Source organism: Pygocentrus nattereri, chromosome 26 (genome assembly GCF_015220715.1).
Source record: "Pygocentrus nattereri isolate fPygNat1 chromosome 26, fPygNat1.pri, whole genome shotgun sequence".
NCBI lineage: Eukaryota > Metazoa > Chordata > Actinopteri > Characiformes > Serrasalmidae > Pygocentrus > Pygocentrus nattereri.
In genome coordinates this window covers 13,657,916-13,728,567 of record NC_051236.1, presented here as the reverse complement: position 1 = coordinate 13,728,567, position 70,652 = coordinate 13,657,916, and the positions used below count along the sequence as shown (strand labels likewise).

General features: G+C 39.4%; 5 protein-coding genes across 6 annotated transcripts in view; 4 read left to right on the top strand and 1 right to left on the bottom strand.

Moving 5' to 3' along the window:
• The window catches only part of ppm1j (protein phosphatase, Mg2+/Mn2+ dependent, 1J), a 28,725-nt gene extending 22,964 nt beyond the window's left edge, over positions 1–5,761 (top strand). Inside the window, exons 4-10 of the mRNA XM_017697851.2 lie at positions 344–456; positions 975–1,059; positions 2,142–2,260; positions 2,395–2,458; positions 2,810–2,917; positions 3,127–3,278; positions 4,151–5,761. Coding sequence (XP_017553340.1) covers positions 344–456; positions 975–1,059; positions 2,142–2,260; positions 2,395–2,458; positions 2,810–2,917; positions 3,127–3,278; positions 4,151–4,298 — 789 coding nt within the window. The 3' untranslated portion in view covers positions 4,299–5,761. The remainder of the gene's footprint in view (positions 1–343; positions 457–974; positions 1,060–2,141; positions 2,261–2,394; positions 2,459–2,809; positions 2,918–3,126; positions 3,279–4,150) is intronic.
• Positions 5,762–6,753: 992 nt separating this feature from the next.
• Positions 6,754–21,072, top strand: rhoca (ras homolog family member Ca). 2 transcript variants are annotated; one of them, XM_017697850.2, is made up of 5 exons: positions 6,754–6,887; positions 15,734–15,891; positions 18,311–18,431; positions 19,016–19,146; positions 20,492–21,072. In XM_017697850.2, the coding sequence occupies exons 2-5, from the start codon at positions 15,736–15,738 to the stop codon at positions 20,663–20,665; spliced, it is 582 nt and encodes a 193-aa protein (XP_017553339.1). In that variant the 5' UTR covers positions 6,754–6,887; positions 15,734–15,735; the 3' UTR covers positions 20,666–21,072. The 2 variants fall into 2 exon arrangements, with proteins under 2 accessions (XP_017553339.1, XP_037390969.1); XM_037535072.1 differs by lacking the exon at positions 6,754–6,887 and having other exon boundaries at positions 15,715–15,891.
• A 1,294-nt stretch (positions 21,073–22,366) lies between these two features.
• Positions 22,367–45,630, bottom strand: mov10a (Mov10 RISC complex RNA helicase a). The gene is made up of 22 exons (XM_017697849.2): positions 45,341–45,630; positions 44,934–45,039; positions 44,389–44,564; positions 43,865–44,106; positions 42,047–42,302; positions 40,817–40,957; positions 39,827–39,989; positions 38,788–38,939; positions 38,503–38,673; positions 38,187–38,334; positions 36,714–36,875; positions 33,658–33,761; positions 31,245–31,342; positions 31,070–31,168; positions 28,870–28,981; positions 28,614–28,731; positions 28,238–28,429; positions 27,237–27,299; positions 27,002–27,127; positions 26,559–26,647; positions 24,137–24,255; positions 22,367–23,288 (listed from the first exon to the last, which is right to left on the bottom strand). The coding sequence occupies exons 1-22, from the start codon at positions 45,457–45,459 to the stop codon at positions 23,230–23,232; spliced, it is 3,015 nt and encodes a 1,004-aa protein (XP_017553338.1). The 5' UTR covers positions 45,460–45,630; the 3' UTR covers positions 22,367–23,229.
• Positions 45,631–46,526: 896 nt separating this feature from the next.
• capza1a (capping actin protein of muscle Z-line subunit alpha 1a) lies at positions 46,527–56,433 on the top strand. The gene is made up of 9 exons (XM_017697848.1): positions 46,527–46,597; positions 50,241–50,304; positions 50,597–50,648; positions 51,191–51,248; positions 51,675–51,881; positions 52,141–52,220; positions 53,514–53,664; positions 54,355–54,417; positions 54,591–56,433. The coding sequence occupies exons 1-9, from the start codon at positions 46,559–46,561 to the stop codon at positions 54,729–54,731; spliced, it is 855 nt and encodes a 284-aa protein (XP_017553337.1). The 5' UTR covers positions 46,527–46,558; the 3' UTR covers positions 54,732–56,433.
• Positions 56,434–57,430: 997 nt separating this feature from the next.
• Positions 57,431–70,215, top strand: st7l (suppression of tumorigenicity 7 like). Its single transcript, XM_017697847.1, has 15 exons — positions 57,431–57,650; positions 58,143–58,225; positions 58,403–58,562; positions 58,757–58,811; positions 58,925–59,040; positions 59,145–59,223; positions 61,044–61,132; positions 61,221–61,321; positions 61,454–61,568; positions 61,650–61,722; positions 61,940–62,042; positions 65,393–65,543; positions 66,203–66,295; positions 66,384–66,523; positions 69,991–70,215. Exons 1-15 carry the CDS (start codon positions 57,482–57,484, stop codon positions 70,084–70,086), a joined length of 1,623 nt encoding a protein of 540 aa, XP_017553336.1. The 5' UTR covers positions 57,431–57,481; the 3' UTR covers positions 70,087–70,215.
• The last annotated feature ends 437 nt before the right edge of the window (positions 70,216–70,652 follow it).

The following is a 70,652-nucleotide window of genomic DNA, read 5'->3' as shown; positions in this document are numbered from 1 at the left end:
ATTTCTAGGTATCACATTTATTTGTTCTTGATGTTTAGAGACAAAAGCAGATTTATGATGCCATTGCCACATCTGGAGTCAACTCAAGACCTTTTGTTATCTCTGTTGTATATAAAATATAAAATAAAGTATATGTAGAAATGGGCCAGTTATTTCTGCATAGTTTACCAGTTATAGCTGTAAACGACCTTGAATTAAAGCTGACATTATGCACTATAACTTTTAGTCTTTTTTTATTCCAAATACATCATGCTGGATTACAGAGCCATGTTCAAATACCAGCTCCTGCACTGTGCCTTATGAGTCTAGGTGATATTTTTGTGTCTCTTCCTCCCTCACGCAGGATGACCTCATTGAGAAAGAGAAAGCATCTTACAGCATTTCCGGTGGATGTTGTGCCTTGACTGCTGTGCATTTAATGGGGAAACTCTATGTAGCAAATGCAGGAGACAGCAGGTAAGAGGACTATAATTATAATTTAATTAAAATTTTACACGTCTATCATTTTTAAAATGTCCCTCTTTTGGGTTTCTTTCAGTCTCTTGATGATTTTCATTGAGGGTTTTAATTGATTTCAGTGTTGATTCAGTCAAAATAAGTTTCTTAAACTAGTCTGAAATGAGCGCTTCTTCACACAGAAACAAAAGGATGCAGTCCTGTTGCAGTTGGTTGATTAAAATGTACACTTCAAAGCTTGAGCTGTTTATATCCTCTCAGCACCATAATGGTCTTGGATGATGAAGTCATTCCTATGTCCTTTGTTTCCAATGAGTTAAACTCTAAGTTGTTCCATTTCAGTCTATTTATGACATTTGTTCAAGATAATTGAATTCTTTGTTGATTCAGTCTTAAAAATCTGACATGCGTCTGAAATGAGCACATCTTCATTCCAGACCAACAGGACTTTTTGAATGCTGCACATTGATAAAACTATTTTCTTCGAAGCATAAACTGAGTTGTTTATTTCCTTTCAGAGCCATAATTGTCCGCAATGATGAGGTTATTCCCATGTCCAATGAGTTTACGCCAGAGAGCGAGAGGCAGCGGTTGCAGTATCTGGTGAGACTCCTCATCTCTCACCTCATCTCACAACTACATAGCTGGGTTCACTTCCAACTTTACCACCGGGGGCTAATTTAAAATCTAGATGGAAATCATTCTAAGTGAAATGTGCAAACATCATTTTCAAAAATGAAGCCATCACACAGCTGAATTCTTATTTCCATCGCTATTGCCGACTGCATTTATTGCCACACCTGCTGATGCAGCCATGGTTTAGGCAGTGATAGACATATATTTTACTAGTCAATAATTACTGTAATTATATGCAATATATTCAAACATTTTGGGAATTGTTGTGTTATTATGGGAGAATTATCACACTGTGCAATTCATGAGAACACTTATCACTGTGTCTAAACAGGACAGCTAGCATCACCACAGTTTCGAAATGATAGGTAAATTAAGGTTCAGGAATGCAGCCTAAAAGCCTAGAGTTTCACAGATATGAGTTTGTCAACATCTGAATTTGTTTTGGGGGAAGATTTACTTGCTCAGTAAAAATTAAACAGGGATTTTATAATAATGCATGATTTCCAAATGCATGCATGGATGTTCAACTCAGGCTACTGGCCAAGAATGAATGAATGAATGTTTCCAAATAGAAAGTCAAAATAATTATTTATTTTCTTGAATTGCTGACTTAATAAGTCAAAATATTTACATACTTTCATTTACTTTATTTTAAGTCATTATTTTGACCTAATGTGTCACAGTTTGAACCAAAGAGAAGAGCAAAAAAACTTTTTTTCTCCTATTTGCCAGAAACAAGCTTTCGTTCAGAAAACTTATAAACCACACAGGGATTTATATTGTGCTGGTCATATGTTAATTACGAAGTTGCTCTGTGTTCATTTGTATGGAAGTTGTTAGTAGATAACAGTCCACCCTCTTAGCACAAAGTGCCAGTAGACTGTTAATTAGCAGCTCCAGGCTAGCTACTCTAGTAAATTTGCCATTAGACTTATAGAGCAGGCTGAAGATTCCTAACCTGGAGATCAGATGTTTAATCAGTATCATTTCCCTTATTCAGATGACTTCCAGTCACAACTGTCTCATGTTCCTGATGTCACTGTGTTTAGGGCTTCCTTAAACCAGAACTGCTTGGGAATGAGTTCACGCACATTGAGTTTCCCCGACGCATACAACACAAGGAGCTGGGCAAGAAGATGCTCTTTAGAGACCACACCATGACTGGGTGGTGAGTGATATTAAGAGGTCCAACATGCTTTGATACAAGAATACATTAATTAGTTAATAGGTCTGTAGCTACATGTTTTTTTTTCCTTTTTTGACTCTGCGTATGTGATGTCACATTTAAATTTGTCACTGCAGGGCATACAAGACAATTGTGGAAGATGACCTCAAGTTCCCACTCATTTATGGAGAAGGGAAAAAGGTATCCTAACAAAAGAAGTATTTTTTCAATTTATAGTATCCTGGACTAGTCAGAGGTGGTTTATGTCTTAACACATGAGACAGAGAAACTGAAGGATATCAGAGAGAGTACTAGCAGTCAAAGTGCAGCTGAGTTTATTCTGTGCCTTTATTCAGTCTCAGTTGCACCTTTTTTGGGGACCAAATGTTCCCATTATGTGGAGGAAAGATGTTTTTAAAAATTGAGATTTCTTTTTGGTCACTGATGTAAGCAGAGTATGATTTCTGTCTATAAGACCCTCAAATAATCTATGTTTCTGTATCCATAGTAACCGACCGGTGTGTGTATGTGTGTGTGTGTGTTCTTTCACAGGCCCGAGTCATGGCCACTATTGGAGTAACACGTGGTTTAGGCGATCATGACCTGAAAGTGTACAATTCCAACATTCACATCAAACCTTTCCTGTCCTGCTGTCCAGAGGTGTGTCATGGAATTACATCTGCCCATTCCCTCCATCATCCAGCCCCCCTTGCACTGACTTCAGGACAACTGCAATTAAAGATCCATTATTGTAGTTCTTCTCTATTCAGAACAGTAGCTTTATAGAGTCAGAGCAGAGAACATGAAATTCATATATTCATTGTATATTGATGCTAATATCCTGTTTCCTTTGTTTTCTATTTGTCTAGGTGAAAGTGTACAACATTTCAGAGCACAAGCACGGTTCTGATGATGTTATCATTATGGGAACTGATGGGCTGTGGGATGTGACCTCCGACAGAGAAGTAGCGGATGCAGTGACAACCTTTCTCTCCCGCTGTGAGCCTAATGACCCAATGCGGTAAGCTTTTAACCTTTGACATCTTCTTAATAACCTGCCTGCTTGACATGCACTACAAAGACCAAACTAATTGCAGCCACCAAACTTTACTCTTGTTTTATGGCCTAAAGCAGTGCAGAACTCAGGGACCCCTTCAGTCTTCTGTATGGGGAGCTAGGATAGAGTATATATATGGGGCATCAATGGCTGGAATGGAAAACACTTAAAATACTAGTTCCCAAACCTTTCATAACAGTTGGTGTAAGGGGGAATTCAGGATTCAACATTCAAACATTTTTTTTCATAATTAAATCATTAAGATGTTTAAAATGTAATGTGAAGGGGCTATTCTTGAGAAATTTACCAAGTCAGAATTGTTCGCAGTGGTGGTGATAGGAACCAAATGTCCTTAATGTTTAATCTCTATAAAAGTTACCCCACAGAAAAATATCACATGAAATGATTACAAATACACTACCCAATGATTAAGTCATTGTTTTCAGGCTTCAGCTTAAGCCATATTTTTAAAAGCTATTCATGACGTACATGGCACTCATCTTTTTTCCAGATGTATCACTATTTTACTACTGTCAACATTACATATAAGATGTGTTGATTCACTGTTCACTTTGGATAGTCAACACAATGGCTGTATTTGTGTTGTATATATTGTAACTGCTGGTTCATATCACCACCACTGAAAATAAGTTAAAGAATGGCTGCCTGGGTTGTGTTGCTTTAGACTCGCCACTAGATGCCACTGTGCAGACATGTCTCAGTTTCGCCTGTGATCATCAAGTGTGGGATTACAAATAGCCTATGTTATAACACCACAAAAACAGTATGTTTAAGTGCAGAAAAAATACTTATTTCCTGTTTTATCCATCTTAAAGGTACACCTTGGCAGCTCAGGACCTCCTGATGAGGTCGCGAGGTGTTCTGAAAGAACGGGGCTGGCGGCTGCCCAATGACAGACTGGGATCAGGTGATGACATCACGGTGTTTGTCATCCCGTTGGCGGGAGCGGAGTCAGAGACATGACGAGCTGGGTCCATTCTCCACTGGCAAGCAAATCAGGACATGCCCCTACTTCCCGCCTGCTAAGGAAGGGGTGCAAAACCAAATAAAATCCATTTCCATTTGAACCGAAGGAAGCGGGCAGGAAAGATGTACGCGTTCTTCCCCTTCCTCCTGCTTTTCAGAGTCGTATTCCTCATCTTGACTCTTACCTCGTGTCAAGCGTGGGATGACATCATCATTAAGTGCCACTCTTCTCACTCGACATTTCTTACAGACTCATTTTAAAAGACTGCTTACTTGTCAGATGGCTCCAGAACAGACAAAGCTGCAGTAATATACGCTCCGGAGGGAGGTCCGTACAGGAGCAGAGAGGAGGAAAGCAGAGAGGGTGAATGTTCAGTGACGTGTTTAAAACCTGATCTGAATGTGACAAAAGGAGTGAGCCACTGTTGATATAAGATGAAGACCATGGTGATGAAGGATGTACAAATGTAAGCACTTTATCTTTAGCAGAAACCCATCAATCTGTAATTAAACCTTTGCCAATTATAATCATCTCCTGAATGTCTCCAAAGAATGTACCTGTCTAAACACATGTGTTTGTACTGAGTTCACTTTTAGTTTGTTTTTTTCACCAAGAAAGAAGGGAAGCACAGTTATTACATTACTCTTGACGTTGAGGATTAATGGATCAAACTCACCTCCTCTGGAAAGGCAGTGACGGTATGGTTAACATTATGGTTCAGGCAATCAAGAAGAATTTTGGAGACGTACTGTACTATCCACTGTAACCCAAGCCTTCACAGAGCTGCTGGAAAGTAGAGACAGCCATGTAACTACTTTCGCACAGTTGACTGAAACTGCGTTCCCTACCTCTCCACAAAGCCATGCCGAATGTCCAACTTAAAAGCTTCTAAGTAGAACTTTTGATAATAGACCCCAAATGTATTTGTGCACCTAAACCGTAGCTAATGGGCCGCTTTCTATGAGCCACATTTAGAGGCCTAATCCCGAAGTTAGCATTAGTTTGAGCAAAAAATCTCCTGTTAGGAAACTTTTCTTCCAGGCTTGGTACTGAACCAAGAAACTCACCCTCAGTGGTAAGTTTAACACTCTTACTGTAACCTACATCTAAATGTATCTGAGCTACTTTAGTTGTGAAATTATGTTGGGGGAAAAAAGATTCTATGCGGCAGCTCTTTTACCTTCAGTGATGTTTTAGTGGTGATTTTTAAAAGTAAAACCATCCTTGCTTATATGATCTTGAACTGGACAGACCATTGTATGTCTAAATGAAAATAATTGAGATCAACTGACCGCTAGCACTTTTTGTCATCACATGTTTTAGTTTATTTGTTTGCTTGTTTGTTTTTTGTCCATGCTGAATAATATCATTTCTGCTGACTGTTTAATAATTTGTCAAGCTGTAAAACCTAGGCAACTGTGATTAATGCACAATAAATCTCCCACTTATCAAAAAATTATTGTATGTTTTGGCTCTGTTATTTTCATTGCGCCATTGAGAAGGGGGAAAATATTAAGGGATATATCAGTGTCAGTATTTATTGAATATTTAGGCAGTTCCATTGTGTGTAGTTGTTTAATGTGCCCGGGGGTCAAAGAAAATTTTTTCCAAAGGAAAGAAATCCTCACGACAAACTTACAAGTTTATCTGTTCACCTCAGCTGTTTATAGCTAATAGTTGTTTATAGCGTCTTGATTGAATAACTTACTAAATACTAACTTCTGCATTCATAGTAATAAAGAATATTGAAATTTTCTGCGGAAGTCATTTGGTGTTTGATGGAAAATGCTGCACTGCAGAGAAACTTAGAAACTCTGATTTTTTCTAATGGTGGTGATAGGAACAGTTGCAATGTCTACAAAGCAGATAGCCATTTTCAAACCATCTATATGACCAAGTATATGTAATGTTGATAATGGTAAGAGTGGTAAATCTGACAAAAAGGTTTTTCTTCCACGACTATTTTGCCTGAAAAGCACCTGTTTTCCATTACTTTAAAAATGCATTTAAGGTCAACTCCTTATCTTAAAACTATGGTAGAAAAACGTTACACTTCAGGCATTGTGTAACTATTTTGTGTGTTTTTATGTGAGGCATTAAACTGCTCAGACGTTTGGTTCCTATCACAACCATTTTAAAGATTTCAGACTCAGCAAGTTCACTGAACTCTTCTCATCAACTCTGAAAGATTTTGTTTACATTTTAATGATTTGATTCTGCAGATATTTTTGAAAAATCGGTGGATTTCCCCTTTAACATCGCTTTTTTTTTTCTTTTCTTGGAGATGTCGAGGGCTGCGCCACCTCTCGTCCCTCCCTGCTGTCCCTGTTGTAGGAATGATGTCATCATTATCGAGATATGGGGAGGGGCCTAAATAACTGTTAACGGCTAAACCGCCTCCTCAGCCAATAGCGATTTAGCACCAGGCGCATTTCCCCCTCCTATGGGCGGAGCTAAGGTCTGTCAGCTTCGTTTCTTAGCAATATAGCTGCCAGACTCAGTGGATCAGCCGCTCACGGCACCGAAACTTGGGCACCACGGAGGTTTAGCAGTGCGCTAAAACAACACGAAACGGCAGACATAAGGTATTGCTCTCTTGTGTTTATCATTTCTTCAGCAAACCGTGTCGAAGTAGCTTGGGGACGTTGGTAGGGAACAAGTTTTTCGTTCTTTGCTGCGGTGGTTTGTGAAAGTAGGTGGTGGCTCGGCTCACAGACCTGAAAGTCAGTCAAAAAGACTGAATGGTGTTCGTAGGGAAGGCTTGAATTCACCTTTTAGCCCAGTCTTTCTTTGGTACTGAGGAGAGTTAAGCGATGAATTAGCATTCGCTGCTATTCTGTGGTTCTGTAGACCACCTGTTAATTCTCACATTCCTAGCAGTTCCTTTTCATAACCTGAAGGGTGAGGCAACGGCGGTTAAAAAATAACTTTACGTGAAATTTCAAGTCGTCGAACAGCCCTGTAGTTTTGAGCAGTTCCTCGGGTCGGTTGACAACAGTGTTGTCGGCAAGGACTTTTTCTTCTTATTCTTAACGCAGCGAATTGGCTAATCACATATTTAGGGCGTTGCTGTCGGCAGTGGCTCGAGTCAAAAAAAACTTTCGCTTGGAGCGCTTGGAGTAGGAGGTGGATGGCCTTGCAGCATAAACTACAGTCACAGAAGTATGAAAGAATTTGTTTAGTGCCAACGAGGCCCGTCTTGTCGCAGTCGCAGGGCGTTGTTTGGGCTGCCTGGAACATCTTTATTCAGATAAACAAGGAGCAAGACAGTTTCGCATTTGGCATGACGCAAGTTTAAGCAGTTAGCTGGTAAAAATTTTGTAAACAGAGTGACATTAAGATGGTTTGAGTCATTCCCAAGCGTAGGCGACCCGCTGAGTGCACTGCTTTAATCCTTGAAAAGCAGTAGGCCGTCTGACACGGATACAGTAAACAGGCATATAGTTCACTGAATCAAACTAGGTCAACTTTCAAAGTACAGCAAGGAAGCAGCTGAGGAGAAGCCAGGGGGATAGCCCTAAGAATCGAGGACTTTTTCATACCACATGCCCATAAATATGGATTTATTTGTAGCCTATTCAGGGTCTTAAGTCCCACCTTGCTTTACCACCTGGTAGTACACTAACTATGAATTGCAGTTGTCCTGTAGCTGTGTAAGTTTTGGGACCAGTACTGGATAATGAACAGTTGCTGAATCTGTCTTCTTTCAGTAAAATTTAAGAACCTGATCAGCTTGATTGAAAATGGAAAGTAAGACAGGTTTCAGATGCTCTTTGGCCATTAAGGCTGTGTATTGGACATTGCCTAACCTGTTAAATGGGGCTGGTACTTTCTAAAAAAGAGAGGTACTTCAATTATCGCTGAAATAGTTTTATAAAATGAATCGTTGTAGGTTTATTGGGGTTGTAAGAGAAGGTTATAAAATTGGAAGTAACAAGAACTTTTAACCTGTAATGCAGTGTTGTAACCTAATGTTTCTCTGATCGTACCCTGTGGAGTCCACTGGTAACCGTTAAGCTGTTCCACACAATGCAGATGACCAGATAATTTCCTTAGCAGTTGAACTGCAGTTGAACTGAGTCTACACTGCATGTCCAAAGGTATGTAGATACTTGCATGTCCAGCATTTCTTCTGAAATGAAGGGTATTAATGTGGAGTTTGCACCCAACCTTCACAAGGTTCCTAGGTGTTGGAACATTGATGTGAGGATTTAATTGCATTCAGCTACAAAATTAGTGAGGTAAGATGCTGATGTTCTGGTTCCAACTCATTCAAAAGGTATTAGATTTATCACTCCAGAGAATACACTTCCACTGCTCCACAGTCCAAATGGCTTTATACCCCTCTATTCAATACTTGCCATCGAGCATGGTTATCTTAGGCCAGGGGTGGGAAACAGAGGGCTGGAGTCTAGCACAGTTTAGATTTATCTGGTCTAAAACACCAAAAAAGCATGGCAATTAACCGATGAGTTGAATCAGATATGCTTGAGCAGGAAAGTCACCAATTAGAAGAATCTGGCCCTACAGGACTGGAATTCCCCACCACTGCCTTAGGCTCATGTGTTCCAGAGGGTCCCATTCTTTTAGTTTTGCTTTTACATTTACAGCATTTAGCAGATGCTCTTATCCAGCGGCTTTTCTATGGAGATTACTACCTGCGGGCACAGTTCAACGCCTGTATCAACAACGGCTACACCTTTTAAAGTAGCTGAATTCACTAATTAGAAGGCATGTCTACACACCTTTGGACATCTTGTGTGGTTTTACTCAACACCCCTAACAGTTTCTAATGGAATATTTCACACAGAAACTGAGCTTATGGTTTCGAGCTGCCATGCGACTTGCTGTAATAAACATCCAGCTTCTTTTGTCAAGCTATTGATTCTGTTCCACTTGTCATTTATTCTCTTGCAAACAAGGCTTTCTGCTCACCCTTACATAAACTGTCGTTCCTTAAACGCAAACATGTAGAGAAAGGTGAGAATATTTGAATTGAATAGTAATTGAGCCTTATGTGAGTAACTAAATGCTTCTAGTCAGTATTTTTCCTCACAAGGTTTAGTATTCCACCTCACACATAATAACGGTCCTATCAGTCCCATGGCAGACTGTAGTCTCTGTAGGGGCAACATAATCAAATAATCACTTTACAGTACCTAATCAGGAAATACTGTGGTGGGTTTCTAGTCAAATGCACACCCATTTCCTTCACTCTTATGTAACGTGGGGACCTTTTGTTGCTAGTGGCTCAGTTTAAAGGAACAACAGAAAGTGATGAGCATGTGGTGTCCAAAGTCCAGCTATGGGTATATCCTTTTATAATCCTAGTGTTTCTTTCCTCTAGTTTACCCTAGCCTTCATACAGCATAGGCAAGCATCCACTCCTTTCCTGCAAAGAGAATATAAAAGAGCAATGGAAATATTGCATAATTATGAGTAATGTTCCAATGCTAGAGGATCCTGTCCTCTTCTCAAGAATATTAGTTAGCCTAAGTAATCATGACATAAGCAATCTGGTCAGTCTGTTGGAAACCTAGTTAAGATGAGAAGCCAAGAATGAGAAACTCATTCAGAGACCTTAATTGAACGACCCTTTAATTTTCTGTCTAACAATGTTTCACATGTCTTTCAAAAGTTTGCCAGGTAATTATGGAGATTACTAGCTGCGGGCACAGTTCAACGCCTGTACCTTAAAGTAGCTGAATTCACTAATTAGAAGGCATGTCTACAAACCTTTGGACATCTTGTGTGATTTTTACTCAATATCCCTAACAGTTTCTAATGGAATATTTCACACAGAAACTGAGGTTAGGGTTTTGAGCTGCTATTACTAAAGTAATTATGACAGTTGTATGATATATGGTCGAGTGTTTTACATGATTACCATATAATGATTGTTACTTCACTCCTCTGAATCCTGGGTTTGGCCATGGGAGACTTGGGGTCAATAACCACTGACGCACTTCAGTTTGAGTCACACTGTCACAACAGTTCAGTTGTTGCAGGAGTTTTAGGGCTGTGTGGAAATTTCCAAGCAAATCTTGCACTCTGATTTGATTTAATTTTGCTTTAGTGTAGAAGGCTGAAAATGGTTCTGTAGCCTTGGAGCAAATGTTATTTCAGACTGCTACTGTTACGCCCCAAGCTAACAGTTTGGGGACTCCCAGGGAATCTTGGATGCTTCAGTCTGCCTGATTTGTGGTACTTTTGAAAGCTTACACTGGGAAATGGATACAGCTGGCATTTCTAGTCAGATGTGGTTTAGACTTAGCTATATTGAGCTGGAAATTGGAGATATTTATCACACTACACAGTTCACAGTAAGCTACATGATGCACAGTAATAGAATCGTAGAAGATAAAAACAAATGGCATTCTGCCAGTGAAAGATCAAAAAGCTTGTGGATGCATGGAAAAAAAATGGAACAAGTATTGGTACAAATGTCATTATTAATATATATTGTTATGGATACAACATTTAATGATTGTACACTTATTCCTAGCGGTTCCCTACCCTGGTCCTGAAGTTTGTTTTCTGTCTTCTAACACGCCTGATCCAACTAATCAGCTTTCATCAGAAGTTTGTCCCTCATTGGTCAGAAACCTGCCCTGATTGATCCAAGAGCTGTCTATGGAATGATTTAAATCCCAAGCATGACCTTCTATGGAGCAGGTTAGGTATGCAGAATAAGTCATCATGATATTCCCTGGTAGAAAGTGAAACTGAGAGAGAGAGAGAAAATTCAGAGTTAGCTTAAACTAAGCTTATAGTTATCTGGCTGATCAAGAAGTCCTGCTTCATGAGACCAGGCCTTGGGCAGGATTGGAAACTACTGCATTATCTTTTGAGAACTTCTGCTGGGCAAATGGGAGCTGCAGCAAACTTAACACACCTTAGAATAAACATGCATAGCCTTCGCACATTGCTGCATTTTCAGGCTATACAAGGACGAACTTGTGAGGATTTTCAGGTTATTAAATTGCTTGAAAAGCAGTAACCCAGCATATATGTTGGCCGACAGATGTAAAAATATTATGAAATGATTAGTCTTTGAAAATATATTTTCCTTTCAGACCAGAATAACTGGCTCAGTGTGGTGTGGGTTTTTTTCCCAAACAGAAGTAAAATACTTGGAATGACTCAAACAAAAACATGACGTCTGTGAACAACATGGAATGAATTTACAGTATCTTTGGTTTGTTAGAAATGATGGGGCATTCCAACTTTCTAAAATGTTGCTTTGTTGGTTGACAAGTTTTATTGGGGCTGTGTACGCTCCAGCTAATCAGTACATGGCAGTGTTGAGTAGCCTGATTTTAAAGTTCTAATTGGAGAACATTTTCCAGTTTCCCTGCATGAAATGGATTTGAGAGAATGGAGCCCCCAACAAGAGTCATTCCATATAAAAATCATTAAGCCTGTGGCACCATCTGCCACTGCTGAAAAAGCTACAATTATAGTATACAGTTATATGCTGATGCTGATGCTGAATTGCTGAAAACTCTTTTAGAACTGCAAACAATTCTCATCTAAAACATGCTCTTAATTTTTACCCACTACCAGCAGGTGGGTAAAAATGTATAAAAGATCCCATATATTGTGGTTTTCTTGTATTTGTATTTTTCTACCCCTGAGGTATGATGTGTGGTTTATGTACCAAAAACAATCAGAATTAATTTATACAAGACCTTTTTCCAACATCTCTTTATCCCTTAGAATTGAATAGGCTCTTTTTGTTTGTTGTGCCTGTAAGGCTTATATGTAAATGACATCTGGTTGGCTACCCTGTAATGCAGTGTCTGCTGAACTACTTGTCATAATGTCAGTGTGAATGGGCAGAGCTAAACTGCTGTAGGCTAAAGAAGTGGATATATATGTGAATGTGCTGATTTTTGTGACCTCACAAAAACAACTTAGCAATGGGCTGTGAGCTCCTCCCTGAATTACCACTTCACATGGGGCGGGGGTATGTCACAGAAGGAACGTGCATTGGTTTCTGATTCACATTGACTCTAAAACCAGTACCTATTTACAGAACTGTCAAACCTGTACTACCTGTTTGAAGCCCAACCTAGTTGTGATACATGCTAGATAATGTATTAGTCTTTTTGAAAATGTGGAGTTTAATTTTCCATGTTGATTTACAGTTACTTGTCTTTAGAGTGATGGTTTTTTTTTTTTTTTTAAAGTAAATTTAAATAGGCTAAATACATGTTGAAGCCAAAGAATGGCTGAAGTCATTTAACCTTCTCATGACAAGTAAGAGAATGTACAAACAAAGCTAGACAGTCATGCAGCAGATGAGCTGCACTCCATCTTACTATTGTTCAAGTACCGACTTGTACTGACTTGTTTGTGTGTCTCGGTGATGTGCCCTGATACTTTCCCCATTTCAACTTCTACTCCAGAGTCAAAAGAATTGCTCCGTTGGCTGTAAACTCAAGAGCTTCTCCTGAGATTGATAATTTTACTGTGTCTCAGAACGCTGAGGCCTATACTTTACAGCTTTAAAGAGAAATTTAGGCAGATGCTGTGCTCCTGTGGCTTTAAATCAAATCCCATTCAACTCTGATAATTTAAATCTGTAGGGTTTTTTTTTCTTTTTTTTTCTGTTTTGAGACCCAGTGGTGAGAGTCCTGTCTCTTCACACTGTTTATTGGAAGAGGAAGATTTCCATTACTCTTCTGCTGGATGGAAACAAAAGCGTGTGCTTCTAGTGGGTGGAAGGAGCTTTGTGCGAGATGGCATTCTGGGCTTAGGAGAACGGAGGACTGCACTAAAAATAGTTATTTTCACTGCTCTCAGCACAATATGACAAGTGCCTGGTGATAAGTGGTGTGTGTGTGTGTGTGTGTGTGTGTCTTCAGTTGATCCCAAGAAGAGGTGGAGAGTGGGAGTGTACAAGTATATGCACAGCTGTGCTTCCCTACTGGTGCTTATCATGGATGCTGCCTTTCTCCCTCCCACACATACATACATCTATCTATCTATCTATCTATCTATCTATCTATCTATCTATCTATCTATCTATCTATCTATCTATCTATCTCTCTCTCTCTCTCTCTCTCTCTCTCTCTCTCTCTCTCTCTCTCTCTCTCTCTCTCTCTCTCTCTCTCTCTCTCTCTCTCTCTCTCTCTCTCACACACACATGTCAGGCCTTAAGAAGAGCTACTACTTCTCAGTCATTCCCAAAACTGCAGCTAGCCTGTAAAAATGGCTTAAAGCAAACTGAAACTGAAGTGGTGGCATGCTTTACCTCAGAAATGCCAGTCTACCTTTTTTTTTTCCCCACAGTGGCTGCTTACAGTGCACAACCTTGTCTAGCACACTGAGTTATAGTTTCATCAGCAAAGGCCAAGGGCACTAGAGGAAAAAAAGCATTTGTTTTAAGAAGCACCCTTTCATTGCAGATGATCTCTGAATATGGTGCTTTGTTACAGAAAATAAGAATTATTGAAGATGTTTACTGTTGCATGGCTTCTGAATTGTAACTCCTCACCACTACAAGGAGGTCTTTTGGTTTTATACCAGACACAAAGCACGAAGGTCATTGATCTGTAGAGTCAAGATACTCTCTGATTTAACTGATTACCATTTACAAACAAAACACGGACTGCTACAGACCCATATAAAATATTTATATAATTTATCACTACTGAGTAGTTTGTATGGTGTAGTGTACACTGGGTTTGCTTTCATGAGGTAGACCACTAATTGTGCAATGTAGTATTTGCCATTCCCAGTGACTGACTACATTCCTTCTGCTGTATGACTCAAATTTTAAACAGAATTAGTTACATACTACAAATGGCTGGTAAATGGGGGTGCATGAGAATCATATTGAGATCGGCAGATAAGTGCCTGAAAGAATGAATCAGCAGTAGAGAAGTGTGTAGATTTACTTTAAACCAGTGTATGATGAGCAATTTGTTTTCCAGAAGAGCAGAAAGTGTAGGCGATGCTGAGCTACTATGCATATAGCAATAAATATTACATTTCTGTCATGCTAATCCAGACAGATGTAGTCCCAGTTTCTACATACTTGTTTGTATTTCTGTATCAGCGTCAGTATCCACAAACATTTGCATGGAAAAACATCAGATGTTGGCATCAGCCCACAATTCCTGTATTTGTGTATAGTCAGTGGTAAAACTCCTTTTTCAACCTTTAGTAAGGAAGATAAATTAGCCAGAGTTCCAATACCTGATAAAGAACTTGAAGCTTTAGACCCAGTAAGTGGAATAATCATTGTGCTAGAAAAGTAATTACCAACCCTGCAAAGCACAGTCATGCACTTAGGTGCTGCCTCACAACACCAAACTTCTTTTCCAGAGGTTATTGCTATGACAAAAAGGTTTTTCTATAATGTGACCTTTTTCTCACACAGTTTGGCAGGATGTGCACAGTTGGTGTTGTCTGTCTCAGCCCTGGCCTAATCTCACCCTTGTGTTCTATAACAAATTTAGCCCATCTTTATCTACAGTTCTGTCTTGGAATGTATGAACTAGGCAGAAGGTAAAGTGTACTTCATCAGAGAATAAAAGCTGTTAAAGTTCAACCACTTGGTTTTTAGCAATAGAAAATGGCACAAAAATTGAAATTAAAATGTCACTTATTAAAATTAGTTGCTTTGTGTCCGCCTTCATTTTAAAAATGTGAAGAACAGAAGGGTACATGTGTGCATGTACTTTGGAGTTGCCCTCTTGTGAAATGTTTTGGATAGAAGTTCTAGAAACTTTAGCTAAATGGGCTGGTTGTATTATCCCACTGTCGCATAGACTTTGGTGATTCAGTCCTGTCTCCCAGTAGACAAAGTTCTCATGTAACAAATTCTCTCATTGTAGTAGGCATTATCACAGCTGCTAGAATAATCTTAAAACATATTGGAAGAATGTAAATGTGCCAAAGTCAAAACACTGGATGATTTGACTGACAAACAGCAACATGACATGGCAAGACATATGGATGGCATGGGAAACATTTCTGACACTTGGAACTTCTTTAATATGGATTGTGTACAATCCATTAAGCAAGTGTGGATGGGGTGGGTACAATGGATTTTATTTGTAATTCTCAATGATATGACTTCACATCATTTCTTGATTCTTGTCTGCCTTGACTTCAGAAGGATGACCTGTGCTCACTGTTCTGATTGTAAATCTATTATATGCATGAGCTGTACTTTTTTTTTTTTTTTTTTTTTTTTTTTTTTTTTTTTTTTTTTTTCCCTTCTTTTTTTTTCCCTTCTTTTTTTCTTTTTTTTTTTTACTTTTTGAAAGCTTGAAAGGCAAGTAAAGCAATAAATGTTTTGATTACAAAAAAAGTGTTCATCAGACTTTTGAATAGCAGAGGGCAGTATAATTCTTTGCAATATCAACATCTGTCATTATGCAGCCCAACAAACGTAATATGTCCTTGTTATCTCCAGGCATGGCAGCCATAAGGAAAAAGCTGGTGATAGTGGGAGATGGAGCATGTGGAAAGACCTGTCTGCTCATAGTGTTCAGTAAAGACCAGTTCCCTGAAGTCTACGTGCCCACGGTCTTTGAGAACTACATTGCAGACATTGAGGTGGATGGCAAACAGGTTGGTATGGATTCTTGGCATATACTTGAAAGTGAAATGTTTTTTTAGAGCCTGGGCTTTGCAGATTCAGCCTATTAATGTGAAGAATTGTGGAAAGGAAGTTTGGCTGTGAATTTGATCTTTGAAGTAGACGGCATTGCACTGACCATGTTCAATTTAAAAGGTGAAACAGCTAAAAATGCTTTTGTGTATGTTGGGGCTTACAAAGGAATAGTTTTTATAGTGAAAGTGCTATTTTAAAACTGCAACAGCTAGTTCAACTGCACCCTACAATATTCAATGTTTATCCCAAGTTTGGGGAAAATGTAATGTAAGAAATAGCAGTGTATGTGAACTGACATTCAGCATTGATTCCTTACATTCTAAAAATATTGTTGGTTCCCTTGGTGCCCAAATAAGAAAATGGAAAATAATCACAATACTGGTTAGAAAAATCAAAATGATCATTTTCCACAAATCATTCAGCCCAAGTGTTGTGTATTTGATATGCTAGTTAGGGAGGCTATGCTGTCATTTTTGGTGAACTACCAAAATTGCGCTAAAAGAATCTGATTTATGAGCCTAGTTCTAACAGCTCTGTTTGTGCTGGTAATCCTTAAGGATTGCCAGGTCACAGGTGTAGGTTCACCCATTTAAATTAGTCTCCTCATGCTTGGATATGGCAGGAATAGGAACCTTCATTTCTTTAGCGAAGAGTTAATAGAGAATGCTCCAAAGCCTGTCTGAAATGACCTATTGAGACAAATTTAGTTTGAAAGATTCTAAGGGCTGTGATTTTTGTTTTTAATAATTTCCTATAAGAGCTGTTTACAGTACATGTCACTTAACTCTTGACTGTATCCCGACAAACTCTGAAACTCCCAGTAGACTTGAGGTGATGGTCAATGTTGTGAAATGAGTGACATCCGGTGGTTAGTCAGACGTGTTCTTCTGTAAATGGGCACTCGCTGTTAACGCTAGTCTTGCACTGACTACTAGTAGGGCCAAACTGGGAACGACCATAACAGGAAATGGCTGTACTTGCTTGTTTCCTGCTTTGACTTGGGAACATGGGTGTCTGGACATTTCCCCTCCCCCTAGCTCCTATGGGTTGATAAATGGGCCAGTTCATTTCCTTTGTCCGTCTCTGAGAGTATAGTTGAGGGGGAACTATGTGTTTTACTTCTCCTGCACTGGAAATGTAGGAACAAAGTAAGGAGACTTACTGTGGAGTTTTCTACCCCTCTCGTGCTCTCTCTCTCCCTCTCACTCTCCTGCTCTCTCTGCAGGGTTATGCTCCAGAGTCTACCCAGCTTGTTGCCAAGCTTGCATAAGGTCTAGAAACTTCCCAAAGAGACCCTGTGCTTAGCCTAAATCCCTCTGGCCCAAGGGAATGTTCTATACTCTTCCTCCTCTGTCTGTGGGCAGAGCCAAGATCTAAATATAGCTCACTTTTTTTTTTTTCTTTTCCTGCCTTTTTTTTTTTAATGTTGTTGCTGAACCTCATGCTTATCCAAGAGAGTGGCCTCCTACATCTGTGTATGTTTCAGTAAGTGGTTCGCCATCCTTCCTCACGTACGCACTTTCATGCACATCATAATTAAGATTAGGATTTGGATGGTTGTAGCTGCTCTCAGGTCAGTCCTAGCTGTCTCCACCCAAAGCATGACTCAGCTTTACAGGGTAAAGTCCCTTAGTGCCCCTGCCAAGCTTTGAGGCACAAGGGAGCAGAAGGGCTTGGGGTTTTATTCCTTCCTAATCACCCGTTTACCTAATTCAGTTCATTAGGTTTGGGACAGGATGAGGCCAAACACTGCCGTTCTCACTTGCTCCAGAATCGCATTATAGATGAAATTCTTTATGGATCCATAATTCTAGGGTTTATAAATACTTATTAAATGATTGATGGGCAATATTCACACATTAGTTTGTGTATATTCTGCTGAAGTCTTATGCACACATGTAGCCATATTAGGATATTCTGTGGGAAGATTTCAGAAAGATGGGTGTGTGGGATAGAAACGTGAGTTTCTAGTTAGTCATCTTTCTACTATGTGTGTGTGTGTGTGTGTGTGTGTGTGTGTGATGTGCCACAATGCTCTACATGCATGCCAGTTTAAACAAATATCAAGCTTGCATTCCTTATATTTGGGAACTTCTTGAAAATATTATCTTCCACCAACTGAGCTGTAAGTGATCCTAGGAGTTCACAGTAACCCTGCCTCAGATGAGTGAAGTGGTCTTGATTGGCTGCTGTGAATGCTGCCTATGTAGAAAATTTTATATAGCAGTGTGTTTCATGAAAATGTCTTCAAGTATTGTGACACTATTTCCATATCACTCCATATGTCCATATCACTCACACTTGGACTGGCCATGAGGGTTTGTCAGTTTTGTCTGAATTTACTTTGACACTAGTTCCTCACTTTTTGGTTGACAGGTGGAGTTGGCCTTGTGGGACACAGCAGGTCAAGAAGATTATGACCGTTTGAGACCACTCTCCTACCCAGACACGGACGTCATCCTTATGTGCTTCTCCATTGACAGCCCTGACAGTTTAGGTACAGTCTAATCTCCACTCTGTCTCACAAACAAACAAGCAGCCCATCATCTTCTGCTCTTCTGCTTTTGAAAGTTTGAGTCACTGCAGTTGATATTAGCTTTCTTTTTTCCCTTTATGGCTTTGATATAAAATAGAATTTCCTCAGTCGTGGGAAATGTTGACTTCCTTGAGTCATATTCAGGCTGTTCGTCACAGTTCTGTCTGTGTGCTGATACACATCTTGATTGTACTAGCGCCCTCATGGAGCATCTGAATAAGGATTCTCTCCCTCTTGTATGATCTAATCACTGCTTATCTGAGCTATCTGAGGCACATCCTGGCCGTATTCTCTATAACTGTGTGAATAGCAGGAAGTTTGGGCTCTGACAAGCATGAGTGAGTCACCATAGCCCTGATAACTTTTTGCTCAGGAAACAAATGTTTTGAGATTAAATGGGTTACGGTCAGTTGTGTGGTTAAACTCAATTCTTCACCAAGTGAGATCCTTTATTTAATGTCTAGAAATTAACTTGAAGGGCAATGAATTAAGGTCTTAATGGATATGAATCTAAATCTCCAATCTGACTGTTTTCATTCCTGCAGAGAATATTCCCGAAAAGTGGACACCAGAGGTGAAACACTTTTGTCCCAACGTTCCCATTATTTTAGTGGGGAATAAGAAGGACCTGCGGAACGATGAGCACACACGGAGGGAGCTGGCTAAGATGAAGCAGGTAGTTCCCTCACTGAGGCCTACAGCTCTGCTTAAGGAGACCCATTAAAAAGCACTTAGAGGATTGCATTACTGTCACTCTGTGAGGCATGAACATCATCATCATCAGTCAAGCACATATTGCACTCTAAGTCTTGGCTGCCAGCCAAACCTGAAAGCCCTACCCTGCTGAATGATGTGCTTCTTTCATAGTAGGGTTTGATGTGCTCAGGTGTGATCTTTATGGCTTGAACTAAAATTAAGTCTGATCTTAAAATCAACTAGCAATTTATCCTAGACCGGATTAAAAACTAACAAATGGCAAGCAGAGTACATTAGATGAGTGACTGTGAATCACTGGTCTGTGCCATGTGATTGAAATTCTGGTTGGATTCTGGTCAATTTTGGAATTGTTTCCTTATTTGGGACGAGGAGTTAGGCCAAGACCGACTTCTTGCTCTGTGGAACTAAGGTATGTGCAAGCAAGCTAATGTCCTCAGAATATCTAAGAAACCATGCTAATCTGTGTATTATGAAATTAAAGGTTAAATGCTACTTCAGATGTAGGCTTTACTACCTTTGCAAACTCCATCCAACAGCCATAGAAGGACCAAAAAGGTGGTTGCTGCTCTTGTGCTTTTACCTTATTACATAAGTAATTTTAGAAGTTTCCCTCTCAAAGCACAAAATACTCAGAGGTGATTTATTATAATGAAGCACTTTCTCCAATTTACCAAAATTATATATATTACCAAAAAGATATATTTTACAACACTCAGTCTCTTTGAGTAGGTTTTGTGTAAATAATGATTTGAGGGTTTTCTTTTCCAAACTGTTGTTAAAAGAACATTTTGAAACTGTTTTAGCTGTGCAGTTACTAAAGGTACTAGTCAATTTGCTATTTTGTGTCTTTGTGCACTAGTTTTGAGTTTCAACTCATTACACTAGCTGAAAATTAGCACGTGTTTCTAAAAAGTCTGAATATTCTCAAATTTCAGACTTCTGTTAATTCTTTTTTTTTTTTTTTTTTTTTTTTTCTTCCTGTTTGTCATTGTTTAATTGTTTTCTAATGAGTCAAAATTCATACAAAAACATGTGAGCCAAACAGGATTTCTTGCGCTGTTCATATTAATTACCAAATTTTGCCCTTGTTTATTTGCATGTAAGTCCTTGGTAGATAAGCCACAAAAGGGACCACTTCTGCCTTCCAGTCAATAAATGATCAGTAATTGGCACCTCTTTTCATTAATCTGCCTCTCAATGCCTTAACTTTGTTGTGTAAAAATGTTTGAAACCAATATGGAATTCATAAAGTGGAGAGCAGTTCAACTAACACCTTGTCTGTACCCTGTCGGTTATAATTGCAGGAGCCTGTTAAACCAGAAGAAGGCCGTGACATGGCTAACCGTATTAGCGCATTTGGTTACCTGGAGTGCTCAGCCAAGACCAAGGAGGGTGTGAGGGAAGTGTTTGAAATGGCGACTAGGGCAGCATTGCAAGTCCGGAAGAGGAAGAAGAGGAGCGGATGTTTGATCTTGTGAAAAACTACTGGAATCTTTCAGAAGCATCCAGCAATTTCCGTATGGCATTCAACTGACCAGGAAAAACCAACTGAATTTTTAACCAAACAGTGTCTATGTACTGTAATGTACTGTATGTCACATGCATCAAAAGGACCAAGACTGGGCAGTAATGCGCGTTAGATATGCCTTGATTATTTAGTTGTACCTACCTACAGCGCAACGGGTCTTTTTGTGCTCCAGAGTGAGATTTCCGCCTGAATATGAGGTAGATGATTAAGTATGTTGTATGCGTTCACACTAACTGTATGTCTTTAGTCACTGCCCTGATAATAGTTATTATATCCTAGATGTGGCATGAGGACTTTCATTTGAACTTCACTGATGTTATGCGAGATATTAACAAAGCACAGTGTGTGATGATGGAATTGGTGCCTTTTGTGAGTTTTTTTCAGATTTGAATGTATCTGCACAGCACTAGTTTGGCGCTTCTCTTGAATATCGGTAACTTGGCTTATTCAACTGTGCTTCCTTCACAGTGAGTGGTGGTGGTGGTGGTGGTGGTGTAACCCAGTCAGATATATATATGGCTATGGATGGGTTCAAATGCAAACTTACACTCTAGTACAACTGTATCCGTCCTTCTCTACACTGTAGATACTGCTCTGACATAGGTTTTCAGTATTCTGAGCTACAGATGCTGTCTGGTTTTACTGTATAATGCTTTGATTAGTAGCAGTTTGTGATCAGATCTAAATTGGTCTAACAAATAAGAGAACCCCCTTTGCAGTTGGCTTGAAGGGTCTCCTTCAGTACATCCCAAAAGAATGCCAGTGGTCATACTCGCACCAGACAGACATGTGGACAGTTTGTCTTTTGATGGTGTTTAGTGGCCTTTAGTGCTGCTACACACTGTAGCTGTTGACTTGCGTGCCTTCAGTTGTCTTTTGAGTTGCTCACTCTCCTCACAGGTATTGAATGTAGTGTTGGAGTTGGTGTTAAGAAATTCTGAGTCATTAATGTAATCCATGTTCTTGTGTTGCATGCCAGTAGTCTGGTAGTAGTGGTAGTTCGTCCTATTCGTGTTACATCTGTTGCTGATTGTGCAAGGAAGAAATTAGTTTACTGCCCCCTGGTGGTGAGGAATGGTAGGGGTCACTGACAAAAGACTTCTGAACTCTTTATTTCCCTACATCCCTCAATCCAGTAACATCTTTATTGTAAATATCCCAGATTTACAGACTTATCATGGATGCAGCACCATGCTAACAGTATGAGATGATTTGATGGCAGAACAAGTGAGTTTGTTGTTTACTATGGATGCAATGCCAAGGAATGAAGGAAGAGGGCATTACACAAGACCAGCTTATTTGGCAGTTAAAAGGCACCATAACATCGCAGATAACACAATAGAGGAGCACAATGTCTACACCCCCCCCCCTCCCCTCTCTCTCCGTGTGTGTGTGTGTGTGTGTGTGTGTGTGTGTGTGTGTGTGTGATTTTTTATTTATATATATATATATATATATATATATATATATATATATATATATATATATATATATATATATATATATATATATATATATATATATATATATATATTAATTACACACACAAAATGATCAAATCCATTGTTCTCTTTTGTGTGCTCAAATACTTGGATACCCTCTCCTTAGAACAAACTTTTACTTTAAAATGATCTTCCTTTTTATCTGGAAGTACGAAGTATGAAGTGAACTACTTCAGATTTATATGAGCGCTCATTGTAATAATTCTTTATAAGCAAGACAAGCATTGCAGTGAACGTTTCATTGAAGTGAAATCGACCCATGTTAATAAACTTTTTTTTTTCTTTTTGATTCAGTAACTTTGATTCAGTAAGTTTTTCTTTGTTCTTATACATTCTATCACAATAGCCTGAAAGATGATACTTGTGCAGCACTTTTTATTTAAAATGTATTTTATTGCATTTATTTGCTCAACTCTAATAAAATAAAAAGTACAAATAAAGTAGTCTCTGTAGAGCATGGGGAAGAATGAGAGCAAAATAGAGTGAACTTTACCTGAATCACAATTTGTAACTTCAAAGTTATGAACTAAGTAGTGACAGGATAGACTGGTGTAGAAAAAGGCATTAAAACAAAGGCTCCAGATTCAGCTAAATGTAAACTCTAAATGGCTCTCTTTAATACCAGTATAATGGAAACCACAACTAATGAATAATCACCTTTATCTTATCTTTCAAATTCATTTAAAAAAAAAAGTGTGAAAAGATCAGTGTAAGGTCCAATTCTGTGAGCACTTTTGGAAGAACTTTTCCATTTTTTTTTTCCAGAGTGCTCTAGATCGTGTTTCTGTCGATACTTTTTAGTTGTTGAAATAGAAAAATTAATAGCATGGTTTCAAATTCATCTAAAAGTAATTTATAAAATTGTTAATATAAGGACAATTTCTAGCGTTAATGCAAAGCATGAAGAAATGTACTGTATAGTCTGCAGTAATGCCAAGGCCTTTGTAAAGAGACAATAAAAAGTGCTGCAGTCATTTACAGTTCTCACTTTGATGGCTGGTCTGTAGGAGGTTCAGTGTTCGTTTCTCCACTCTGGATGCACATGCTGCTGCAGTGCGCTTTCTTCTATTTCTGCAAAAAATACGAATGATTTTCAATGCAAATTATTTACAAATGTACCAGCAAAGCTATTTGGCAATAGTTTTGGGAAGCCTTTATCATCACTTGTATTTTTTTTTAAATTGCTTTACCATGTAAGAAAGGAAAAAAAAACATAAGTCATAATATAGAGGAAATTATCAAACAATCCTTTGGTCCATTTGTGCAATAGCGAACTAGAACCCCATTTTACTTCAAAATAAAAGTTGAGACACAAATCCAAATGCACACATGTTCAAATAAGAGATAACCAACACACCTGACTCATTTCATTAATGTTCTGGAGGACTGAGTTCAAAATCTAAGAACTTAGTTGAAGTAATCTGACAAATACTTTTTGTAATAAAATTGGAGCAAGGTATTCTCTGTGAGAAAAAAAAATGGACTGAAGACGCGGAAAGACATGATTTGTTCTACACCTGTCGTGCAGCTAACAAGCCTGGCTGAGAATCAGTTGTACAAAGTCATGCACTCCATGCCGAAGACTTCAAGTTGTCATCACTAACCTACATAAAGGACAGAGACACAGGATTGTCGCACTAATCTTTCCATTCTTTAGAATTGCCTTGCTGAATTTTTTATAGTTAATTGCCATCGTTTTGAGTTTCGGTTAGTAAATGTGGCTGTTATTGCTAACTTCTGATGGATACGAATGAGAAAAAGGTTTGCAAAATAATAAATAAACTGCATTCATAGAGAGTCTCAACTACCTCTGAGCAAGGCCTTAAGTGTTACACTTACATAACTGACGTGTCTCGTCTCCTGATATCTTTAATGAGCATGGAAGAATGAGAACGTAAATGACGTGTCATGATACGTACCATCAGTGGTTGTATGGATTTTTAGAGATGCCAGCCGAGTCACCACATCTTCCTCCCCCTCGGCATCCCGGTAGTCAAAGCCAGTGTAGCCCTGCTTTTGCTCACAGTAATGGATGAACCTACCAATAACACAAATATACAATATTATACCTTCAGTTATTTGCTGTCATCTATATCAAAATAGAGGAATTTACACAAAAACTAATTATCCATCCATCCATCCATCCATCCATCCATTAGCTTCCGCTTCTCCGGGGTTCGGGTCGCGGGGGCAACATCCTAAGCAATGAGGCCCAGACCTCCCTTTCCCCAGCCACTTCCACTAGCTCTCCAAGGGGGATTCCGAGGCGCTCCCAGGCCAGCTGGGCGATATAGTCACGCCAGCGTGTCCTGGGTCTTCCCCGGGGTCTCCTCCCAGGTGGACTTGCCTGTGACACCTCCCGAGGGAGGCGTCCAGGAGGCATCCTAACCAGATGCCCGAACCACCTCAGCTGACTCCTCTCGGTGCGAAGAAGCAGCGGCTCTACTCCGAGTCCCTCCCGGATGACCGAACTTCTCACCCTATCTCTAAGGGAGAGTCCAGACACCCTGCGGAGGAAACTCATTTCAGCCGCTTGTATTCGCGATCTTATTCTTTCGGTCATTACCCAAAGATCATGACCATAAGTGAGGGTGGGAACGTAGATCGACCGGTAAATCCAGAGCCTTGCCTTATGGCTCAGCTCTTTCTTTACCACAACAGACCGGTAAAGAGCCCGCATCACTGTTGACCCAGCACCAATCCGCCTGTCAATCTCCCGCTCCCTTGTACCATCACTCGTGAACAAGACCCGAGATACTTGAACTCCTCCACTTGAGGCAAGAGCCTATCCCTGACCCAGAGAGGGCTCTCCACCCTTTTCCGCCTGAGAACCATGGTCTCGGATTTGGAGGTACTGATTCTCATCCCGGCCGCTTCACACTCGGCTGCAAACCGATCCAGCGAAAGCTGAAGTTCACGGCCTGATGTCCCCAATAGGACCACATCATCTGCAAACAGCAGCGATGTAACCCTGAGGTCACCAAACCGGACACCCTCCATCCCCTGACTGCGCCTAGAAATTCTATCCATAAAAATTATGAATAGAATCGGTGACAAAGGGCAGCCCTGACGGAGTCCAACTCTCACTGGGAACAAGTCTGACTTACTGCCGGCCATGCGAACCAAACTCCTGCTTTGTTTGTACAGGGCCTGAATGGCTCGTAGCAAAGAGCCATGTACCCCGTACTCCCGAAGCACCTCCCACAGAATACCCCGGGGAACACAGTCGAATGCCTTAACCAGATCCACAAAGCACATGTGGACTGGTTGGGCAAACTCTCATGAACCCTCCAGAATCCTGGAGAGGGTGAAGAGTTGGTCCAGTGTTCCACGACCAGGGCGGAACCCGCACTGCTCCTCCTGGATCCGAAGTTCAACTATAAGCCGGACTCTCTTCTCCAGTACCCCTGCATAGACCTTACCAGGGAGGCTGAGGAGTGTGATTCCCCTGTAGTTGGAACACACCCTCCGGTCCCCTTTTTTAAAAAGAGGCACCACCACCCCAGTGTGCCAATCCAGTGGCACCGCCCCCGATGTCCACGCAATGTTGAAAAGGCGTGTCAGCCAAGACAGCCCCACAACATCCAGAGCCTTGAGGAACTCAGGGCGGATCTCATCCACCCCTGGAGCCTTGCCACCAAGGAGCTTCTTAACTACCTTAGTGATTTCGGCCTCAGTAATGGACAAGCCTATTCCCATGTCCCCAGACTCTGCCTCCTCACTGGAGAACGTGTCGGTGGGATTGAGAAGGTCCTCAAAGTATTCCTTCCACCGCCCAATGACGTCTTCAGTCGAAGTCAGCAGCACACCATCTCCACTATATACAGTGCTAGTGGCACACTGCCTTCCCCTTCTGAGTCGCCTGACGGTTTGCCAGAATCTTTTCGGAGCCGACTTAAAGTCACTTTCCAAGGCCTCACCAAACTCCTCCCATACACGGGTTTTTGCCTTGGCGACGACTGAAGCCGCAGATCGCTTTGCCTGTCGATACCTGCCAGCTACCTCTGGTGTCCCACAGGCCAACCATACCCGGTAGGACTCCTTCTTCAGCTTGACGGCATCTCTCGCCTGGGGTGTCCACCACCGGGTTCGAGGATTACCGCCCCGACAAGCACCAACTACCTTACGGCCACAGCTACAGTCAGCCGATTCAACATTGGAGGAATGGAACATGGCCCATTCTGAGTCTGTCCCCCACCTCCCCCGATATACAAAAACTAATTATTTTATATTATTTCCAATCTGTAGTGTCCCAATTTGCACGTCAGGCATCTCACAATTCCTTTAATTTATGATACTTCATCATCTAGTACTACAAACAGTTCAATTGCTAAGTCCTACCTCTGCCAAGTGGGATTCTTGTTTAGGATGACGGGGTTTCCAACCACAATAAGCAGGGCTTTGGCTCTGGTCATGGCTACATTAAACCTCTAAAGAAGAAAAGACAAGGCTCAGTTCACAAAAGTGCTTCATACATGCTAAAGCTGGCACTGCCAATAGTTTTATTCATAAAATCACCTCTATCTGCCTGAGCTGATCTAAATGAATAAAAGTAATTATCTGAACTTAATTTAAATCTCATTACAAGGCCTTTATTAAAACACAAACTGAATACTTTTAATCTGAACCCATTGACCTAAACTTGCATTATTATGGCTATTATCGTTATTTCTCAATGTCTCAAACATCACTAAAGGACAGTGTGCTTCTTGTATTTTCCACAAAAGACTACTTTCAGGATTATGAAGTTAGTTCTTGTAAACAGGGAGTAAAAAGTACTATACCTTCTCATTTGTGAGGAAGCCAATGTTAAAGTCTTGGTCCATTTTAACATAGCTGATGCTGCTTCTGACCGCAGACACCATGATCACCGTTTTCTCCTGCCCCTGGAACTCCTCCACTGAGCCCACCTGAGACACCAGGAACACGATATGTCTCATGTTTTTTTTTTCCTCATTTATTTCTCACAATTTTTACACACATACCTAGTAATTTTGAGAAAAAAATGACTTGACCAACCTTAATGTCTTTCCACTGGTTTAATTCTCGTACTGTTTTCAGAGCTTTCTGGATTTTTTCCACCTTGGGAGAAAAACATATCATTATAAGAAACCAAATTGTGATCAAATTGAGAGGAAAGGAGAAGTTTGGCAACAAAAAAATTATACAATTCTCCATTTACCCTAAATGTGGCTGATAAGCAAAGGCAAGTTTGGTGTCTGAAGTCTGCTTCTTTAGTTTTGCACTGATGCTCTAAGACTAAAGTAGTTAACAAGTAATGGAAGCTTATAGTTAGCATTATAAAAACTGCTAAGTTAAATCATCATACACTTGCCTTGCTGTTCTATGTGGACCTTTCAAACAAACTTTACAGCTCATGTTTATGGCTGCCCCTAAAGAGCAGTAGCATGCATCAGGAGCTGCAAAACTAACTAGCTCACTAAAAACAAAAAGAGCTGCACATAACACAGGAACGCTAATTATGTCATAATGTCATTTTACTTGCAAGGACCCAATTTGTCTGCTATGTATTACATTGGCCACAACAACAGTTTGCTGTAAAACGTCTAATGTATCTTCTAATCATGTCTGTCTTGGACCTTGTAATCTCACTCACGTTTAGCTGGCTCAAGATTCTCCACAAGAGGGTGCTATTAGCACACATCTTCCTAAGAGTGGTGCTTTGGATTAGTGTTTTTGTGGAATACAGTTTTTCAGTATCAGAAATCACATAAATAATCTGAAATAGGCTTGTTTAACAACTTGATGTGGTTTGATGCAAATGTATAATGATTTAGGTATACAGTTTACAAATGCCTATACGTAAGTCTCATAACTCCAGTGAGAAATCCAGTCACTATCCCAACAAATGGCTTGGGTTTAAATAGATCAGAACAGGATGCTTAAATATCTGATTCATTTTTTTAGTACTGTGGGACCACAATTTGAATTAGCTTTGGTAGAACAGTTCAAACTGTATATTCATATACAAATGCTTGTGGGATCTTGAATAATCTTACTTGTTTCCTGTAGGGGGCAATGATGCCAATGTCGGCAGCGCTGAGTTTGGGGAGGCCATTCTTTCCCTGAGTTAGTATTAGCTTGTTCAAATAGCTGATGAGGACCTCGATCTCACTGACGTTGAAGAAGGACGGACTGTTCGATTCTCTCTCATCTTTCCCCATCACTCCATGGAATATCACTGGAAAGCCCTGGTTATGAAACCAAAATCAACTATGACAAGTGGCCATACTCAGATGCACAAGACACTGTTTCTGGAACCTCCATCAGCAAAATAGTCAAAACACGACCTTGTACTTAGGCAAGACCTTTAAAACAAGCCAACTTTGCTTGCTCTTTGGATAAAGTGACCAACTGAAGCATTGACTGAATTACCTTCTCAGGGAGGTGCTCCCAGCGACAGAAGGCCTCTCGTTCCATCTGGTCCGCAAACACTTGCAGTTCATTGTCATAGAAAAGCTCATTTGGGATTTTGAGGATGGCAGGATGAGACCTGGTGAGGGGCAAGAAAAAGAAAGAGATAATAGATAATAAATAATAATAGATAATAAACAATAACAATTGAGCACAAGTGACCTGAAATCACCAAACAGCTGGAGTAAAGCTAAAATGGAAAAAAGGCTCAGAGCACCTGTAGTTGCGCAGGAGCTTGGTGACAAAGCAGCTGTCGTAAGCCTGGCAGCCATCTTGAGTCTTCTGATAGAGCGAGTTCTGTGTCATCAGTCTTTCCAGCAGCGACAGCCCTGTTTCACACCAGCGGACATCACAGCCAAAAACACAATTATTACTGTGAAGCCTGGACTCTGGGCTAGAATGCAAGTTATATTCTTCAGCCTAGACCTGTTTGGGACGTCCAGCTATGGCCTTACATTACACAGCCATCACAGATGTGGGATGTGGGGAGATTTTAGGATGGTTTAACTGAAGCTACTAAAAACAATCAGGTGTTCAGATCTTAGACATTTACAAGCATTGGGTTCTGATCTGTTTAAGGACCTCAACTGAGATAGTATTAAGTTAAATATATAAATAAATCATTATTATTCAGGTTCTTTCTATTGTGAGGAGGCTGTTCTAAACCCTAACCCCTAAATTTCTACTTGTGAAAATAATCATTACAATTTTTCTTTTTGATCTTTTTGAATTCTCTTCAAGTGATGTTGAAACTTTTTATCATGAGTTCAATTTTTGAATTAAAAACATCTGTCAGAAATTGCTGTCCTACAAAACACAAAGGGCCAGATTCATAAAACTCAATGGTAACAGCACATCATCACACAAATATGTGTCATGGTAAATAAGAAGACGTTCTGCTGATAGTTAATCGTTTAGTAAAGATGCTTTTACTTTTAATTAAGTAACAAAGTTTAAATTTTTTAATCAGAAAAATATTTTTACTATAGGAAAGATAATATACTTAATTATAAATAAATAAATAATTAATAATAAATATATAATAAATATACTATAAAAAATCTATAACATCTTAAAATTCAACGTCTAATCGCAGGAAGTGTGTTTTAACATGTAAGATTTCATTTCTCAATTAAATAATTAAATAATGACACTCCAAATCTGTAAACCATAAATATGTTTGTAAAATCCATCGTGAATTGAAAAATAGAATTAAAAGCTCAAACTACTTGCAAGAAAATCAATATAAACATAATTTCAATCTCAACGTGTTTCATTTACTCTTCACTTATATGAACTTCCAAACCCACTTTCCATACACTGGAAGTAGACTTACCAAATGTGGAATTTGACACAAGAAGAAGTGGCTGCTTTAAATACACTGCATTTAAATCAGCTCATGTGAAATCCTGCTCCTTTTTTCTCCTCTGTTCTCCTATAACAGCAGACAGAGCGTCTGCCATGCTGCTCCATCCAAACAGATCAAAACGTGTCGTTTATATCAGTTGACCAGCTGACCAGACAGGTTTGGAAACATTACTGCCAGCGTGGTTTAGGTGTTATTTATTGCAGGACTGAGTTTTACTATGATACAATACTAGTATTTAATAATACTAACATTTAAGTGAGATAGTCTGCATGAATCTGAATTTTATGAATCTGGTGCAAAGGGTTTTGGTCTGTAGGTGGAGCCTTATTTCAGCCACACCACTGCATTTTAGAGCAGGAAGTGGGACTGCATCCCTGTCTCCCATCGCCACATGGTGAGCAGTTAGGGCTCATTGTTTTGTACAAAATGTGTCCCAAAGTCTGAAAATCAGTGTGTAACATTAAGAATTGTAACTACTGAAACACATTTTCTGCAATTAAGTAAATTTTTTTTGTGTTTAAATGAAAAAAATATGACTTTATGTGTGTAAAACTGTTCAAAACTATTTGCTAGTCAAGTACTGGCCAGCATTTTTTAGTGTGTCTTCTGCTAAACAGTTTGACAATGGCTGTAGACCCAAGCAGTTTTCATGACTCAAATCAGCTGTCTGACTGATTGATGCGCAGCTCATGTGCATAAAGTTCGTTCAGCAAGAGAAAACAGAACCAGCAGGGCATGCATCAGTGGTTGCTGTCATGTGTCCTGACATGTTGAGCAAATGACAATTAAACTTGAAACATAAGCATATCTGTAATGCCATCTCTCACCCCAGTTATGTTATGATATGTTCTGTTTCATGTAAATCATGCAAACAATTAGAAGGGAAAAAAAACAAAAAAAACAAATAAAAACACATTTTGTATAACATCATGTTATAAGTTTGGGGTGCTACATGCTGCTAAAATGTTCAGCACCCACAATTTAAAACGCCCTCCTGCATCCTTGGTAGCTATAACAATGTTGAAAAATAATACAGAAGTGTGAGTACCAAACCCGTGTTGCTGTGCCAGTGGAGATCTAAGGACAGGTCCAAGCTGCTGAGGGTCTCCTGCCAAAACCAGCTGGCCTTTCTCAGGATGGAGAAGACCTGTGAAGAAAATAACACATGAGGAATCATTTCATTTTTCAAAAACGCAATTTCACCCTGCCAGTGAGTCCCTTACCCGCAATCCCAACAACACATTCAGGCTCCACAGCTTGCCCAGCCTCATCTATGAAGATGTGTGAGAAATGACCAACAGGGACCCCTCCAGACACAAGCCTGAAAAACACACAGAGAGACTCATTCTACTAATGGCAAACATGCTAGAACCTTCTGGAAAATTCTGGATGGATATGTGGAATGATATCTTAGAAAAAACTATACATCTAAGAATATGAATGCTGTCACCCCTCAATGTATATCTTCAGTACCAATAGTTAGAGAACACAATTGTTCCTCTGTATTGACTCCAGGCCTTTTATTTTTATTTACTACTTAAAACTTTTGTTATATAGAGGTATAAATAAATACCTTTCCACTGGGAATGTGAAGGCAGCTTACCTCTGAAACTCATCTAAGGTATACAATTAGACCTTAAGGACCTTGTTGTATCTTTGTGGGTATATTTACATTTTACCTTGTACCTTGAGGGACTAAAATTTACCCAGACAGTTCCATTTTTTTTCTGATATTGTAGAACTACTTTTGGTTCCCAAATAAAACTCTCCAAAGAACTATGTTTGTAAAAGTGATGTTTGAGAGTAAAGAACCTTTTAAAAGTTTAAATAACTTCAACATAATGTGGTCACATTTTATTTTGATGGTCCACTATATATGATTTACAGACTTAACTCATGGTGTTTGGTACCCTAATGTCACCAAACACCATTAGGGTAAGGGTTAGGTTTAGGTTTTGTGTTGAAGTTAAGGTTAGGTTTGGGGTTAGGATCAAATTTAATATACTTTCACACTCAACTTCAAATACAGTTGAATTTAGGGTTGGGGGAAACTCGATATACTTAGATGTATTGCGATGCAGACGTGGGCGATTCTGAATCGATTCACAAATGTCAAATCGATTTTCTATATTGTAATTTATAACATAATGTTGACGGAATATATAAGCCGGGGCTTGGAAGTGGGTAAGTGCAGCGCCCAGACAGCCTGTGGCAGCACATAAAAACCTATTGGATGAGTGAGAAATCCAACTGGCAGCCTCTGCATTAAAAGCCAGGTTAGATCAGGAGTCACAATCCAAATGTTAAGAAGAACCATTTTTCCTTTCAACAAAAATCAAACCACCTTGGGAGCCACAAAATGTAATGCCCAATATGTTTCAGTATGTGACAATGTCCTAGTATAGGCTAAAAAATATGAATATAAACACAGACTTAATTTGCTCTGCTTTAAGCTTTAGCTATAGCTGCTTTCCTCCTCCTTTCCCCCAGGAACGTTCTCCTCAAACATTGAATAGTTTCTTGTAAAATGTCTCTCAATGTTCAACTGTTTTATAAGGCTGAAGTCGCTTCTTATTCTCCAGCTTCTTGTTCGAATTTTCCCATTCCACCTTAAATGGTGCCTGAGGTGCCAGAAAGTAAACACTGCACCATTTAAGGTGGAATGGGAAAATTCGAAAGAGAAGATTATATCTTTATATGGCTGAAGTCGCTTCTTATTCTCCAGCTTCTTGTTCGAATTTTCCCATTCCACCTTAAATGGTGCCTGAGGTGCCAGAACGTAAACACTGCACCATTCAAGGTCGAATGGGAAAATTCGAAAGAGAAGATGATATCTTCACAACTTTTTAGTGTCTGACAGTTTCTCATTGCAGATGTAACGTATCAGGAAACCAACTGCGGTGCTCATAAATGACAATAAGCCCATTCATCTCAGAATGTTAAAGCAAGCGATGTTAAAGCTTCCACCCAAATTCAGACCTTTTATTGCCAAGGATTAGCATTTGTTCTGAGTTGAGGGTGTTTATGCTACACTGCCAAGATACAGCGTCCTGTGTTGAACAAATTTTACTGACACAGCAATCCCACACTCACTACAATGAGACCAAAACTGAAAAATCACTGAATTAAGCGGGTAGGATGGCTGTAATGTGATGCATGGACATCCATTGCCACAGGATATTAATTCACTGTAACTACGCATTTTATCGCAGATGAGTGGCAGCAGTGACTCATGTGCTCCAAACAAGAGCAGTGATTGAGACCCTTCCAGTTCACTTACCACATCACTTCCATTTGTTTTATTAATACAATATACTGGAAGTAAATATCATTACAAATACTTTGCTTTAAAAGTACCAAGTTGTCACACAGTGAAAAAAAGAAATCCTGTACAGAAAAAAGATGCATCGATAATCATTCTATAATCACATCGCGGCCCTCTGAAACGTAATCGAATCTTATTATGACATGCCTACAGACTCCCACCCCTAGCTGTATTTAATAGATATTTAGTTGTAATGACAGTTACAGAGAGTCTGAGCATCTACAACTGAACTGTTAAAAGGTTTTTCCCAGAACCAAACAATCTAAAGGTTTTTAAAATTTTTAAGGCTGTAAGAGCTGAGAGGCCTGTACCTTCCAGCAGTGATCAGGGTGACCACGATGATACTGTAGCCCATCAGAGTCTCTTTAGAGGGGAGGACGAAACTGTCTTGCCCTTCATCCCAGTTACTGTGTTTCTGTAACAAGACATACAATTCCTGAAATGAACAGGTTCTGTAAGAGTGTAAATGGATGTGTGCATATGTGTATTTTTACTGGTCCGTCAGAGACCAAAGACTTAACATTTGTCCAACCACAATTCACACAACCAGCACACGCCTTTGTTTGTTTTCTTCTGTCATTCTTTTTCCTGCCATCATGCTCTACAGATAATGATAAAACTAATGTAATGCTAACCAGCTACCTTCTCACTAATATATGGCAGTAGTGTAGGAATGAAGTGAACACATCAAGGCTTGATATGAGTTTGTGCACTGGCAATCACAGAAACAACCTACATATGGACCAACAAATCACTTTTAACAGTCATTATAGTATTCAATTTCCAATCAAATCAGCTTTATTATAGTATAACTATTTTATGTGCTAAACATTAAACTACAAATTTGTAATGTCAGATCAGAAAATTAACAGAAAATTACAAAGAAGCCTCAATATTTATTTGTTATTTTTTCAGTGTGTCCACCCTTTGCCTTCATTATAGCTTCCATTTTTTCGGGAGACTAGCTTTCAGTTCAAAGTGCTTTCAGAATAAAGAAATCTGCAGGGATATTTTTCTACAACTGCACAGTTCAGTCTTAGAAGTTGGTTGTATTTTCAGATCCTCACAATGCAAGTAATCCCAAAAATATTATAATTATGTTATAATTATATTCTGGAGCGGTTTGCAGCTGAGTGTGAAGCGGTTGATATACGGATCAGCACCTCCAAGTCTGAGTCCATAGTCCACAACTGCTACCGCGACCCTATCTGGTCTAGTGTTCATTAATGATGATGATGATGATGTTATAATAATATTATAATTATTACACATTACAATTAGATAAAAAAGATGAATTATAAGTTGACAAGTATGCAAGAGAATCTTTTTACATACCAAACAAATACATCATATGTGGACACCTGACCATCACACCTACATTAATTTTTGGACACCCCATTGCAAAACTATGGGCATTACTACAGAGTAATCCCACCCTTCATGGCTGTAACAGCCTTTGCTTTTCTAGGAAGGCATTTTCACAAGATTTTGAAGTGTGTCTGTGAGAATTCGTGTCCATTCAGGCCAAAGAGCATTTGTAAGGTCAGGCACTGATTCTGAATGAGAAGGCCTGGCTTACAACCGACATTGAAATTCATCCCAAAGATGTTCAGTGGCGTTGAGGTCATGGGCTCTGTGCAGACTGCATGGCTGTGTGCTTGATTTTATACAGCTGTTACCAATGGGTGAGGCTGAGACACCTAAAATCAGTAATTAGAATGGGTGTCCACATGCTATTGGGCATATACAGTGGGGAAAAAAGGTATTTAGTCAGTCACCAATTGTGCAAGTTCTCCCACTTAAAAAGATGAGAGAGGCCTGTAATTGACATCATAGGTAGACCTCAACTATGAGAGAAAAAAAAATCAGAAAATAACATTGTCTGATTTTTAAAGAATTTATTTGCATATAATGGTGGAAAATAAGTATTTGGTCAATAACAAAAGTTCATCTCAATACTTTGTTTTATATCCTTTGTTGGCAATGACAGAGGTCAAAAGTTTTCTGTAAGTCTTTAGAAGGTTGGCACACACCGCTGCTGGTATGTTGGCCCATTCCTCCATGCAGATCTCCTCTAGAGCAGTGATGTTTTGGGGCTGTCGGCAGGCAACACGGACTTTCAACTCCCTCCAAAGGTTTTCTATGGGGTTGAGATCTGGAGACTGGCCAGGCCAGTCCAGGACCTTGAAATGCTTCTTCCGAAGCCACTCCTTTGTTGCCCTGGCAGTGTGCTTGGGATCATTGTCATGCTGAAAGGCCCAGACACATTTCATCTTCAATGCCCTTGCTGATGGAAGGTTTGCACTCAAAATCTCACAATACATGGCCCCATTCATTCTTTCATGTACACAGACCGGTAGTCCTGGTCCCTTTGCAGAGAAACAGCCCCAAAGCATGATGTTGCCACCCCCATGCTTTACAGTTGGTATGGTGTTCTTTGGATGCAACTCAGCATTCACTCTCCTCCAAACACGACGAGTTGTTTGTACCAAACAGTTCTACTTTGGTTTCATCTGACCACATGACATTCTCCCAATACTCTTCCGGAACATCCAAATGCTCTCTAGCAAACTTCAGACGCGCCCGGATATGTACTGGCTTAAGCAGGGGGACACGTCTGGCACTGCAAGATCTGAGTCCCTGGCGGTGTAGTGTGTTACTGACAGTAGCCTTTGTAACGTTGGTCCCAGCTTTCTGCAGGTCATTCACTAGGTTCCCCCGTGTGGTTCTGGCATTTCTACTCACCTTTCTTGTGAGCATTTTGACCCCACGGGCTGAGATCTTGCGTGGAGCCCCTGCTGATCGAGGGAGATTAGCAGTGGACTTGTAGGTCTTCCATTTTCTGATTATTGCTCCCACAGTAGATTTCTTCACACCAAGCTGCTTGCCTATTGCAGATTCAGCCTGGTGGAGGTCTACAATCTTGTTTCTGGTGTCCTTCGACAGCTCTTTGGTCTTCACCGTAGTGGAGTTTGGAGTGTGTCTGTTTGAGGTTGTGGGCAGGTGTCTTTTATACAGTTAACAAGGTCAAACAGGTACCATTAATACAGGTAATGAGTGGAGGACAGAGGAGCCTCTTAAAGCAGAAGTTACAGGTCTGTGACAGACAGAAATCTTGCTTGTTTGTAGGTGACCAAATACTTATTTTCCACCATTATTTGCAAATAAATTCTTTAAAAATCAGACAATGTTATTTTCTGAATTTTTCTTCTTCATTTTGTCTCTCATAGTTGAGGTCTACCTATGATGTCAATTACAGGCCTCTCTCATCTTTTTAAGTGGGAGAACTTGCACAATTGGTGACTGACTAAATACTTTTTTCCCCACTGTAGTGTAGGGAACTGTTATGCATTTGAATGCAAATTACCAGTAATTTTCGTGGCATAGTGCGAGGGTCTCTGCTGCTGGCACAGAACCGGTAGAGGCGATGGGCATCCACGTATCTTAGCAACCTCTCACATAGGAGATCACAGGCACTGTTAGAGGGAGCACAGGCCAGGATGTGAGCACCCGCATTAGACTTATTTACCTACAACACAAATAAATACACACAGACAAAACATGTTTTCAATAGTTTTCAATATGAACTCTGGGTCAGACTAGGTGGAGCTGTTATTTTTCCATTGCTATAATTAATTTTACAATATTTGTTGAGGCCTTAATAATCCCTTTAATTCTCTTAGCTCACATGCAGGACGATTACATAATAATTACCTAGTAGTAATTGAATAATAATGTGATAACTAACAAGCCTTAAGCCTAAGAGTGTAACTGGTTAGTCTTGATTCTCTTTCTATTCAACTTCAAAGAAACATGTAGTGGCTCGTGATACAAGTTCTACAAAACAACAAATACAGTTGTCCATATTCTATTAAATATATGTTTTTAAAGCTAAAAACACTATAAATTGTACTTAATAGCCAATTTGACATATATGAATGGTGGTCTCTGACTTTTGGAGAGTAATATATGTGCATTCACTTAAAGGCATTTGAAAAAGTTTGAAAATCCCCAATCAAATTACATCTTTTGTTGATCTTCCAAATTAGCAAATCCTCTTCAAAGAAAAAACTTATGGCATTTACTGCAATTTTTAGTGTACATTTGTTTGTTGAGTTTAACATGTATTTAACATACATAAACACGCTCCCGAATGATGCAACTGTCTAAGTGCTGGCCCTATCATCAGAAGATCGCGAGTTTGATCCCTGGTGATGCTACAGCCATCTGTAGTCCAAGAAAGCACAATTGTGTGGCCTCGCTCTCTCTGGGTGGGTAGGGCGCACCCCCAACCCCATTCACCCCACCAAAACACCCCCCGCAACTTCTCCCCCATCAGTCAATGCAATGCAGGTGTCTGTTAGCTGATGTAACAGATCTGGTGGTTGGTGCTTTCCTCCAACTGCATTCAGCAGTCCAATGACATTGCATGAGCGGCAGTTCGAAAACAAGTGGTGGCTGGTTTCACAGGTCCCGGACGAAGACTGTGTTAGCGCCCACCCCCTAGCATTGGTAGTATCGTGTGACTGAGGGAGTCCTAACCAGCGGGTTGAATTGGAAAAGGTTAAATTTGGGAGAAAATTGAGTAAAAGTAAAAAATAAAAAAAAATATTAACACATGCACCTATATCATATTTCTAACATGTATAGCATATATTTTTTGAAGAAAAAAAACTAACTTTTGCACAGGCCACATTTCTGTTTCTACATGTTATATTCAGCAAATGCATAAGTGTGCTCTCTGAAGAGGATGTGTTAACTTATTTTCACTTAGAAAATCAATAAAACATGTAATTTGCATGTGACTTCAAAGGGTCTACTGAGATACATGGTGCATTGCCTGTTTTATGGCTTCCACTACTGTGACGGTTTTGCCTGTTCCAGGGGGTCCAAAAATCAGATATGGAGCTGGCTTAGACTGGCCAGACAGAATATGCTGCACAGCGGCATTCTGCTCAGGGTTGGTCTCCAGATCTCGGTTGAACATCCTGTACAGCACAACAAAGAACAACAAACCAAGTCACAAGTATATTACTATGTAGAAAACAGTTATATTGTACATTATATTTTGTACATATTGTATTTTGTCAACACATGGAATGCACTGTTACATCTTGGTGAGTGTACTGCATAGTTGTGTGTGTGCATTTGAACACCTGAGCTGTGGTAATGCTGTGTGGTTGACGCTGTTGTCACTGGGGAACAGCACATTTCCCAGTCTGTGTTGTACAGCCAGATCTACAGCTCTGTGCTGGAGTTTTAGAGGATAGCGATTGATGCTGAACTCCACATCAAACTTCATATTTGTGATAAAGTTCTGTACAAGCCTGTCAGCACAAAGAGAAAGAGAGACAGAAATGGCACCAATTCCATCAGTACCAGTATAATAGATACTAAACACTGTAAGATACTAAATCTCAAGGTCTCAAGGCATCTCTTACTTCTTACTGAAGCCCAACTTTACACTCTCCAGCTCTACACGGTGGACGTAGCCTTTGTACATGGTAACAGGTTTAGTCTTGTCTTTGGATATACACACTTTCAAGTGATCTCCTCTCAGCACAGATGGCCTGTTCTCTGCCACTCCTGGCACCTGAGACAGGGAAAGAGCAAGAAATAAAATGATAGCAATACAGTGTACATCAATATGATGCCAGGTTTCCAGCTAACTTACGGTACAATTCTTAAATTACTTGTAATATTAATACTTGCTGGCATTTTTTTAGCAAAGACTTTTATAATAAATACTACACGCTAGACACCAGAAGCTATTTTAAGATGTTTGCTCAACATTTCAAATATTTTCCTCTCCAGGAACGAGAGGAAAGATAACCTGATTCATTCCAGATGATTACAGTTCTGATTTCCTTAATCTTCTGACTTCCAGCTTAGCCTCTTTCCACTGAGACATTTAAGGAAATATTACTAAACCTGAGCTGTTTTCTTGATTAAATGGTGTCTGGTGTTAGATTTTTAGTAACCCCAGTCACACATTGTGTAAGCTAAACAAACAAATGAAACACAATAGAAACAAACTGGAAATTTGCTATTAGTCAACATCATAATATAAATAGAATTTCTTTCAGTTTAACCAATTAAATAACATGAATCAAATACATTTCATCAAATAAACTGCTACGTTGAAAGAAAGAGATAACTGGCCATTTGGCTATTTAGCACAAAGAGTATTATTATGATAGAGCATTGTGGTGTAGATGTAGCAGCAGCATTCAAGAATAGTGCAAGTTCATGTACCTGCCTCACATTTTCACATCTTTACATTGCAACACAGGTTGGCCAAAATAATGGCCAACTTTGATCACCCCTAATTAAGAATATACTGTAATTATCTAATTATCGTAATTTTTTCGTTCTCTGCTTTGACATTTGACAATAATGGTGATCCTGAACTTTTAAACTGTAGTGCAAAACTTCATATTTCCTTTATCAACAGGAAAGAGATCAATAAGAGCTGCTCACCTTCAACACGAGCAGTTTTTTGTTAGTTTTGTCTCGTGTCATGGTCTGGCTGTACAAATCATACTTCTTTATGTCTACTTCCATCTGAATCTCCTCTAGATGCAAGAGGAGGTGGAAACGCTCAGCGTAATGCTTCATACACAGTGGAGTCTCCAACACATTCCTGAGAATTTGGATGAACAACAATGTCAGTAAAGCATGCATGATACACTGTGTACACTCATATGAACACAGTATATAAGAATTAATTCAATACACTAAAAGTGCTAGAATACAATCATTCTGAAATTAACATGAACTGCTATGTTCATACTACACTATACATCCACAAATATCCGGACAACTGTAAAATTATGTGATATCTACAAAGAATAAAAAAATAACTTTGATTAAAGAATTTCTGTATAATTCAGACATCTGGTTCCTGTTACTACCACTGCCAATGATTGTGTAAGTTTCTCTAAAATATTTTTTTTTACATTAAATCACTCAGAATGGCTTTGTTTACATCTCACTTGTTAATTATGCAGAAGTTTAGAAACATCTGTGGACTTCACCTTACACAGTATACACGTTACGCAAAATACACCTTATTACAGTAGTGATCCTGTGGTTAAAGTGAATCAAAGGGAACTTCTAGCATTATATCACTGCTGTCAGAGCGAAACCTATCTCCATTTTTACATAGTACTTTATATTATGTGTATATTTCATGATGAATGCGCCAAAAGAAACGGCCCAGAATGACTTGTAAAAAAGTCTGGTTTCACTGACTTACATTAAAAGTATGCTTTTTTTTTCTTCTCCTGTAAAATTACCACTTTGGAGGTTTTGTTCCGATAACAGCAATATATTCATACCCTTAATTTAGGCAGGAATCTTGAAAGATCAGGTGACTAGACACTTTTGGAAACTTAGTTTACTTTTAAAATAACTGTTTGTGCTTAACATTATGATTGCTCAAACACTTCAGGGCCCACAGGAGCTCACCTCACTCTGGGTAGCTGCAGTCTGGCTGCAGGGGAAAGCTTCTCTGTATCAGCCAAGTGGTGTTTGACCAGGTCCTTCAAGTAAGCAGGATAACTGTAGTCCTTCAGCTTCACTGCCTGCTTCAGAGCATGTGTCACACAACTACAGAAAAGACAAACCAATGAAGAAACAACATAATCGCTCTTACCAGTTGTCAGCAACTGGATATAATATAGAACAAATCAGCACAAGCTCTTATTGTAATGAGTGGTAACACTATTTGTTAATCAAAGCTTTTCTTTGTGTAGTTAATTAGGCTAGACATGCACAATAATATTGGAAAAAAAATAACTGGGCAGATGTTTAGATTTTACTGCTATTTGATTATATATTTATTGTGCCCCAAAAGAGCAGATGATTTACGGAACACTGGACTACTCTCATTGCCTGTTTTGTCTACATAAAATGTATTTGTGACCCAGAAATCCATATTGTACTTTTAAGTAATGCTTATCTTGATAGATATATTTCAATAATGTATAAATGATACTGTTGTGGTTTTCGACATCAGTAGATAAGCACATGAAAAATATAAATTATCAGCATCAGCCAACAATTCCCATCTCACTGTTTACCTAATTTAGGCCGAATTTAGGTTTGCTATCCAGAAAGGGGCAATGTGGGCAACAATAAATATCTGATATATTACTCAAATATCAAATATGTTTAGCTTTTTTTCTGTTTACACAAATATACTTTGTATGTGAACAAAAAACAAAATGTTCTACAGTTAAGATTGAAAGAAAGGTTATGAGAGCAGATCGGACAGAGCAATTCAGTGCAGTGCATTACAGAAAGCATTAGAGAAAAAGAAACGTATGTTTCAAAATCCACTGGGACCACCATTTCCAAAAACTTAAGTTCAGCAGCAAGTTTAAACAAAGTATCAGTGTGTCGCAACCAATGTAACTGGATTTTAAATCATATTATTTCAGGTTAACTAAATTATTATTATGAGTTATTTTCCATTATTGTTTATATATGTAGTTACAGTGTTAGTTACATACAGAATTAATCTATTAATTTTTGCAATCTTGCAATCAATTTATATTCTGTATCAGCAGATTTGAGACTGTACTTCTGATTTTTATTTACCTTTTTCATTTGTTTCAAGGTTAAAAGAAAGTTATAAAAACAATAAAAAAATTTCTGTAAGATATGTGGATGCAGAGTTTATGTTAGTATGCCTACCTCTCAGGAGGCACACCCTCTTCCACTATTCTGTCCTCAGGCCGGTACCGTCCAGCTTGCCTGGGTCTGTAAGGGCTCTCTGGTCCCAGCTCCGCAGCCAGCTGGGTCTGGACCACCGCCTCCAGTTCCCTCACAATACAGAAGGGTTTAGATGGGCTTGGGGGTTCTGAATCAGGGCAGAACTCAAAGTACATGGTGGCTGGGAAGTGTCCGTAGTGGTTAATGTGGTAATGCACCTCCACCACATAGCTCTCACCTGTCAAATATCAATGGATTTCAATTTAAAAATGTCATTATTTTGCATTTTATTAAAACAGAACAAGCAGCTTACACCACTGCATGTCAGTGAATAACACATGCATAGATAGTTGTTTAATGTGAGGTGCAATGTTGTAGTTGCCTTGGAGGTAACAGGTTTGCATAGCATAACATAAAACAATTATATGTGAACAGAGGCATTAAAATTAGGGCCCAATTGATGTAGTGTTGGCCAATAACATTGACAATCATCGACCACCAGTGCTTTCATCCATATTAGCGATATCACTGCCTATAATAAGCTGTCATTCAGATTCAAACACAAAATCTCTCAAACACAGGGCAAAACGTTAGCTGGTTTTACCAGTGGAGAGATCAATATGAGGCTCCCTCTGTTTAAAGCTGCACTATGTTAGCTTTTTTGTTCAAATCGAAAGAAGTAGCATTACTTAATCAGAAGGAAAAAACATGTTCAAAGACAGTGTGTGTGCACTACTGAAAGTCGCCCTATAAAATTTGAAATAATAATTTAGTTTGTGTTTGTCAGACTCTTTCCATCCACAGTCCAAAGACATGCAGTCAAGTCAACTGGACATGCTAAATTGCCCCTAGGTGTGAGTAAGTGATTGAATGTGTATGTCTGCCCTGTGATGGACTGGCAACTTAGAAGATGTGTGTGTGTGTTTGTCAGACCATGTCATACATCTTTATGTATCAAAGCGTAGTTACACGTTTCCACCAGACCAAATCCCCAAAACTTACATAGTGTAGATTTTAAGGTTACATTAACAGAGCAAACAGGTTCTACATGCTTCTTGTCCATTTCATTTTATATTTTAAGTAATTTTACAGCAGTCAAAGTTCAAATCTGTCTATGTAAAATTACACACACCTAACCTTTAGCACTAGATTGATAGAACACAAGGAAGAGAAATGTTGAAACATAAGAAAGGATTTTGCTAATTAAAAGAAACTGAACTGCAAAGAATTCTTGGCAGCTCCACCACAGGTGCTAATATATATATATATTTTTTTTTTTTTTTTTTTTTTACTTTGTGAGTTTCTGTTTATTTGAGTTGAACTGACAAGCATATCTGTGAGTAAATCATTGTTTAACAATGCAGAATAAAATTAAAACCTACATTGAGAACATTATTTGTTTTGTATTGGTCATCAGAATAGGCCACAAAACTAAACTTTCATACAGTTTGGGCCATACAAAATGTAGAAAAGTGATTTTTTTATATGAAAGTGGTGATTTAACTGCATACATTTTGGCATGTTGAACTCAAAGATGAAACTAAGTCAATAATGCTTAATAAGTATGCACTCACCTTAAAATCCTCAAAACCCTGGTATATTGCTATATTACATTCTGTATCTACTACTGTGTAAATATGTCCCTCATTTATGTGTCCCATAGATATTTTAAATAATCCTTAATTAATTATCAAATTAATAAGAGGTTACAGCCCTGCATGTTACTGTATGTGAGATGCTGTTATTTTTGTGCATGAGAGCATGAGATTGCATAAGATTGTTCACAACGCCTCGCCTCACCTGGGCAGAGAAGCAGAGGGCAAACTCTGGTCACTCTCCTCTCATCCACTAATGTGAAGCAGCGCATCCTGTGCAATGCCGTGTAGAAGGTGAAGTGAATGCAGTTCTGCCCCTCATTTATGATGTGGAACTTCACCATATACACTCTGTCCATGAGGCCGATGTTGAACACAACGTTTCCATTGGTGCTTTCAGGATCTGATGTGATTTTGATGCCTCCTTTATCAGAGATCAGCTCTGCTCTGCAAAGGACAAGACAAAACAGTGATTCCGGCACAATGTCATAATAAAACAATAAGCTACAAGGTAATAATTAATCCAGAATTGATTTGATGTGTGTTACGTGGATTGGAGCTGTGAATGTAGCTCAGTCAGTCATGAAAAAGGATTTTTATAATACAACTGAAATTGTCTGTTGTCCCTTTGGTAGAATGAGATCAAGAACCTTGTGCTGATAATAACATTACTTCTTTCATACACAAGAACTCATGACTGTTGGATGGAACATAAGATCTAGTCTGCACCTGTTTACCCGGAGTCTCTGAAGGATTTCTTTAGCCAGTTTTCTCTTTGGAGTGAGGACTGGGTTGACAGTAGGTGGAGATGAGCCAGAGGAGGCTGGAGTTGTGGCTCCTCCATCATCAGCTCTGGAGCCTGACTGTGGTGCTGACCTCCATTGGTCACAGTAGTACACACGCACCTATGAATGGATATGCAAAGTAGAGGTAGAGAGGTAGAGAGAGAGAGAGAGAGAGAGAGAGAGTGGGTGTTTCCCCTTGTACAGTGTATACTTGGCAAATAAGTCTCTGTGTTGCCATATGCAAATGCATTAGTGTTTGCTTTGATTAATGCCGTGCATAGTTAACACTGCATTATCATTAGTGGTTCTTCTGCAGTAGAGGTGGGCAAACTGACATAATTTACTGTTATGGTGGTGTATTAAGTCATATCCTAATCTGCATTTCTGAATATGTTGTGGATATTGTCCATACTTGCATGCAAAAGCAAAAATGTCATGCAAAAGAAAAGATTCAAAGAGAAAGAAGGAGCAAGAAAGAAGGAGACTTACCTGAGGTCTGGCATGTAGGATAACCTTTCCATGCCTTATACTGGCTTTGTTGAAATGCTGTAAGGCGTAGACCAACTTGGAAAAATTTGGCTCTTTGGTTCCTTCCCTTTAGTAATAAGCATATTAATGAGTGATATTGTTCATACACAGTTAGGGATCAGCAGGTCATTAGCCATCATTGTTACTCACACAATGTTCCCTAAAAGAGCTTCATAAAAAGAAAACACATAACAGTGCTATAGCTGTAGTCTATAACTTAGCCAGCATTGTTTATGTGCATGCAACTCTCAGTATACACAATAGCATACTGTAGATTTACACGCACTTAGAAGTTGTTCAGATGTGGAAATTATTTATAAGAAGAGTGAAACTGAACACTTCCTAGTGTTTCTGGGTTAGCTCCTTACCTTTTAAACTCCAAGTTGTAGATGTCCCGAAGCTCTTTCTTGTCTGTCTTCGATTTTCGTTCCCCCAGGAACTCAAGGAAATCCAGTCCAACTTCATAATTAGCCCTGAGTGAAGACATCGCTCCGATGAGTAGTCAGTTGTGACCGCTGTTATTTGCTCGACTCAGTTACAGGACACTGACCGGTTCACTCACGGCGGAACAAGAACTGTGCACCAAAATGTGACCTGTGGACAAGTTACGTTAACGGAAACCAAACGAAAAGTATACCGATGATGACCAAGACTTTGGGAACTAGACTTTGTAGGAGACTTTTATTATTGCATTCTCTTTCCCACCCCCTGCATACAGTGCACAAAGCCTGTAAGCGATGGACTGTAGTGTTTCGTTACATTATTATCGGAGTATTTTGAGACACTCCCTGAGGACTGCTGACGTTACATAAGAGTTCAGCTGGGGAGTTTGTCCTCATGTCATTTCTCAATATTAAATAACATGGATGGACTCCTTATGTTCCTAATTTATACGTATATGTATGCTTTGTGCTGTCTTATGCTTTATGCGTAACACGAAAAAAAAACTTTGTTGAAAAAAAAACGTATGTATATGGCCGAGACTGTGGGTGGCGCTGTTTTCCCTTGTTATAATGTTTCTTTATAAATATACAGGTTTTGTGCGGAGCCCCATGGGTGATATGGCGATTATTTTTAATAAAGCGTGGCCACAAACTAATATATTGAGGCCCAGAGTTACTATGTTGAAGCCATGAGTTAAGTTTCTCATAACCCGTGGCCACAATATATTAATTTGTGGCCACGCTTTATTAATAATAATCAGCAAGGGGCTCCATAGTTTTGGTCAGATGTGTTTCAAAAGAGAACAGAAGTGACAATAGCATTTCAGAGCCTTTACAATAAACAGTCACAAGATGCCTTTTGTGTAAGAATCTATTGTAAGTGGATAAAGACAAAAAAGTACAATCAGGATTGACTTGCTCAAAATGCGAGCAGCCAGACCGTGTGTGCTAACTACAGCTATTACGAAAACAAGTCATTGGAACGAATTGTGTTTACATGTCTTATACCATTTAGCTATGAAAACCATTGTAATGAAAGTCGTTATTAAAAGTATAAAACTATGTTTAAAATATATAAATATAAATCCCAGTTCGTCATTTTCCCGTGATGCAATTTGACAGGGCTGGTCCACTTGAGCCAAGATGGCGGACGTTGAGGAGCAGCTGACTGAAGAAGAGAAGGTATGAGGCAAAAAATCTAAACTTCTCAACTAATTTCGCCCCGTTTCTGTTCTGCGGACAGAGGATTTTGTTTGCTATTTTTGGCCTCGACTTATTACTGTAATTAGGAATTCCTCTCTTCGAGCAGCGGGAAATAGCTTGCTAGGCTAGCTAGCAGCCGTGTGGGAATGTAAGATGAAGGCGTTGAGCTGAGTTTAACTTTTTATCAAAGTAAGTGACTTTCAGACGAGCAGCGCTGACTAGTTGTCTCAGGACTTGCACGAAGCTCGAGTTCGGAATCTTCCTGGAAATTTCCGTTCCACCTTAAGTAACGTTAGTGCTGGAGTTACATTCTGGCGCCGTTGAGTCGCAGAATAGAACGGTTGCACCATTTAAGGTGGAACGGAAATTTGGATAAAAAGCCAACTTCTACCAAGTTTTTTTTTTCGTTTTTCGGAGTTTGAAATGATTTGAGTGGTCGATTACTGGCGTGGCTAACTAACAGTCTGGGATTTGGTAGTTAGTGTGTATCCAGGCATTTTGGCTGGCTGTGCGTGTTTATAATCACCTAACTAGCTACGGTTATAGATACCAATACGGTGTAACGTTATCCGATTGCATGTTAACCTATGCTGTGCACGCAACAAATGTACTTTTGGTCGGTCTTCGCTTCCAGACTCATTGATTTCCACATTGACTTCATGGCATTAACATGTGAGCGTGTTAGTTTGTTAGTTAGGAACTTCCTTTGGCGTAAAATGTGTGTAATTAGAAGCAACTTTTTTCTCTAGTTTTCAGCTTGTATTGTGGGGTGACATTAGTAACAGCGGCAGAGTTAAGTGCTTACGACTTAACCAGACTAACTTAAATCTGAGCTGTTTTTAATACGTCGTCAGAAGGTGGTGTTTATTTCTCTGCTGCCTGTGCCTTGTTTGTATTCTCAGCTGGCTCTCATTGACCCAGCCCTGACTGGGCGTGCTGCTGCAGGCAGGCGGTTTGCTCTTCCAGCGGTTTCCCCTCCGCCCTCCTCTTGCACTCTACTGCAATCAAATCGCTCTTCCGGGGTGGAAGATCCCCCGCTTCGCTGCAAAGCTTGCAACAGTCATGTGGTTAAACTCATCATGTACAGACCAGTAGACGGAAGACATAGGTATTTCAGTTATGCTTTGCCTTGAAGAGCCAACAGTACTCCAAACTGTAATCACTTTTCTCCTTTGACAACAGTGAGCACTGCACTGATTCGCTACATCCTAAAACATGGACCTCTCTAACTGATTATTATTTGGACTGGGGTAAATGTAACTTAAGTGTGTTGTCAATGTGAAAAGTGAAGGTGATGACCTTGGCGTTCAAGGTGGATTGGAGTTGGATTAGTTTAGATGAAATAACTTGAAATTGTCTCATGCTGCATGAAAACTGTTTTACTGCATTACGGAAGTAAATGTCCTAGGCCTGTGCAGAACACTTCTGACTTCCTTCCTCTTCTTAAAAAAGGGAGTTAACCAGACTCATTAGCCTGATTCAGAAACAAAATAGATAGGTAGTGGTACCGTTCTAGAATTGTCCCACATGTTTAGTTTTAGTGTTATTGGGTGGCTTTTTTTTTGCATAAACTATATGCTATTTTTGTGAGACAAATTCAACTTTAGACTGTAAAGGTTACAATTACTTTTTTTTTCCTCTGGTTCTGATGGTATATGATAGTATATCCTTGAGTATTGGTCAAGACCAATGCTGATCAGATTTGTTTTTCCCTTTAAAAACAACTGTTTTAAAATGAGCTCCTTTAATTGAAGCACTTAATATAAGAATCTTTTTTAAGTAGGTCATCATGCCCAAACTACTGAAACAGTCTACTGCCTGACTGAAAGAAGTACACAACTCATGACGTGACTCATTGTTCGTATGAGGCATTCCAGGATAAATTTGTTACAGGATTGAATCACACTCATTCTTTTATTTCCATCCAATATATGATCTAGCATTATCAGTTTGTATCATCTCAATACGGATTTTTGGTATCGAACTGGTCCCATCGCTATTAAATGGTATAACTTTAATTGCAATCAAAACTGTTGATTTGTGCGAAGAGGTCTAATTAGGTCTGCCCTGTCTAAAATGTTGTGGTACATGCAAGTGCTCCGTGTTAAAAGAACAGCTCATTCATAAGATTGTACTGTGATACTCTGGATAAATTATGCAAGGTCAGAAACTTTGTAGTAGCATCATTGATGCACACAAGGATGCTAACTAGAAAAATCAGAAGTACTGAGCTTTATGGGCTTTACTTGTTACTGTAACCTTTTAAATTAGTGCTTATTGATTTGTGTTAATGCTTGCCTTGAAGAATAGATGGCAAATAGATTTTTGTCATTTTTTTGTAAGTAACTAAACTGTTAGAGAATTGGAACTTGCAGTAGAAGGGCCAGTCATAGTGACCTCTACAGCAACAAAGTGCTCTACTTCTTAGCCCAGTTCTTAAAATGTCTGTGGTTTAGAACATCTCACTTGCATTTACAGAACAAGGCTTGCATTTTGCTGCCTACCAGAGCTGCACGATATGGAGAAAATGTCTGAGATTTTGTTGTTGCGTCTTGTGATTGTGATGTGCATTGTTACATGTTTAAAAACTTAAGCTAATAACAGTCTTTCAGCCTACCATGTCACTTTAAGAAACTGATTGTCCAATGCAGTTTGAGCATCTCAGTACCAAGAGCAAAGCTCAAGGGAGAGGCCATACGGTCTAGTGAAAACCTACTCATCTACAAAAAATGAATGTTTCCAGATTTGCTCAGTCATCATACAGAAACTACCTCTTCCACTTTTATGAAACCGAAGAGCAAGCTCTTTACTCTTTAATGAAGATACAAGCTCTTTACTGTCCATCCCTAAATATCCCCATGTGAAATCCAAGAATCAAGAGATTCATAGTTGTAAGGTGTTGTGTGGATGTAGGGATCCAGCCAGTCAAATACCACCATGCAATGAATGGAGAAAGTTTCTCAGCAAATGATTGAGCTCAAACAAAGGAACTGAGCATTTGTGTGTTGCTGTGCATAATGCTGCTGTGCTGACACTAATTTAGAAAGGAAGGTGAGATTCCTGTTCTGTTCCATTTATTTCTCTTACAGTATGCTGAATATGTGAAAGCAGATGTAATCACATAAGAAAGGAGGGATTTTTCTGGTACAGCTTGCAATGTTTCTCTGATCTGAGGATGTTTCGTATCCTTTGGGGTGTCTTACAGTAGGTGTATAGAACTGTTCTTGGAAATGCTCAGAAAGACGGAAGGGAGAGAGGACTGCTCCTGCAGACCTTGGAAGGCAGCCACATTTGAGGCCGCTCCCTGTGAGCTGTGCTTTCTGTAGCCTGGGTGCCAGAGGGGAGGAGAGTGTCCCAGGCCCCTCAGCTTAAGCTGCTAAGAAAAGCCCTCACCCTTCTAAGGAGTGGCCCAAAGAGCTGAACACGGTAGAGTGCGCCTCACTGTCCCGTGGGCCTGAGTTAAACTGCAGGGTTTACAAATTCACCCCATGGTGACCTAGTTAGAATGACTTCTATTATTGCTGAAAAGGAGTTTCAAATGGCCAATTTGAAGTATAATAAACATTTTAAAGTCTTTCTCTCTGTTTCTTTTTCTGTTTCTCTTTCTCTGATTTTTGCCTAGGTCCGTACTGCTGCAAATTTTATCATCCATGCCCCACCAGGAGAGTTCAACGAAGTATTCAATGGTGAGCACTGGGTTTGGACTACATAGGCACTCAGCAAAACGTCTTTTCGTTCAGAAGAACTGTTATACTTTGGGCAGAGACATGTGTATGTGATTGCCCAAAGACTGTGTAGCAGTGGTTCAAGCTCTAACTCTGCTTATGAAATACTTCAGAATTCACAACAATTTGTTGAAGAATGATGTGTTAGAACAGAAACAAATTATTTTCCCAGGACTGGAACTGATATTCATGCTATTGGGAATAAATCATTCCCATCATAACTTAAACTGTGAATGCTGTTTTGTGGTTACAGATGTGCGGTTACTGCTCAACAATGACAATTTGCTCAGGGAAGGAGCAGCCCAGTGAGTATTCACTTTGTTACAAAATTATGTGCAAAAATACTCTCTACTTAGCTATATTCTCTGTAATACACTTGGGGTCCACAGTCACCCTAAACAAGTTTAGACATACATTGAAGCTCTCCTCCAATTGTGGCTAAAATTCACTCTTCTATGTTTAGAAAGTTTTGGGTTTCTTGCTAGAACAGCATGGCTTTACACAGATCGGTTCCCACACAGTACTGTGCTGCCACTATAGCCTCGTCCATTCATAAGTGTTGCTCTTTACAGGTCAACATGACTAATGTCCTCATGCTGTTATTAGAGGAAAATGTTTCACTTAATTTCCATATTGACAACATCAGCATACTGGAGTTGTATTCTTGTCTTTTTGTCCCACTTGAAATCTAAAAGTTCACCTGCTTCCTCTTTTTGAATTGATATGGAGCATGAAAGATTCTCTTATGCTAATCAGAGTTATGGGTTAAGATAAAATATTTTGAAACGGTCAGACTAGTCAGAGATCCTAATGCTGGTGAAACACTTTCTTTCTCTGCATGAAATAGTGCCTTTGCCCAGTATAACATGGATCAGTTTACTCCTACCAAGCTTAAGGAAGATCAGGTAATTCACACTTTCATATTGATTTAATGAAACATTAAATATGATGGGATTGCACAAGCCAACAATGTCTCTAATTTCTTAACTTACAGTAGCTTTTGGCCTTGGCTTGTCTGTATGCTTTAGTCCAATACAGTTGTCACTAAAGCACTCAAAGTAATAGTTTGACAAAAAAGAAACCTCACACAATTTTACCCCCACTTCAAATGGAAAAATCATGGGCTATATGTTTCCATTGCTCTGTGTTAACTGCATTAACTACATTATCTACTTTAACTACATTACCCTTGTAGCTCCAGTGCAAAACAATCAAAATTTCAACTGCACTTGTAGTAGTGGTAAAATTGTAGACGTTTGATTTTTCACTAAATGATGAATGTAGGTAGTGAATTAATAATACTGTGTTAAAAAATTCCATCAAAAATGCAGGTGTTGATCACAGAGCATGGAGACCTGGGAAATGGACGCTTCTTTGACCCCCGGAACAAGCTGTCATTTAAATTCGATCACCTGAGGAAAGAGACTAGCGACATACAGCCTCATGCGGGTGAGGCAGGTTTGGAGCAGTGGAGAGAGGCATGTGACACTGCACTGAGGGCCTACATCAAAGAGCATTACCCCACTGGAGTATGCACAGTGAGTGAGCTTCAGCTTCCTCTCTATCTGCGTCTTTAGACTAGTCTTAAATCTTTCTCCCAAATTCTTTTCCCTGGACCCCTTTTCTGAGATTTCATTTATTTAGGTGGGGTAGTAATAATGTGGTTAGGTCTTCACAAACTTTCTCTTATTGCCTCAGTGTAAATAACATTTCCACCCCTTTCCTTTGGCCATTCGTTTTTCATGACCTGTTCAAAGCTACTGCTTGAGTAGGTCATGTCTGTCTTATTTCCTATAGGTTTATGGGAAAACTATTGATGGCCAACAAACGATCATTGCCTGCATCGAAGGACATCAGTTTCAACCCAAAAACTTCTGGTAAGATCATTTTTATTGTCTGTGTCACTTGGATCTTGCACTCATTGTTTGGTATGCTGGCTTCATGACCAAATCAGAACTGGGATGTTTCTTACCTACAAGCGGGGGAAAATGCACATTAACAAATGTCCCTGATGTGCATCACAAGGTGGAAATGGTGAAGCAGCTGGAAGTCATTTTCAAGAAGAGATAGCAGCATAGAAACCATTGGCAGCACAGTGTTAACAATCTGGGGCAAAACTGTAATCGAATATTTGTTTTGTTGTGTTTTACATGAATATCATGGAGGTAAAGCTGATCACAGCCATCATAGCAGTATCTCTATTTGCTGTGCTGTGTAGTGTCCTTTTTTTTTATTATTATTATTAAAATGTACTGGAGTCTTGAGGTGTGTTAGACTGTTCTAGTAAGTTTATGATCACAGCAGCTACATTTTTGCCAAGTGGTAATACTTTAGTGAACTAATAGCTTAGTATAGCCACATTAGGAACTAAGCTATATGCAAAGTTAACTTTTTTTTTCTTTTTTTCTTTTTTTTTTTTTCTTCATTTACTAGATAATGAAACACCTATGGAATATGCTTTTCTGAGCCAGATGCTGATCAAATGTGAATAAGTGGAGTGCAGTTTAGCCTGCTGAGAGTGTCAGGTTAGCTGGAATATAAATAATTTTTCTTTTGATGTGTTTTTTCAGTGTTGGTGAATAAATATAGACTATTAGCTAAGCGTTGTTCTGTTCTGTTTTCTTAAAAAAAAAAAACCTGTAGTTTGCATGGGCACACAGTCGCTGCCCGCCTTTTTTTGACTAGAAAGACTCACCAGAAAGTGTTTTATCACCAGTGGTGTGCACACAGGGTAACTCATAACTCACTCTTAGAAAGCTAGAGTTTCTCAACACCACTAATGGGTTACAATTCCATAATATGAACAGGTTTATTTAAGCAGACCTTCAAGTTTCCATTTGTATGTGATATGCTTTTTCTGTATAGTGTATTTCAAGTTGGAAAACTGCAAGATGAGCATTAGCCCATCCTCATGAATGTGTAGCTTTGCTTCTCATCTTTCTCTTACAGCTCCTTACACACTGACTCTCTTATTCCAGTCCTGTGTTTTCTTAGTCTGTTTATCCTCCTCAGTTAATATCTTATTTTCTTTTGTACATTTATTATAGTCCATGTACATGTCTGGTCTGTTTAGTATATTACATGTCCTATGTGTGTGCACTCACCAAGACAGACTTCTCATATGTGTAGCATACTTAAAATAATAAATGGATTCTGATCCTGATTTGCAGGAATGGCCGTTGCCGGTCAGAGTGGAAGTTCAGTGTGTCTCAGGCCACGGCTCAGGTAGTTGGTGTGCTGAAAGTGCAGGTGCATTACTATGAAGACGGCAATGTGCAGCTGGTCAGTCACAAGGACGTTCAGGACTCTATTGCTGTTTCTGTAAGTTACCATCGCTGGGTTTCTATTCTGATGGTTAAGAAATTGTCATGATTCACTGTCTAAGAATATGGGGACAAAACTTTGCTCAGGTCTTGAAAGATTCTTTTCTCTTCCAGGAATATATTTTGAATATTGCCTCTAAATACCCTGTTTTATCTCATTACATAACATTTGCTATACATCTTTGGAAAACTTGCACTGTCAAGGGAGATTCTACACAGTAATTAGTGGCAGCATAGCTTGAGCCTAAACCAGCAGTGTGTGTAGAAATACAGGCTGACTGTCAAACATACTGCTGTTTAATGTTGCTAGTAATGGACTTAAGTTGTAAAGAAAGAAAAAAACAGATTCTTCTTTAACTGGCATTTACAAAGGCAACTTGTGAACTTATGCAGAACAGCTGCAACGGACTGCTCTCTGTGCTTTACGCTTAACTTCAAACACTTTATCTGTGTGGTTAGCTCTTGAACTTCCTCCAGGCCCATATATTCTCTAGAGGAAGTTTGCTTGAAAATGTGACATTGGCCAAGAAACAATTCAAGTATTCTGTTATCATTTATTCTTTCAAGTATTGTTGTTTTTTTATTTATTTTTTATTTATTTATTTTGAACCGTACATTTTAAACTTATATTGTTCTTGATTATTGTTTCCTGTTTAATAATGCATTTTACTATTGCTTGTTTCAACAGAATGCAAAGCAGACTGCTGAGGAGTTCATCAAGGTTATTGAAAATGCAGAAAATGAATACCAGGTATGGGACTCTGACTGAATTGACTGAATAAATCTAAGGAATTGAATAATTAATTTCTTGTAGGTTAACGATCCATTTACATCTAATGTGATTCATAACAGTAGTCATAAAATGGCACTCTGTTGTGTAAAACAGTGATACCAAGAGAGTTTAGTGCTTTCTTTTTCCCCCAGACGGCAATCAGTGAGAACTACCAGACCATGTCGGACACCACCTTTAAAGCCTTACGCCGGCTGCTTCCCGTCACTCGCACCAAGATCGATTGGAACAAGATCCTCAGCTATAAGATCGGCAAAGAGATGCAAAACGCTTAGACCTGACTCGGCATGCCAACCCTCTGCTCGCATTACAAGCCAAGAAACAAACTGAGAGGGGCCCAGACCTGAGCTTGGGGCTGGGGCCAGGCTTAGAGCACAGGCTCCTATAAGTTTGCTAAGAAATGTTTTTTGTTTGTTTGTTTATTATATATATGTTTTTTTTTTTTTTTTTTGTTCTTCATCTTACAAAAGCCAAGGTTTAACCTCAGCTAAAGAGACTGCCTCCTTTTCTGTATCGTCAGAAGGCTGTAAGCTTGTTCTAATGGATTTAGCAACAGTCCTTACTGTTGATCAAATACCTCCTGCAACACCAGTGCACAGGGTCAGAAATGTCCCCCCCCCCATCCTTGTGTTTTTGTCCCCACCTCCTTGATCGTCACCCCTTACACACACAGTGCTTTTCTGTTAATGGCTTAAACATTGTTCTTGATTGAAAAACTTCCATCAATGAACCCATTTTATGAACCATGTTTTCAAGTAGTGTTTGATTTTGATTTTAAAACTTTTTTAAAAAAAAAAAATTTAAACAAAATACCAGAGCTTTTCAAATGCACTCAAACTTTCATCTCAATGAAATGAACAGACTGAACTGCCTTTGTCAGTGAAAACGGTTTGTGGGAGTTACTGCTTAGGCCAAACTGTAATCCAACAAGCTTTTAGAAGGCCTGCTCGCACTTTAGGCTAGTACTATCTATGTGAGCTGATAGCTTAGATCTTGATGCTTTTCATCATGAACCAAAAGATTTGTGTTATGTAGGTGAGCACAGGATTCTGTCCGGTGGTCCGTAATGCCTGTGCTAGCGTACTGCAGCTGAAAATGCGTAATTTGGGCCTCTACTATTTGCTTACTGCACTCGAAGCAACAATGATCAAGTCTCAGATTATCTAGATCATGCCAACATTTGATTTTGACATTTTTTTAAATGATTATGATTAATAACCTTCGCAATCATGTTCATGTAATCCTAATTTGTGCCAAATCTTCGAGTAGTAGTTGTTATTGGGCATATTACCAAATATAACTTTTTTTTTTCTGTAGCCACAAGTTAGACAAAGTTATACAAAGCTAAAGTATGTTCATGGATACATTTTAATTTTTAAATATCTTTATTAAAATATCCAGAAAATCCTGTTTTAAGAATGAATGCTGTCCAGAAAACTACCCCTGGACGTCGAGGCCATATGAACACATGCCTAATGCTTGATGTTTATACTCCAGTTGTTAGAAAAAAAATAATACTTCAAGTATCTAAACGCTCTGGAGATCTTTTTTGAGGTGTGCTGTTTGGTCAAGTGTACGTAAACCTTGAAAAGGTTTCTCTTTTTCTTGTCCACATTTGATACCTTTTCCATGCCACCTTGTTTGGTCAGCACAATAACAGATCAAAAGCAGTGTTTTGTAAGGTGTTATCATGTAAATGTACTGTCATTTGATGATGGAGTTTTTGCCAAAGTAAGCAGCGCTGTGTTGGTGTGGTCCACAGTTTCAGTTTACAGATCAAGCGTTTAATGTCCACGTTTCTTTTGATTGGAAATGGTCAGTTTGTCGCCCCCTGTTGTCTAAAACTGGTATACTGTATGCAGTCACACAGTTTACTTTTGATCTCTGCCTCGCTCCCAAGCATTTATTACTATTTTTTACAAAGTGTATGAGCAAATATGATCCCAGAGGAATAAAAAGAGATTTGCACCAACGTAATGCTGGAGTTTTTATTTTTAGGTTTATTAAAAGATAAAAGCCCCGCTTTTTCAGAATCCCTGCACAATGGAATCGGTAAGACGCAGACAGTCATTCGGTGGGGTTTAGTGTTAAATCCGTCATTCAGCAGAGACTTAGCAAGTCAGCATGGTTCACACTGATGGTGGTGATGGGCAACCAGACGCCTGAAGCGTTTAATGCGTCTAAAAGCTACAAATACACTGGAATGCCTGAGATATCGTTTACTGATAGCTGGGCTTAATATGTGCTTTTTATGCAGCCATAGCGGAAAATATTTTTTTAAATTTTTATTTTAATTATTACATTTAATTACATGAAAAAGATAAAAAAGGGCTTGAATCTGAACATCAAATAAAAAATCTCGCTTTCACTGGTCACAACACAACAGTTTTCACCAGTCTATTGCTTATCGAGCCACACACACACTTTCTAAATCGCTTATCCCTCTGGGTCGCGGGGGCGGTGTGCTTCAACCTATCCCAGCCCTAGATATACATATTATGATCCCAGCGGTCATCAGGCGGAAAGCCGGAGACACCCTGGACAGTCAGGGGTGGACAGTATTTTTACACTAATACAGATTTGTATTTTTTTAAAAGTAGAAATACACTTGGTAAATCATTAGAATCTGTTCTTTCAAATAATATTATACAATATCCACAATAACTATTAGTATTACAATAACTAGTAGTATTTAACTACGCTAATGAAACATATTTACTTCTTATATACACAAACACGTTTTCAAGTGTTTTTATAATACATGTACTTTTTTTCTGAAGTAATATTTTTCCAGGATTTTTTTCTACTTTAAATGAAGCGCAGAAATCACTGATCGCCCCTGTAAGGACGCCTGAAACGGAACGTAAATCCGAAAACGAGGTTTTAATAATAACGAAAGCTCGTGAGCAGCGCCCCCCGCCGCGCTTCCCTATAAGTGAGAGTTGCCTGCCATCGTGTGGCGAGCTGGTGCTATTACAGCCTCCACTCCACAGCGATTCTACTGTTTATACCCATCCGGTGAAAAATGGCGGACGACAACAGCAGTAATCCCCAATCTCACGGATTTGCGGAGAAATTAAAGTCCTGGCTGTCCTGGTCCTGGACCTACGTGTGTGCAGTTTGGTTTGCCATGGTCCTCACTATGGTTTACGTGCTGCGGAGTCCGCTGAAGCTTCAGGAGTCCGTCACCGCTGGTAATGTGCTGAAACAGAGCCTGCTGCTCCCTGGATACACGGAGCTAACTTAGCTTAGCTGCTAACAAAGTTCTCTAGTTTGTTTTCATATATGTGCTGTTATCCACGCTCAGCTTAGCTAGCTAATTACTGCTGCTTTAGTGTAACCCAACAGGCCAGTTCCCATGAGATATAATTGCCACGGTTAGTTTTACCGTAATGAGTCTGGGCGTTTGGGTTTTGGAGCTGTCAGTCACAAAAGTGTGTTTTGTAGCAGCTCCTTATCATGAAAATGCCGCTTCTTTAAGGTCGAAATAAGTTCCAGGGGGCGTTTGTGAAGTCTTTCAGATGGACTAAGTTAAAAATGAGTGTGTCAAGGTGTTGCTTGCTTTGCCTGAAGTAGTCCTGCCTGTAGACCTGTCAGTGGATGCACATCTTTTAGCTAGCCTTTTATGAGTGAGGACAGTCTGTATCATATGGTACTAACAGTTTTCCTCTTTCCTTTTCCTCCAGCATCCATGTTTTTAAACACTCTTACACCTAAATTCTATGTTGCACTCACTGGAACCTCCTCTCTTATCTCTGGTCTTATATTGGTAAGCTCTGCCTTTGTTTTAACAAAAGTTAGTCACTGCAGCTTTGGGCAAACATATTGACTAAATGTTGTGATGTCACAAGTGAAGTAACTGTGCGGTTTTGATTATTCTGAAATGAGCTTGGAAGCTGCGTGAATTGTGAACGTCTTCTTCTCGCTCCCTCTTTTTGCTTGTTAGATATTTGAATGGTGGTACTTCAGAAAGTACGGCACATCCTTCATTGAGCAGGTTTCTGTCAGTCACTTGCGTCCTCTTCTTGGTGGCGTGGAGAACAACAGTTCTGCAGGCCTCTTCTCCTCAGCCAATGGAGAAGTGGAGCAAAGACCCAGCGTTTCAGGTAGCCGTGCATAGCCTACAGCAGTATTTCTCAACTCCAGCTGTGCTGTATTCAATACCATCAGTGTATTCCTGTCCTGTTTTCATGCAAAAATCACACATCTGTTCACTTGTAAGAGTTTATTGAAATGTTTCAAATGATTTTCAAAGACGTTCTTATTATTTCCACTAACTGATTATTACATCTGATCTCAGAGTGTAAAGTTTGGAGGAACCCTTTGAATCTTTTCCGAGGTGCAGAGTACAGCAGGTATGATTTCCCTGCCTCAGTGTCGTTTGTTAACAACACGTTTTTTTATGTCACGATTTGTCCCTGTAGTCCCTGCCACTCTCATCATTCTTTTTTGACTCTCTCTTCTGCAGATACACCTGGGTGACGGGTAAAGAGCCTCTGACCTACTACGACATGAACCTTTCAGCACAAGATCACCAGACCTTCTTTACCTCTGACACACAGCAACTCAAACCAGAGGACTCAGGTCAGTTTCATCATCCTCAGCTTATGAAGCTATGGGGTACATTTACTTGGTAATTGTATGCAAATTTTGCCCTTGGTGAAGCTGAGTATGTGTGTGTCTAACAGTGATGCAGAAGGCCTGGCGAGAGAGGAATCCTCAAGCTCGAATCAGAGCTGCGTACCAAGCCATCGAGCTCAACCATGAGTGAGTCATTTCAGCATTCTAACGGTTTAATTGATATCCACTTTGTTGCTGTGTTGACCGGATTGTTTCTCTTCTGTTTGTAAATTTACTTGATTCTGTTATGACATGTGAGTTTACGTTTTGGGAGGCTGTACACAAAGTTTGCGATCACCTGCTTGTCCTATGTTTTCTTCTGAAATCAAGTATATAACTAGGAAGTTGACCCCCACCCTTTTAGCTGCAGTAACAGCATTTACTCTTTGAACAAGGCATTACACTAGATGTTGGAACATTGCTGTGAGGATTTTATTGCATTCAGAATTAAGAGTATTGGTGACGTCAGCTGCTGATGCTGGATGATTCATTCTGGATCACAAACATCACTTTAACTCATTCCAAATGTATTGGATGGAGTTCCATCTTTCCACAAAATGCAGTTGTGCTGCTTCACAGCCCAGTGCTGGGAAACTTTATACCCTTTGAGTTGATGCTTGATGCTTGGCGTCAGGAATGAGTACCCTTGGGCTTATGTGCTGGTGCTCCAGAGCATCTCTTTCTTTTGGCAGTTTCTATGGAGATCATGCACATTGTGAGTGCAGTAAAACACTTGTCAGCAAAGGGTGCACCTTAAAGTAGCTGAATTCACTAATTAGAAGGACTGTCTGGATACTTTTGTACATACAGAGTGTGAGAAAAAGATTTCAGCGTTTCTAATTCCCTGATATAATGATGCAATTAAAATAATGGCAAAAAGCATAAAAGTAATTAATGGAGATGAACATGCTGAGTTTAAATGGGTTCAGAAACACCTTTAGAGGGTGGTGCTTCTGTTGGAGGTCTTCATTGCATAGGCTATATTAATGATGCAAGTGTGTTCTTTTTCTTAAACACTTCAGGTTTTAGTTAATGCACTTTAAGATCATAATATTTTTAAATGAGTAGTTAACTTCAGAACGCAAAATCATTCATTTCCAGTAGTTGAACAGAGCGTGAGGAAAGGAGACGGGCAGAAACAGATGGCATTTTATTTACTAGGTCATACAGGGCCTGCAGTGTTGGTGCAATTGAACAAAAAGGTGCATTTGCCTCTGACTGGCTGTGTGTAATGTTCTGTGACAGGGTGTCTTGATATCTCAGTATATTGCGAATGGTGTGAGAGATGTTGCAATATTAAGGTTATTTTTTGGGAATTAAGCAGGGAATCTTGTGAAAATAGAGACCAGGCGAGGTTTTTCATAACAACATGTATATCTGGTTGTCTGCAACTGACACTCATGCTCTAGCTATGGAGAGGAATGCATTTTATTGTTTTCACATAAACACAGGGAGTGAAAACCAGGAATGTGGGCATGACTGAAATATGAAACCTTGCAGCATTTTAAACATAATTGCTCAGGCACCTTCAGTGTTCAACTGTCTTTCATCTTATACGAAGCAGCCTCAGCAACTTAATGTCCCTACAAAACCTCATGTCTCTGTTTTTAATTTTAGTGCATCTTATGTAACAAGATTTTGTTCTGGATAATTTTGGACCATTTGTTTTAGTTAATTCATTATTAAATATTGGTGGATGCAGGACATTTTTTGTCTCGAATGACATTAGTAACTGTTTACTCAGTTAACCCATCCTAGATAGAATGTACGCATACACTATGCCATAAGTATTCGCTCATCTGCCTTCACACGCATATGAAATTGAGTGAGATCCCATTCTTAATCCATAGGGTTTAATATGATGCCCACCCTTTGCAGCTATAACAGCTTCAACTCTTCTGGGAAGACTTTCAAAAAGGGTTAGAAGTGTGTTTATGGGAATTTTTAAATGTGTTCGATGTTTTCAGGTGTGCAGCAGCATATGTGCTTCTAGCCGAAGAGGAAGCTACAACAATCATAGAAGCTGAGCGGCTATTCAAACAAGCACTGAAGTTTGGTACAGTCACCTCACCCAGCACACATACACATACATGACCACATGATAATTCTACTTATGGTAATGTTATTTGTCTTCGATCCCTCAGCGGGGAAAGATACAAATCTTCTGGTGTACATCAAACGCAGACTGGCCATGTGTGCCCGAAAACTGGGACGCATCAAAGAGGCTGTGAAGATGATGAGAGATGTAAGACCAATATGCATCTCTACCCACAGGATTTGCTATAAGGGGCTTTTTCTGATGATTCTATGTTTTTTTTTTTTGTAATTAACAACATACCATAAATATTCACTTGTCCTCTGTTTGTCTTTTCTGTAGTTAATGAAAGAATTTCCCTTACTTGGAATGCTAAATATCCATGAGAATCTTCTTGAAGCGTTGTTGGAACTACAGGCCTACGCAGATGTACAAGCAGTCTTAGCAAAATATGATGGTGAGCTGAATGAACATACATTCACACATAATTATGATGTTCAAGGTACATGAAGGGAGCATTTTTTTTCTCTGCTTACAGATATCAGCTTGCCAAAATCTGCCACTATATGCTACACATCTGCCTTACTGAAAGCACGGGCAGTGTCAGACAAGTAAGTGTTAAATGTATCTGTTGTGTGTGAACAATGTGTGTGAATACTGTGTGTCCTCAATGAACTGTACTAATCTCAGGATTAACTCATTAACATAACCGGTTGTGTTGTTTTGTATGGTAAATAATGAGATTTGCACAGAGTAACTGTGTGTGTGTGTGTGTGTGTGTGTGTGTGTATGTGTGTGTGTGTGTGTGTGTTTGCGTTTACGCTCCAGGTTTTCGCCCGAGGCAGCTTCTCGGCGAGGTCTTAGCACGGCAGAGATGAATGCAGTGGAGGCCATACACAGAGCTGTGGAGTTCAACCCACATGTACCAAAGGTTAGACATATTTCCCTATTGTCATAGACCTTGAAGTTATCAGCATTCTGTAGTCGGTGTGATGCTGGTTTTCTCTATAAGAGAAAAGCAATTCAAAAATTGCTGCTATCGTGTCCTGTGGTTAAAAGAATTCTCCACATCCAGTATGTTTTGCCATACGTTTGTTTTTCCTTCGAATGTTGATACATTCTCTGAAATATGTTATTAAGGAGCCAAAATATGATTATTGCTGTATGCAGGCTAACAGTGCTGCACACTGAGCTTACACCACAAAGCAAGCAACCTCATGAGGATATATGAAAAATGTGCTTGTTTGAGCTTGCTTTGACAGTGGTAGACTGCAGTTTGAGCAGCTGATGTTCATGTATAAGTGTAGATGTTTAATAATAGACATATTTTCATGTGGTGCCGCTGCTGTGTTTAGGTCCATTATCTTCTTTGTAGCATTAGTCATATTTTTCTAAATGGCCTTGTAATTTAGAGGATCCAGTGTCACTATTGAGGATGTACACAGGACACCACATATCAGATTTAGAAGACCAACTTTAGAGATCCTACAGTTTACATCAAATGTCACTCATGACATGGTGATTTCCCACTTCTAACACCAATTTCAATTCTTTGTACATTATATTATCAGTTGAACCAGAGGTGTTAATTTAGGTAGAAGTCAAAACAGGTGCTGGACAAAACAGATAAGGACAATGCCACAGCCCTCCAGGGCTGGATTCTCTTATCTTTTAGTTGCAGTCACTTTTTAATATCTTCTTTAAAAAAAAACAAAAACAAAAAAAAAACAGCCCACCAAAAACTGTCAGCAGAGCAGCAACTGAAAGAACTATGAAAATGCGGCAGAAAAGCTAGACTGTCCCTAAAAGATGTCCATAGCCTAGTTCATAGAATGCCACTAGGTGCTGCTGTTGAATTGTGATGAGCTGAACATAATGAGCACAGTCAGTTGCAGAGAGTAACTGTTCAGTGTGAGTTTTGCATTACAGAAACAGTTTTACGGTGGTTAAACAGCTGGCCCAACAACAGCTAAATCAATCCTCTCATTTTCCATCTTTTTTTTATTTTTTATTTTTTAAAAACTGGTCCATTTCAACACAGTTAACCACTGTGAAGCCCCCATGTTCCACTTCTCTCTGTACTTGGCTCGAACTTGCCCGTCCCTGTCACACACACGTACACCCACACCTACATCGTCCAGCCCCAAACACAGTGGATCTGACTACAAAGTACACCTGTCAGAAGTGAATACCCCCCACATACATGCATGCACACACCTGGACTTTCATGTGCCAGGATGCCTGTATGTCTCCACAGCAGAGTGGAGATGTGACATACTTTCTGGTTTGTCTTAATGCTTTCAGTGTGTCTTTCCCAGCTGCATGTACCCTGTAATACTATGCACTATTGAAGGAGTGAATTTTTGGTTGTAAAACAATATTTTCTAGGCATGAACCCATATGGGCATTGTGGACCAATGCCAGTAGCAAATATTTTTCATGCACAAATCTGTCAATGTTGGTGCCAATACCAATGCAGATCCATAAATATTTTTATAAAATGCAGAAAATAAATGGTTGATCTGGCTATATTAACATGATGAAACATTTATGTAAGGTTACAAATGCAGAGAAGTGAATAAAATCCAGACATTTTGGGTAGTACACCAGCTTCATCTAAACATTGTGTTCTTCCAGACTACATTAAATGCATCATAAAATATCGGATTAAAATATCAGTCAGGTTTAAACATCCGTCTGTTGCCAGTGACTTTTATATTTAAGCTGTTGTTTGATGATACTGATTTATTCACAATATCATTGTGCATCCCTATCATGTTCTTGTAGGTTTAAGCTGATAAACAACTATTTTAGTAGTTCAATACGTCAAACATGAAATACTCAACACGCATATTTACAGTCTTGACTGCCTGGCTTTAGACATTCACTTTGAGTTTGCCTGCACCTTCTGGACTGCAAGCTCACTGATTTTGACCAATTTAAAGGGTTACGAGCAGCATGAGATTCAGACAGAGGCTTAGCTGAGAAACACTGGCTTAGGAGAAACCCCCACATAAAAGGCACCAGCACTGACATTCTATCCCCACTTCAAAGGACTAAGGGAGTGTCTGTGTGCCAGGGGATGCCACCAAGGACAGCTGCCAGTCTAATGCCAGTGGTAAGCACCAAGCTAGATAGGGCAGATGGGCACACTGGAGCCATAAAAAAAAGGAGATTTAAGAATCTGAGCGGGTCATTTTGATGGTGTGTGTTACACCCAGTGGGAAGAATGAGCTCCTTGCTTACTGGGGTCCCAGAACACTGGTCTCTGGGCACAGACATGGAGGTTTGGGAAGGTTACCCTGCAGCTAAACCCATTTAATCCCACTGTCCTGTCCCCCAACAGCATACACTGCAGGGGCTAGAGCTAGGGGCTACATTCGGAAAAGACACACGCACGCCACCCACACATAGAGAAAGCCCTGTAAATACAAACCAGATTCCACACTGGACAACAGTGTCAGTGTAGTGAGCTTAGAATATTACATCATGGTGCAGTAACCCTTTGGACTGTACACTGCTGTTTAAAAGTTTAAGATAATTTCATATGAATCACAGTCATATTAAAAGTTTTTATTCACCCTACACTGTATCAGTTATTATTGAATAATGAACCAGTCACCAAATTGGACACTAATGGTTTATGCACAGTTTAAAATGTTTTGGGAACAGCAAGAAGTTATATATATTTTCTTGTCTCAGATTTGCTATGAAATGGAATTATAAAGTAACTCAATTTGGAAGGAATACCATGCCTGAAGCCCCTTCTGCTTTAAATGCAACTATATGTTCTCCATCCTGACCTTCGATTTCCACTGACAAAGTTTTCACTCCTCACCACCACCCTCTCTCCTCTGTTTCTTAGTCCTATCTCTCCTAACTGTTCTTTCAGTATGGGGCCCAGCCCTCTAGCTTGAAGTGGAAACCACCCAGAACTCTAGGCTAAGAGTTTTCTCCCTTTCTACAGTCTCTTCTCACACTACGATATGCTGACACACAGTCTGAGCTAATAAACCTCTAGTTCATCAGCAAGATTTGGTCACCACTTTTTGCATACGAGACATTCTGGATGTTAATTTTATTCTCAATGCTATGTAGTTTTTTCTGTCATCATTCTGAAAGTTCTTATTTCTTACCTTCCTACAAGTTATTTTAGACCTATAAAGGGAAAAGCCTTAGAATCAGTAGTATAAAGGTAAAAGCTTTAGAATTAGTATTAGATTTATATTTTATGTATCACCAACAAAACCTTTGAGCAGTAATCAGTGTATGTGTTTACAGTATCTTTTAGAGATGAAGAGTCTAATATTGCCTCCAGAGCATATTCTGAAGAGAGGAGATAGTGAAGCAGTGGCGTATGCGTTCTTCCACCTGCAGCACTGGAAACGAGCAGAGGGAGCGCTCAACCTGCTGCACTGCACTTGGGAAGGCAGTATGTACACGTACATAAACATGCAGAGGAAAATCAGTCCTAGACAACAATGCCCTGTCTATACACTCAGTAGAGATATTCATACATTTATTTGTTGTATTATTTAAATTAAAATCACCTTCCTAAATGCCCTAAAGAGAAGGTTTACGTTATGTTTTTAAATCTATGGAAGCCAGCCTGTGTTCTCTCTTGGCAAGAGTATATCAAAATCCTGGTTTACTATCAAAATAATGACTTATTTTCTCAAAATGCTGATGTAGTATCTCAAAATAATGACTTTTTATTCCATAATCATTATTTATTTTAAGGAATAACTCTAAAAGAACAAAATTACATTTTTGAGAAAATGTCATCATTTTCACATAGTTGATCACCATTTTGACCAAATAAGTCAATATGTTGAGCTAATATTTTGCAAAAATGGGTTATAATTGACTTATACATTTTGAGATATCAGGTCACATAGATACTGCTGTCAGAAACAAAGGAGGAGAAAAGAAAATATTTCAGCCTCCATTTAAAACAGATTTTTTAAAACATGAATCTATTGTGAATCAGTCAATAGAACTGAATCTAAAACTAGCTGTCTTGAATCCAGTGTATACCTTGATTTCATGTCTTTTTGTAATGCGATTGCAATGCCCTTTTCTGCTCTCCAGCATTCCGGATCATACCATACCCCCTGGAGAAAGGTCATCTCTTCTACCCATACCCAGGCTGCACAGAGACAGCAGACAGAGAGCTACTGCCCTGTGAGTATTCCCTCTTTATTTTGGAATAGCAGCATCATTTAGGTTGACATGCTAAATGTGAAATATTGCTTGTCTTTCTCTGTCACAGCATTCCATGAGGTGTCAGTCTACCCGAAGAAAGAGCTGCCATTCTTCATCCTGTTCACAGCAGGCTTGTGCTCCTTCACTGCCATGCTAGCCATGCTCACACACCAGTTCCCTGACCTTATGGGTGTCTTCGTCAAAGCTGTAAGTCTGAACTGCACTGGTAGAGTAAACCTTTGCTTCTCTCCCTGCATTTGACTCATTTTCAAATTCCAATGCAGAGAGATTAGATAGTCCTAAATATTAAATAAAAAATTCACATTTTCATATCTGATATAAAGAACCAAATACACTTGTGGACTGTGCAGTCAAGGTTGACTCCTCATCTGCAGTAGCTCAGCAGTATTCACTATGCAAAATCAAGTGAGTACAGTTGTATCAATTCAAGGTCTCTAAGATGATTGGGTGCATATTCTGAGAACAGTCTCCATCTTTTATTAGGTCTTTATCTATGAGCCTGCTTTAGACTCTGTAAATACACCCATGCACTGGTGCCTCTCTTTAGAGGCTTTTGTTTTGGGAAAGACTCCACATAGACGGAGCATTTATGGCGGAGGCCAGAGTCTGCTTAGTGTAACGCTCGGCAAGGAACAAGTGAATGAGGTAGGGAGAGAGGAGGAGAAGTGAGGAAAAGCAGAGCTCTCTGGCCAGGCCTTTTAAATGTCCTCCAGATTAGGAACGGCCGCAGCCTGCTCACCGGCCAACCTTTAGTCTTATGAGAGGCTGCTCTGCACATGCCGTGACTAAACACTGGCCTCTTATTGTTTGTTTCCCTCTGTTGTTGATGATCTGTCACTGAGTTGTTTCGTATGTTGCCTTGCTTTGCATGCACTTGTAGCTACTTGTTTTTCGGAAGGACTGACCAAGACAGTTTGCCATTGACACAGATTGTTCAGATCAAGTTTTCTCCATTGCACTCCGTGGCACACATATGCACTTGTGTGTGCGGTTTGATGTCCTCTCTAAGACCAAACATGCACACAGATGACTGTCTGCTCCAAAAATGGCACTGTCCATGTGAAGTAATATTCTAATTTGTTCTAGTAATAAACTAAGCAATATAAGGACACCAAATCTCGGTAGTCTCTATCTTTTTATCATCCTCATTTGTCATGTTGCAGCACATATTTACATTACCTCTATCTATTTCCTGGATCTGCGTTAAAATGGATGATACCTCTCCAGCTCCAACGCCGACCATCGCCGTTTTCCCTCCCTTTCTGCCGCCGCCGCCACATTTCAAACTTCCTTTCCCATATTCCGTCATAAACATCTGCTGAACCGTGAAACATATTGCTTCATAAACACATTAAGCGCTTGTTTATGGTGGACTGAACTGTGGGCCTGCAAACGCTTTTCAGATGCGTGTTTCCACGCCAGCTTGCAGTTATGGAGCTGCTTGTTGGCCCGAGCTCGGAGGAGTGCTTCCCTAATGTTTGTGTCTGGCCTGCGCCCCTCTTGAGCTATGACTCAAACTGTAGTGTTCAGAGGCGCAAACTCGATCACTTTTATGAAATATTTACTGCATTTAGACATAGAATCCTCTTGACAAAGTGCAAGTTCTTTTTTTTTCTTTTTTTTTGTACTCTGCTAACCGCCAGTGTATATAGAAACTAGAATCATATTTCAATTTATTTCACTCTGTTTGCATAGAAGTAGCACAGTGACTGTCATCAGTAATTGGTGTGCCCTACATAATTTCACTTCCACACCTTGTAAACTTTGGACAGTTTTAAATAGTACAGTATCTCACAAAAGTGAGTACACCCCTCACATTTCTGCAAATATTTTATTTTAGCTTTTCATGGGACAACACTGTAGAAATAAAACTTGTATAGCAGTATAGATTTACTGTCCTCTGAAAATAATTCAACACTCAGCCTTTAATATCTACATAGCTGGCAACACAAGTGAGTACACCTCACAGTGAAAATGTCCAAATTGTGCTCAAAGTATCAATATTTTGTGTGACCACCATTATTATCTAGCACTGCTTTAACCCTGTTGGGCATGGAATTCACCAGAGCTGCACAGGTTGCTATTGGAATCCTGTACGGATTCCTGTACGGAAAACTGAAAACTGTATTTCTCACATAATCAGAGTGTTCTTTGCCATGAGGTGTCTTGTTGAATATCCAGTGGCCAATATGAGAGAATTGTACCCAAAACACCAAATTTAACAGCCCTGCTCCCAATTCACACCTGGAACTATGTAACTTAGCAAGTCACATGACACCAGGAAGGGACAACACAATTGGGCACAATTTGGTCAAGTGTGTACTCACTTGTGTTTTCAGCTATTTAGACATTATTAGCTGTGTGTTGAGTTATTTTCAGAAGACAGTAAATGTATACTGCTATACAAGCTGTACACTGACTACTTTGTCATATACAAATTTCATTTCTATAGTGTTGACCCATGAAAAGATATAATAAAATAGTTGTAGAAATGTGAAGGATGCACTCACTTTTGTGAGATACTGTATCTTGAGAGCTTCACCATGTACGCAGACAGCTCATAGATTGATGGAAATGTATTTGCAAATACGGGTGCCCACTGGAGGGGAGCAGCCCACATATCTCAAAATGTCCTCTGATAATAGAACAAGAAGTATAGGCTTTGTACAATTCTAGGTGTTTAGGTGACGTCAAGCCATAGAATGTCTAGAACGAGTCGGCAGCCCAAATGTTAAGAAGAGCCATTTTGTCCTTTTTAGCAAAGATTAAACCACCTTGGGAGCCACAACATTTTATGTCGATTTTACCATCTTGGCTATAAATACACTATATTGCCAAAAGTATTTGCTCGTCTGCCTTTAAACACATAAATGAATTGAGTGACGTCCCATTCTTAATCCATAGGGTTTAATATGATGTCGGCCCACCCTTTGCAGCTATAATAGCTTCAACTCCTCTGGGAAGGCTTTTAACAAAGCTTAGAAGTGTGTTTATGGGAATTTCTGAACATTCTTGCAGAAGCACATTTGTGAGGTCAGACAGTAATGTTGGATGAGAAGGCCTACAGCAGGAAAACTTTTCCAAAAGCAGAAGTTTCTTTGCATTTATAAGCATTCCAGTTAGTTTCTTGATGTCTGCATTTTTATGGTTACCAGCATGCCAACCTTCAGGGTTAAGGTTGGTGAATTAGCGGTTGTACATTAACTCCAGTGTTTGAAGACCTTTTATTGTTAAAACTGTTAGAACTTTATATTACTGCAAAGAGAATTATTTTAATTTTATCTAAAAACCGAATTCTGCTGTAGAACTGCAGCAGTACAGCAAAAGAGCCGTATGTTGCCAACCCCTGATCTAGAATGAGTATTTGCTATAAACAAGGAGCTGTGATGTATGGACAAATGCACTTTCAAATAGTTGATGAGGCTGTTAGATTTACAACATCCATCCTGGGACCAAAAGTTCTAAGTCCGACATAATCTAAATGAGCTACATTAAAAAGTCTGAATAAGCCCAAAAATACAGAATTTAACAAAACTTATGAAAAGTCACGTTTCTGAGCGATTTCTAAATGCCTTGAATCTCTCTCTGTATCTCTTACCTCTAGATTTATTTATTTTTTTGTCTGTTTGTTGCCGTTTTTCTTTTTTCTACAGTTCTTCAGCACCCTCTTCGCACCACTGGGCTTTTTTGCAGACAAGATGGAGAATTTTATGCCTTCTTGCCTTTGGTACCAACTGACGAGAATCTAACTCCAACCTCCTCACATACACAGAGACATCCTGATGCAAATCTACTGTATGTGTAGCATTAAATGTGCTAAGAAGCTCATTTACAAACCGTACTGACAGTAATAAAATGATTCAACCATTGTCTTTGAAGGTTGCCTTTGTTCTCAGTAGATTATCTGCTGTGGTCCCTCCACTGAGTCACGTTCAGTCTCACTGTGAAGAGCTCCATCTGTAAATGTTATTTTCAGGCATATTGCTTAGAACACTTGTTTCAAACTTCATGCTGTGGCTGCTGATAATCCCATTTACATTTCCCTGCCGTGGCTATAAGGGGGGCAACTATAGTGATATAGAGCTGAGGCATCATGCCATAGCAAGAGCTGGCAGAACTTGCTGCCCTTGTACACAACTGAGGATTCACAGAAGCAGTAAATCAGGAGAGTGTTTTTAGCAGGTCTCACAAACAACTGCTGCATGCAGCCCAGCGTCAGACTCTCTGCTTTACAGGGTCAAGCCAGGAAGACCACTTTCCACTGTGTGTCTAGAGATGCAGCAAGTTCAAGACTTGAACAATACATAAATATGTA

What these genes read in the sequence shown, in the direction of transcription:
- rhoca (XM_037535072.1), top strand. Translation starts at nt 15,715, where the DNA reads ATGTCCTTGTTATCTCCAGGCATGGCAGCCATAAGGAAAAAGCTGGTG. An exon ending in TGACAGCCCTGACAGTTTAG is followed by an intron (nt 18,432 to 19,015) that starts GTACAGTCTAAT and finishes TCATTCCTGCAG; the next exon opens with AGAATATTCCCGAAAAGTGG. An exon ending in AGCTGGCTAAGATGAAGCAG is followed by an intron (nt 19,147 to 20,491) that starts GTAGTTCCCTCA and finishes TTATAATTGCAG; the next exon opens with GAGCCTGTTAAACCAGAAGA.
- mov10a (XM_017697849.2), bottom strand. Translation starts at nt 45,459, where the DNA reads ATGTCTTCACTCAGGGCTAATTATGAAGTTGGACTGGATTTCCTTGAG. An exon ending in GCTTCCTCACAAATGAGAAG is followed by an intron (nt 26,648 to 27,001) that starts GTATAGTACTTT and finishes TTTCTTCTTTAG; the next exon opens with AGGTTTAATGTAGCCATGAC. An exon ending in AATCCATACAACCACTGATG is followed by an intron (nt 23,289 to 24,136) that starts GTACGTATCATG and finishes TATTTTTTGCAG; the next exon opens with AAATAGAAGAAAGCGCACTG.
- capza1a (XM_017697848.1), top strand. Translation starts at nt 46,559, where the DNA reads ATGGCGGACGTTGAGGAGCAGCTGACTGAAGAAGAGAAG. An exon ending in GTTCAACGAAGTATTCAATG is followed by an intron (nt 50,305 to 50,596) that starts GTGAGCACTGGG and finishes TTGTGGTTACAG; the next exon opens with ATGTGCGGTTACTGCTCAAC. An exon ending in ATGCAGAAAATGAATACCAG is followed by an intron (nt 54,418 to 54,590) that starts GTATGGGACTCT and finishes TTTTTCCCCCAG; the next exon opens with ACGGCAATCAGTGAGAACTA.
- st7l (XM_017697847.1), top strand. Translation starts at nt 57,482, where the DNA reads ATGGCGGACGACAACAGCAGTAATCCCCAATCTCACGGATTTGCGGAG. An exon ending in CGAGGTGCAGAGTACAGCAG is followed by an intron (nt 58,812 to 58,924) that starts GTATGATTTCCC and finishes TCTCTTCTGCAG; the next exon opens with ATACACCTGGGTGACGGGTA. An exon ending in GCCATCGAGCTCAACCATGA is followed by an intron (nt 59,224 to 61,043) that starts GTGAGTCATTTC and finishes CGATGTTTTCAG; the next exon opens with GTGTGCAGCAGCATATGTGC.